Source organism: Leucoraja erinacea, chromosome 27 (assembly GCF_028641065.1).
Source record: "Leucoraja erinacea ecotype New England chromosome 27, Leri_hhj_1, whole genome shotgun sequence".
Taxonomy (NCBI): Eukaryota; Metazoa; Chordata; class Chondrichthyes; order Rajiformes; family Rajidae; genus Leucoraja; species Leucoraja erinaceus.
Window position 1 is genome coordinate 1,081 of NC_073403.1, and position 60,948 is coordinate 62,028.

Sequence of the window (60,948 nt, forward strand, 5' to 3'; positions counted from 1 at the left end):
GAAAGAGGTGGGAGCAGGACAAAGCCTGTTATGTGATTCGTGGATACAGGGGAGAGGGGGTGATGGGTTGTGACATTGGCTAGAGGTGACAAGGAGACAAAAGGTGCAACATAGATGGCTAGTGCATGTGCCTTTAACATAGTGACCTTACCACCCTTAACCACTCCCCTTATCAGGGGTATAACTGCATGCTCCCTCCCTGGTGTCTCTCTCTCTAGCTCCGGTGACAGACCACGTACAGCTAGTATAGCACTTATGTGAACAGTCAATAAAAGCTACAGTTAAGACAATGTGTTGTTGAGACTTCTTTACATGGTGTCTCAGCTGTGAGACCCTGCGCCTCCTGTTTGCCGGTTTTCTTTTATTTTATACCCCAGTACCCTTATCCTGTTTCCTTCCCTCGTGCCATGGCCAACTCGTGCCGCAAGCCCGACCCGCTTGTATTTGATGGGGACATTGCCCATCGATGGGATGTCTTCCGACGTGATTTTCAGCATTATGTGACCATCGCCCACCCTGCTGCCACTGCTGAGACGCGTGCATCTCTGCTCCTCAACTTGGCCGGTCCCGACGCCCTGGAACGGTCCGAGTCGTTTGTGTATGCTGCTGGTGAGAGTGCCCTCGACCCGGTATGTCTCATTGCTAAGTTCACTGCCCTGTGTGATGTTCCCACCAACTCTATTTTGGAGCGTTTCAAAATGTTTGGCCGTCGGCAGAGCGCTGACGAGTCCGTCACTAACTACATCGCCGCGTTGAGGCACCTGGCTCGGCGCTGCCGCCTTGATGCCCTGACCCCCGAACAGGTGACTCGTGATATCCTTGTATACGGCCTCCGCGATGCTAAACTGAGAGCAGAACTTCTCAGAAAGCCCGAACTTTCTCTGGATGAGGCTCTACACGCCGCACTCATGGCTGAGGCTGTCGCCTCTACCCTGCCACCCGAGGACACTCATGTCGACTTAGCCTCTGCCACCGGCCGGCCAAGAAACGTTGCCCCGCGGCGGCAACAGGGTCCACCCCCACCCAAGTCCGGCGTCGCCCGCCGCTGCCCCAACTGCAACTTTGCTACCCATCAATTCAACGTGTGCCCTGCCCTGGGGAAGACCTGCAATTTCTGCAGAAAGCTAAATCATTTTTCTGCAGCCTGCCGAGCCCGCGGGAATCAAGCCCCCCCTTTTCGGAGAGTGCCGGTCAACCTTGCTCAAGCTGATAGTGTGCCTGGCTCAGAGCACCTGCCTGATGATCTCACCCTTTCTGATATCAGTTCCTCCGAAGGGGAGGCCAGCGTGTTTTCGCTTCTAGACTCTCATGCTTTGGTTGCTAACCCTTCTGTCCGTGTGACCGTCAATGGTACGACCTTCTCAGCTAAGTTAGACACAGGCGCTTTTACGAATGTTATGTCAACAAGCCTGTTTCGTAAGATAAGGTCTGGTGAGAAAGTGTCTGCTGCTCACTCCCGCCTGCATGCATATGGGGGAGCCGTACTCGTTCCTGTGGGAAAGACAACTCTGCACTGCAAGGTCCTGGAGGCCTCTCGGCCCCTCACTTTCTACCTGCTAGATTCCGACAACGTGACCCTGCTAGGCGCCCGAGCGTGCCAGGACCTCGGTTTGGTCTCCTTTCATCGCGACATCCATCAGGTGCAGACCCTCATGGACCCCCTACGTGAGTACCCCGACCGCTTCGATGACAGGCTGGGCAAGCTGCCCAGCTGCTACAAGATTGCTGTCGACTCCAGCATTGAGCCTGTGGTCCGCCCGCCACACCGCGTCTCCTTCGCCATGAAGGACAAGGTGAAGTCTGCGTTACTGAACATGGTCTCCAAGGGCATCCTGAAAGAGGTGAGCGAGCCCACCCGGTGGGTCTCCACCATGGTGGTGGCGGCGAAGAAGGACAAATCTGAGATTCGCATTTGCATCAACCCCAAGGACCTGAACCTGGCCATCAAACGCCCGCACTACCCGATGCGCACAGTAGAGGACGTCGCCGCACAGGTTGGCCCGGCCACTGTCTTTTCGGTCCTCGATGCCAAAAGCTCTTTCTGGCAGATACCGTTAGATGAACGTTCTTCCTACCTGACGACTTTCAGCACGCCTTTCGGAAGGTTTCGATTTCTGCGCATGCCATTCGGCATCAACTCTGCCAGTGAGGTGTTCCAGCGGACCATGGAGCAGCTGTTCGCCGGTCTGCCGTGTGCCATCATAGTTGACGACATCCTGGTCTATGGCAAGGACGTGGCTGAACACGACCTGAACCTCCGTAAAGTCCTAGATCGGGCCCGGGACATTAATCTGAAACTTAACCCAAAGAAATGTCGATTCCGCGTTAAAGAAGTCACTTACGTGGGCCACGTCTTTACCGCCTCGGGGCTGAAGCCCGACCCGGAGAAAACTGCTGCCGTCTCTGGAATGTCCCCTCCTACCGATGTGCCCGCTTTGCAGCGCTTCCTGGGCATGGTGAACTACCTGGGGAAGTTTATCCCTGACCTCAGCGAACTGAGTGCGCCCCTGAGGGAGCTCATCAAAAAAGACACTGCCTGGGCCTGGTTCCCGCAACACCAACGCGCCTTTGACGTCCTGAAGTCCCGACTGGTCAGTACCCCCACACTCAAGTTTTTTTACCTACAGCACCCCATTGTTCTCACCTGTGACGCTTCCAAGTTTGGCCTCGGCGCCGCTTGCATGCAGCTCCACGACGGTCAGCAGCTGCCCGTGTCCTATGCGTCCCGCACCATGACCCCTGCCGAGCAGCGCTACGCTCAAATTGAAAAGGAACTCCTTGCTGTGGTATTTGCTTGCTCGAGGTTCAAGGACTACATTCTGGGCAACACCTTCACGATTGAGACCGATCACCAGCCGCTAGTAACCATTCTTAACAAGCCGATCCACGCTGCTTCCTCCAGGCTGCAGCGTATGATGTTGCAGCTGCAACGGTTTACTTTTACCATCGTTTACCGCAAAGGCAAAGACATGTTCGTTGCCGACACACTGTCCCGCGCCCCTCTGCCTTCCTCTGCCCGCCACCCCTACGAGTCGTCGGACCTAATGGTGCTTAATGTCAACTTTGTGCCTTCAAAGCAGATGCAGTCCCTCATTTCCCACACTGCCAAGGATCCTGCCCTGCAGCTACTGTCCGACATCATCATCCAGGGTTGGCCTGAACGCCGCTCCTCCTTGCCGGCCAGTGTAGTCCCATACTTCCTGGTCCGCGATGAGCTCGTCCTGCACGACGGCGTGGTGGTTAAGGGGCACAAGGTCGTAGTGCCCGAATCACTGAGGGTTGCCTATTTTCAGTCTGCCCACAACGGTCATCCTGGGGCCGAGGCCACTCTGTCCAGCGCCCAGGGCCAGTTCTACTGGCCCAGCATGGCCAACGACATCCGGGAGTGGGTCTCTGCTTGCCCTTCTTGCAACAGCCTGGCTCCACATCAACAACGTCAGCCGCTGCTGCAACAACCTGCCCCTGATCTCCCCTGGACGGCGGTCGCTACTGACATTTTCGAGTGGCGTGGGAAGCACTTCCTGGTCCTCGTCGACTCCTATTCTAACTGGTTTGAGGTCGACCAACTCCACTCCCTCTCCTCCTCGGCTGTCATCGGGAGGCTGCGTCGCCACTTTGCCACTTTTGGCTCCCCTGCTCGCCTCCAATCTGACAACGGCAGCCAGTTCACCAGTGCCGAGTTCCAGCGTTTCGCTTCTCAGTGGAACTTTAAACATTTTACCAGCAGCCCTGAGTACCCGCAAAGCAACGGCCTGGCGGAGCGTGCAGTCCGCAGTGCTAAGGGTTTGCTGGAGCACTGTCGGCTGTCCAAGTCGGACTTCCACCTGGCCCTGCTTAATCTCCGCAACATCTCCCGCGACCCTGCCCTGGGTTCGCCGGCACAACGACTGCTGTCTCGCAGAACTCGCCCCCCCCCCCCTGTTGCCCAACAAGCCCTTGCTCCCTCTGTTCTCCCGCCCGCCATGGTCCAGGAGCGTATCACCGCCAAGCACGACTCGCAGAAGCGCTCCCACGACCAGTCCTGCCGCCCCCTGCCGCCTCTGTTTCCCGGCCAGATCGTCCGGATGCAGACTACCTCTGGCCACTACAAGCTAGCCACGGTGGTCGGCGATGCCGGCTCACCACGGTCTTACCTGGTTGACCACGACGGCGTCATTTACCGCCGTTCCCGCCAGCATCTGCTGCTCGTTAACGAGCCCCCACCTCCGCCTGCTGCTCCCTTCTCCCCTCCCTTGCCGGATTCCGCTCCTGCCGTCCCACGGATGCCCCGATCCCTCCCTTCACCGTTGATTACGCCACCGTCTCCGCCTCCCAGCCCTCGTTCCCCCTCTACCCCGCCGGCGGTTGGGTCTCCGCCCGCTCCTGTGTCTTCTCCTGCCGCATCTCCCCCTGTATCCCCGGTTCGCTCGCCTGCCCCGGCCCCGGCCGCTCTTGTTCCTGCAGGGGGAGGAGGTGGCGAGCATCGCACCCTGTCTGGCAGGCTGGTCAAGCCGCCGGTTCGATACGGGGATTTCGTTTAGCTCTGTAATCATTGTATGCCTGCTTGTAGCGCATGAGACGTGGTCGCCCTGTCACTGTTATATTGCTTTGTTCCAAGAGGAAGGATGTAGATGGCTAGTGCATGTGCCTTTAACATAGTGACCTTACCACCCTTAACCACTCCCCTTATCAGGGGTATAACTGCATGCTCCCTCCCTGGTGTCTCTCTCTCTAGCTCCGGTGACAGACCACGTACAGCTAGTATAGCACTTATGTGAACAGTTAATAAAAGCTACAGTTAAGACAATGTGTTGTTGAGACTTCTTTACAGTTCCCATCATCAGAGGCAGCATCTTTGTCACCACAAAGTGAATGGACAAGCATCATTTAGATCAGGACCCTTCAGATTGAAGATGCAGATGGGGAGAATACTGAAGAGATGAGGTGGGCCAAACCCTTGCAACTGGTAGATGGATATAGGAACCTTATCCATGTTCTCCATAGATGCTGCCTGACCCGCTGAGTTACTCCAGCACTCTGTGAAACATCACCTATCCATGTTCTCCACAGATGCTGCCTGACCCACTGAGTTACTCCAGCACTCTGTGAACCGTCACCTATCCATGTTCTCCACAGATGCTGCCTGACCCGCTGAGTTACTCCAGCACTCTGTGAAACGTCACCTATCCATGTTCTCCACAGATGCTGCCTGACCCGCTGAGTTACTCCAGCACTCTGTGAAACGTCACCTATCCATGTTCTCCACAGATGCTGCCTGACCCACTGAGTTACTCCAGCACTCTGAAACGTCACCTATCCGTGTTCTCCACAGATGCTGCCTGACCCACTGAGTTACTCCAGCACTCTGAAACGTCACCTATCCATGTTCTCCACAGATGCTGCCTGACCCACTGAGTTACTCCAACACTGTCTTTTGAGCAAGAGCATGCAAATATCTCTACAACAGTCTGTCCAGCCCAAAGCTCAACGAATGACCACTCCACACATCACAGATTCCTTTCACCTGAAAATCCTTCATAAGAATTCATGATAAACAAGCTGTGATTAAGGTAGTTAAGATTAACCATTTCACACAAGTGGTTAACAACTAGTTGAATGATTGGATTTGATTCAACTTTAGTGTCATTGGACAAATACGAGTACAGGTACAATGGAATGCAGTTTAGCATCTAATCAGAGTGCAAGGTAGTAAAAATACTGGTTAAAGCAATATGTGCAACATGGATGAATTAAACTAGTACATAGACAATGAATATATACAGATAAAAGAGTATAAAGATAGCTAGCGTTGGGACCGAGTTCAGCAGGGTAATGGTGTTTTGGAAAAAGCTGTTCCTCAGCCTGCTTATGCGAGACCCGGGGCTCCTGTACCGCCTCCCTGATGGGAGGAGGGCAAATAGTCCATGGTTAGGGTGAGAGGGGTCCTTAATGATTTTCCCAGCCCGTCTCAGACACCGTTTGCGGTGGAGGGCATCCATGGCAGGGAGCAGGGCACCGATGATGTGTTGAGCGGTTTTTATGATGGCATTGGAGCCATACATAGGGACGCAGTCATGGGTGAAGAGAGAATAGAGGAGAGGGCTGAGCACACAGCCCTGTGGCACATTAACTTTCCTCAACCAAGTACAATGTAGATCCACTTTAATTTCCTCGCTGTCTTCTTAATCATAACAATTAGTCATCAACTGAAAACCAGTCTTCATATAGTGAGTGCCCCAATTAAAACACAATTGGACAGCTATCCAGGAGACAAATTCATTCTTGCCACTGCCTTCATGAAGTAAACAGAACCACACCCAGAAATCAGTCTGAAGGCTCCCAACCCAAAATCTCACCTGTCCATGTTCTCCACAGATGCTGCCTGACCCGCCGAGTTACTCCAGCACTTTGTGTCTTGTTTTGTAAACCAGCACCTGCAGTTCCTTAATTTTCATCCCAAATCTTCCCTGGTTTCAGGTTTTTTTTTTACTAAGTTTGGCATCTGTACAATGGGTGCATTACCGGGAAAGGTAAAGGGTCACAGAGCAATAAAGAACCATTTTGCCATAAAGAGCACAATATCTAATTTGTAGACCGCGCTCCCAATGTGCAGTGAATGCACACAACAGGTCGTTCCAATTTGTGGTCAACACTCCCACCATGTGGTGATCCGCATCACTGCAGGCCCGTCCAATTTGCGGTCAACGCTCCCACCGTGTGGTTTAAGAAAGAACTGCAGATGCTGGAAAAATGGAAGGTAGACAAAAATGCTGGAGTAACTCAGCGGGTGAGGCAGCATCTATGGAGAGAAGGAATAGGCGATGTTTTAGGTAGAGATCCTTCTTCAGACTGAAATTGGGGTGGGGTCTGGATAAAGGAAGGAAAAGGCAGAGACAGAAGGCTGTGGGAGAGCTGGGAAGGGGATGGAGGGAGAAACCACTGAAATTGGAGTATGGGAAGATGTGGCCAATGATGGGATCCCATTAGAGGTGGCGAAAATGTTGAAGGATTATCTGTTGTATGTGACGGCTGGTAAAGTGGAAGGTGAGGACATGGGGGACTGTCCTTGTTACAAGTAGGGGATGGGGAGTAAGGGCAGAGCTGCAGGATATAGAGGATGATAAGAATGCTGGAGAAACTCAGCAGGTCAGGCACCATCTCCGGAGGAAAAGGATATGTGATATTTTGGGTAAGAACCTTTCTTCTATTCCATCCCAAAATCACTTGTTTCTCCAGAGATGCTGCCTGACCCACTGAGTTACTCCAGCAATGTCTTTATCTTTGGTATAAACCTGCATCTACAGGTCTTTGTTTTCACATTTACATCAGCCATTCATTGTGTTCATGGCTGATCGCCCCAATCAATAACCCGTGCCTTCCTTCTCCCCATATCCCTTGACTTCACTAGCCCCTAGAGCTCTATCTAACTCGCTCTTAAATCCATCCAGTGACTTGGCCTCCACTGCCATCTGTGGCAGGGAATTTTCACAAATAAGATTCCAAAGTTACATCCTTTTATTCTGACACTGTGCCCTCTAGTGCGAGACTCTCCCACTAGTGGAAACACCTTTTAGTTTTGAGAAACAGCACAATTCCAGTTGCACCAGAAAAAATCATTAAAAACCCTGGCCACTTCAAGTGACAACAATTGAAAGGAAAAGTCAGCAGAATTAATCAAAGAAGCAAACACAATTCAGTAGAAAGCTGTAGTGTTCTCACCTACCTCATGCCCTGGAGATGTAGATCCACATCAAACACAAGGGGAGATTCCCTGTCTCTACCCAGCATCACTGCTCCCGACAACAGCCCAGGACCACTGCTCCCATCCACAGCCCAGGACCACTGCTCCCATCCACAGCCCAGGACCACTGCTCCCATCCACAGCCTAGTACAACTGCACCCAGACACTCACACAACTCCGCCCTTTTATACACAGCAGCTGACAATTTTCTAATCAGCTTCAATCAAGCCAATGACCACATTAACCCTTCGCCCACCAGTGGCCAATCAATGTTTGTTGCACACATCATGACATCCACCTGGGGCAGTAGTTGTCTGTGGGACAATAATTGCCCTCCGACTTGTTGCTCTTTGCATAAAGTGGCTGCTTGCATTTCCTCAAGTCAGAGAAGACCATAACACACAGTCAGAATTAGACCATTCAGCCCATCGAATCTACTCCACCATTCAATCATGGCTGATCTATCTCTCCCTCCCAACCCCATTCTCCTGCCCATAACCCCTGACACCCGCACTAATCAAGAATATATCTACCTCTGCTTTAAATATATCCACTGACTAGGCCTCCACCGACGCCCGTGGCAATGAATCCCACAGATTCACCACCCTCTGGCAAAATAAATTCCTCCTCATCTCCTTTCTAAAGGAATTCTGAGGCTGTGCTCTCTGGTCCTAGATTCTCCCACTAGTGGAAACATCTTTTTAGTTTAGTTCAGAGATACAGCATGGAAACAGGCCCTTCAGCCCCCAGAGTCTGTACCGACCAGTGATCATCCTGTACACTCGCACTATCCCACACACTACAGTTTTACAATTACCGAATTACCAAAGGCAATTAACAGACAAACCCGCACGTCTTTGGAGTGTGGGATGAAACCGGAGCGCCCGGAGAAAACCCACGCAGGTCATGGAGAGAACGTGCAAACTCTGTACAGACAGCACCCGTAGTCAGGATGGAACCTGGGTCTCCGGCGCTGTGAGGCAGCAACTCTACCGTGCCAACCCATTCTTTGTTATTTTTCTATCCATGATTCCATTTTTTATTCAACATTCACTGGTTCACAAATTGTTCACATTGAGAATGTTGTGCTGCAGCAAGCAAGAATTTCATTGTCCCATCTGTGACACATGACAATAAACTCTCTTGACTTGATTCTCTCTGGCTACCCTTTATATAATCTCTTGAGATTGTCCTTTGTACATCTGCCAAAGCTATAGAGCAATATGCGATCTCCTTATTTCTTGTTTTAGCTAGCACCTTGGTTCCCAAAACTCCTCCAGGGATGCACCTGATCCCAGCTGTCCTAACTCTTACTCTTGGCCAAAGCCTCACTTTCCCTCATCAGCCCAGCTTGCTTTACCCCTCACTCTAACAAGGACATGCATGTCCTGAACTCTTGTCAGCACTTTTAAAAACATCCCACTTCCCTGACATTCCTTTTCCTTCCAACAACCTGCTCCGGTCAACGAGTGAGTTCCTGTCTCATCCCCTCAAAGTTGGCCTTGGGGATGGGAGGTTGCAACCTTCACGTGGTCCGCCCTGTTTCAACGAATGCAATCAACCTGGCGTGCACAATCGAATAGAACAAGTTGTCCTACAACTTTAGGCTGTGCACGACATACACAAGAAAGTTGGCCTTGTCCCAATTTAGAATTTGAACACATGGGCCTTGTCCAGAACTATCTTAAACCTAATCAAACAGTGGTTATTGCTCCATGAACACTTCATCCACTTGCCCTTCCCAATGTCCCTAGACAACATCAAGTTTTAGAGTTTTAGTTTAGAGATACAGTGGGGAAACAGGCCCTTTGGCCCATTGAGTCCGTGCCGACCAGCGATCCCCGTACATTAACGCTATCTCACACCCACTAGGGACAATTTTTACATTTACACCAAGCCAATTAACCTGTACATCTTTGGAGTGTGGGAGGAAACCGAAGATCTCACGCAGGTCACGGGAGAACATACAAACTCCACCGTACAGACAGCATGGTCCCGTAGTCAGGATCGAGGCAGCAACTCTACCGCTGTGCCACCGTGACCAGCCTCTCACATGTGAGGCTCTGACTGTTGGAGTAAACTCTCCTGAACACATTCGACAACTTTCTTTTTTTTTGTTTTGTTTATTTTATTAGAAGTTAATACAGTACAAAACAGTACAGTGGAACCTAATTTTAGGTGCCAACTATGTCATACCGTTACCCAATTCTATGTACAACCTCTAGTTTTATGTTATGAGAAGGAAGTAAGCAGGACAAGAAAAAGAAAACAATAGAAAGAGGAAAAAGTGGAAAAATAGATGGTAGAGAGTAGAAAAATGTGAAGTGTGTATATAAAAAATAAAAAAGGAAGAGAGAAAGTGGAAAGTAGAAATAGAAGAGAAGGCCCCTTAAAAGAGAATTTTTCAAATCTTTATTCGGAGATGTAGATCTATCCGCGTCATGAACTGAAATCAGCAATCTTTACGGTACCGCTGCATCACATGATTCCAAAAAGTCGATGAAAGGAGACCAACTCCTTAAGAATTGGTCATATTTATCTATTAGTCGGAGTCTCATTTCTTCAAGGCGTGCTATGTCCATCATATTCCTAATCCACATTTTAACAGTTGGTATGGTTGTATTTTTTCAAAATTTAAGTATCAATTTCTTTCCAATTATTAACCCATAATTTAAAAAATCATTTTGGTCTTTATTTAAATTGGTATCTTCTCCTATTATTCCAAATATAATCCTGGGTTCTATTCTTGACTTGAAAAGCTTTGTAAATATATCAAATATATCACTCCAAAATTTATTCAACTTTGTACATCCTACAAATGAATGTGTTATATTAGCGTTTTGAAACAAACATTTATTGCATCTGGGAGAGACGTTTGGATAAAATTTATTCAACCTCATTTTTGAATAATATAGTCTATGTAATAATTTGAATTGAATTAAATTATGTCTTGCATTAATAGAACAGTTATGTGTATTCATCAAATACTTTTCCCATCTATCCTTCGAGATCTTTATCATTAGCTCATGTTCCCAATCTTCCCTTAGTGCTTCTGCTCCTTTAAAACCGAGATGAGAAGAACTTTTTTCACACAGAGAGTGGTGAATTTCTGGAACTCTCTGCCACAGAGGGTAGTTGAGGCCAGTTCATTGGCTATATTTAAGAGGGAGTTAGATGTGGCCCTTGTGGCTAAGGGGATCAGGGGGTATGGAGAGAAGGCAGGTACGGGATACTGAGTTGGATGATCAGCCATGATCATATTGAATGGCGGTGCAGGCTCGAAGGGCCGAATGGCCTACTCCTGCACCTAATTTCTATGTTTCTATGTTTCTATGTTGAGGGTGATTCTCTATTTAATATATTATTATAAAAGTATGATATTAATTTTTGTGAATCAGCCTTAATATTCATTGCTTCTTCTAAAGGGTCTAAAAATATAGTTTGAAATCTATGTGTATATTTCTTCATAACATTCGACAATTTTCACCCCGTCTAAAACATTCACACGATGACATTCCCAGTCAATATTGGGAACGTCGACATCCCCATCTACAACAACCATTCACCTGCAATCTCCTGGCATATCTGCTCTAATTCCCGTTGACTATACGGGGGTCTGTAGTACACCCCCAACAAGGTGATCATCCCTTTCTTGTTCCTCAGCTCCACCCATATAGCCTCTCTAGACAAACCGTCTTTAATGTTACCTCTGAACACTGCCGTGACATCCCCCTTAACCAATAATGTAACCCCCACCTTTTCCCTCACCCCTGTCTTTCCTGAATCTCCTGTACCCCGGAACATTGAGCTGCCAGACCTGCACCTCCCTGAACCAGGTACAATGTACCTATCCATGCCCCAAGCTCATCTGCTTTACCCATCATTAAAGTACGTCCAAGTTAAAGCAACGTTCCTTCCTCAGAAGGGTCTCGGCCCAAAACATCACCTGGTTGTTTACTCCAGAAATGCTGCCTGATCCACTGAGTTACTCCAGCTTTTACTCCAGAAATGCTGCCCGACCCACTGAGTTACTCCAGAAATGCTGCCCGACCCACTGAGTTACTCCAGAAATGCTGCCTGACCCACTGAGTTACTCCAGCTTTTTGTGTCTGTCTCCGGTTTAAGCAGCACTTGCAGTTCTGCCTTCCTCGCTGCCTATTCTGTCCCCTATCCTTCCCCTCATCACCCTCCATTCCTGAGTCTCACAGCACCGTCTCATTCCCTACCTCGAGGGACCACCTTCTCTCTTGCTGGGCATCCACGTGACGACCTCTCTCTACGTCCTGTCCAAGAGGTTCTGTCTCCAGGATGGTCCTGAGGTCAACCAGCTGCACCTCGTTCCCTAACGTGAGCTTTAAGGACCTGCACCTGGACACACAGGCGTAGTGGTCATCAGGTACCTGCAGTCCCCCCCCCCCACCACACACAATTAGACAAAGTGCTGGGGAACTCAGACAGCATCTCTGCAGAACATGGACAGCCCTGGGTGAGAAGATTCTAATCCTCAAGGTAAAGACATGCTGTACTCTTCACATGGACTTTGAAACGTTATATATAATATATATTGAAACGTTATATATATATTCAGTAGTGTCCAGGTGGTTAAAAATACCTGAAAAAACCCAACTTCAGTCAAAAATCAACGAGGCAGGGTGGAAAGGCCAAGAGCAGAGCTAAGGAGTGGCAAGGACGAGAGTACCGAAGAAATGGATTGTAACAGTGTAGATGCAGCCACATGTATGATCAGACAACGAGCTGGAGTAACTCAGCGAGTCAGGCTGCATCTCTGATGAGAAGGTACAGGTGACGTTTTGGGTCGAAACAATCATTTTGACCCCGTAACCTTTGATGCCCTTGCTAATCTAGAATGTACTTCCATTTAAAAAATATCCATCGACAGCCTCCACATCCTTCCGTAGCAATGCATTCAACAGATTCTCTTCCTGATATTGTAGTGGCCAGAGGATCTGGGGTGACGGAGGAACTGAAGGAAATCCACATTAGGCAGGAAATGGTGTTGGGTAGACTGATGGGACTGAAGGTTGATAAATCCCCAGGGCCTGATGATCTGCATCCCAGGATACTTAAGGAAGTGGCTCTAGATATTGTGGATGCATTGGTGATAATTTTCCAATGTTCTATAGGCTCAGGATCAGTTCCTGTGGATTAAAGGATAGTTAATGTTATCTCAGGAACTGCAGATGGTGGTTTAAACCTAAGTACTCCCCACTCATCAGACGGGTTAAACCAACTGTAAGGACAGTTAAAGTCTGGTCAGAGGAAGCGGACTTCACACTTCAGCAGTGTTTTGGAAACACTGACTGGAAGGCGTTTGCAGCCCAGGCCACCCTTGACTCTCACACGGACATTGATTCCTATACATCCTCTGTTCTGGACTTTATAAACTCCACCATCAATAGTGTCACCTCCCTCAAACAGGTGACCATATACCCGAATCAGAAGCCATGGATGAACAGCGAGGTCAGGCTACTGCTGAAAGCACGGGACACCCTTTCAGGTCAGGCGATGCTCGAGCCTACAGTTCATCCAGGGCTAACCTGAAGAGGGGCATCAGGAAGGCCAAGCACTGCCATAAGCTCAGGATTGAGGAGCACTTCAACAACAACTCCGACCCCCGACGCATGTGGCAAGGCATCCAGGCCATCACGGACTACAGACCCTCCAACATCACCCCCACATCCAGCGACGCCTCCTTCCTTGAGGAGCTTAATCACTTCTATGGCCGCTTCGACAGGGACAATCTAGAGACAGCCATCAAGGCTGTGCTACCTGCCGATCACCAACCCCTCACACTCACCCCCTACGACGTGTACGTGGCACTGAGTAGGACTAATGCACGTAAGGCTGCTGGCCCTGACGGCATCCCCGGGCGCGTGCTCAGTGCCTGTGCTGCGCAGCTGACAGACGTCTGGACTGACATCTTCAACCTGTCACTTGCCCAAGCAGTTGTCCCCACTTGCCTTAAAGCCACCTCCATCGTGCCAGTGCCAAAACACTCCACTGCGGCAAGCCTCAACGACTTCCGCCCAGTTGCACTTACCCCCATCATCACCAAGTGCTTCGAGAGGCTGGTCCTGGCACACCTCAAAAGCTGCCTACCCCCCACACTGGATCCCTATCAGTTTGCCTACCGCAAGAACAGGAGTACGGAGGATGCCATCTCAACGGCACTTCACTCCGCCCTCTCCCACCTTGACAACAGAGACACTTATGTAAGAATGCTGTTCATCGATTACAGCTCAGCATTCAACACCATTATTCCATCAAAACTGATCACCAAACTCGGTAACCTGGGCATCGACCCCTCCCTCTGCAACTGGATACTGGACTTTCTAACCAACAGACCCCAGTCTGTGAGGTTAGACAAGCACACCTCTTCAACCCTCACCCTGAACACCGGCATTCCTCAGGGCTGTGTGCTGAGCCCCCTCCTCTACTCCCTCTTCACCTATGACTGCACACCTGTACATGGTACTAACACCATCATCAAGTATGCAGATGATACAACGGTGATTGGCCTCATCAGCAACAACGATGAGCTGGCCTACAGGGAGGAGGTCCAGCACTTAGCAGCATGGTGCGCTGACAACAACCTGGCCCTTAACTCCAAGAAGACCAAGGAGCTCATTGTAGACTTCAGGAAGTCCAGAGGCGGCACGCACACCCCCATCCACATTAACGGGACGGAGGTGGAACGTGTTTCTAGCTTCAGGTTCCTGGGTGTCAACATCTCCGATGACCTCTCTTGGACCCACAATACCTCTACTCTGATCAAGAAGGCTCATCAGCGTCTCTTCTTCCTGAGGAGACTGAAGAAGGTCCATCTGTCTCCTCAGATCCTGGTGAACTTCTACCACTGCACCATCGAGAGCATCCTTACCAACTGCATCACAGTATGGTATGGCAACTGCTCTGTCTCCGACCGGAAGGCATTGCAGAGAGTGGTGAAAATTGCCCAACGCATCACCGGTTCCACGCTCCCCTTCATTGAGTCTGTCCAAAGCAAGCGCTGTCTGCGGAGGGCGCTCAGCATCGCCAAGGACTGCTCTCACCCCAACCATGGACTGTTTACCCTCCTACCATCCGGGAGGCGCTACAGGTCTCTCCGTTGCCGAACCAGCAGGTCGAGGAACAGCTTCTTTCCGGCGGCTGTCACTCTACTAAACAACGTACCTCGGTGACTGCCAATCACCCCCCCCCCCCCCCCCGGACACTTATTATTTTTTTTATTCAAATCGTTTGCTATGTCGCTCTTCAAGGGAGATGCTAAATGCATTTCGTTGTCTCTGTACTGTACACTGACAATGACAATTAAAATTGAATCTGAATCTGAATCTGAAGATAGACACTAAATGCCGGAACAACTCAGCAGGCAGGCCGCATCTCTGGAGAGAAAGAATGGGGGATGTTTCAGGTTGAGACCTTCAGACTGAAGAGGTTGAAAACCAGCCATAAAACACAATAACTGGAGATGTGTGTTATCCAACTGAGGGCAGAAATCAGAATCATGTGTTCATCTTTATTGACATGACACAATAAATATATAACAGAAAAAATAATTTAATGGGTGGCACGGCGGTAGAGTTGCTGCCTTACAGCACCACAGACCCAGATTCGATCCTGACTACGGGTGCTGTCTGTACAGTATTTGTACATTCTCCTTACGACCACATGGTTTTCTCTGGATATTCCCGTTTCTCCCACATCCGAAAGAAGTGCAGGTTTGTAGGTTAATTGGCTTCTGTAAATTGTCCCTGGCGTATAGAATACAACTGGTGTATGTTAGATTGCTGGTCCGTGAGCTGACCCGCTGAGTTACTCCAGTCACGGAAACAGGCCCTTCATCCCAAAGATCCTATAGCAAGCAAGATAGATCACTGGACGAAAAAGACCGACGTAGTACAGTCATGGGCAGATTCGTGGGTAATTTTCTGCCCCATTTCCGTAACCGTCTTCCGTCTCTGCATCAAAGATCCCATAGGATGCTAGCGACGGAAGCCGGTTACGGAAACATCCTCATAAAAATACAAGTTATTTGGGAAAAATCTTCTCCTCATTTTCAGAATTATAATTTATTAATACAAACTGTTCCCCCGCAACGTTGATTATGCTGCGGGTCAGGTTACTGAAATGGTTCCACTCCGTTGCGTACTACACATCATCCCATTGCATTTAGAAGGAATGGTCTATCTTGCTCCGCTATAGGATCTTTGCTTCAGCCCAACTTGCCCACAGCAAGCAACATGCCCCATCTACACTAGTCTCAGATTCACGGAAACAGGCCCTTCAGCCCAACTTGCCCTCACTGGCCAACATGCCCCATTTACACTAGTCCCCACCTGCCCGCGTTTGGCCCATATCTCTCCAAACCTGTCCTATCCATGCACCTGGCCAAGTGTTGTGATAGTCCCAGCCTCAACTGCTTCCTCTGGCAGCTCGTTCGATACACCCACCACTCTCTGTGTGGAAAAGTTTCCCCTCAGGTTGACATTCTCAATGTGAACAATTTTTTGAACCAGCGAGTTGGTGTGGAATAAAAAATGGAAATGGATAGAAAAATAATGAAAAATGGGTTGGCATGGTGGTGCAGCGGTAGAGTTGCTGCTGCACAGCGCCAGAGACCCGGGTTCCATCCTGACTACGGCTGCTGTCTGTACAGAGTTTGCACGTTCTCCCCGTGAACTGCGGGGTTGTAGGTTAATTGGTAATTTGGTAATTGTAAAACTGTCCCTAGTGTGTGGGATGGTGTTAGTGTATGGGGTGATCATTGGTCGGTGCAGACTCGATGGGCCGAAGGGCCTGCCTCTGCGCTGTATCTCTAAACTAAACTAAAAGGATGTTTCCATTAGTGGGAGAGTCTAGGACAGAGGGCACAGCATCAGAATTAAAGAACGTTCTTTTAGGAAACATAGAAACAAAGAAAATAGGTGCAGGAGTAGGCCATTCGGCCCTTCGAGCCTGCACCGCCATTCAATATGATCATAGCTGATCATCCAACTCAGTATCCTGTACCTGCCTTCTTTCCATACCCCCTGATCCCTTTAGCCACAAGAGCCACATCTAACTCCCTCTTAAATATAGACAATGAACTGGCCTCAACTACCTTCTGTGGCAGAGAGTTCCAGAGATTCACCACTCTCTGTGTGAAAAATGTTTTTCTCATCTCGGTCCTAAAGGATTTCCCTTCTATTCTTAAGCTGTGATCCCTAGTTCTGGACTTCCCCAACATCGGGAACAATCTTCCTGCATCTAGCCTGTCCAACCCTTTAAGAATTTTGTACGTTTCTATAAGATCCCCCCTCAATCTCCTAAATTCTAGCGAGTATAAACCAAGTCTATCCAGTCTTTCTTTCATAAGACAGTCCTGACATCCCAGGAATCAGTCTGGTGAACCGTCTCTGCACTCCCTCTATGGCAATAATGTCCTTCCTCAGATTTGGAGACCAAAACTGTACGCAATACTCCAGGTGTGGTCTCACCAAGACCATGTACAACTGCAGTAGAACCTTCCTGCTCACATTGATGCAGTGATCCGGAGAGCAATGGTGTATTTACTCTTACAATGTCATAGAACACGGGAAAAGGCCCTTCGGCCCGTCTCGCCCATGACGACCAACATATCCCATCCACACTAGTCCCACCTAGCTGCGTTTGACTATTATCCCTCCAAACCTTTCCAACCCATGTATCTGACCAAATGTATTTTAAATGTTGTTATAGTACCTGCCTCAACTGCGTCTGCTGGCACCCACCACCCTATGTGTGAAAAGGTTGCCCCTCAGGTTCCTATTAAAACTTCCCCCTTCACTTTAAACCTATGTTCCCTGGTTCTTAATTCCTCTACCCTGGGGATAAAATGAAAGTTTTGGTGTTGTTTCCAAACTGCTAGTTGCTTTAGGTGCAGCTGGCGACAAAGGTCCATCGTCCTGGCAACATTGCAGGGTCGGCCTGGCCAAACATGGCCTCCACTACCGCTCCATGGCCCCATAGCGCTGCAGGTCGTGTCCAGTCTGCGCACTCAATCTTCTGGAGGGTGGCCTGACCACTCCTCCATTGAGGCACTGCACTGCCCCCTCCTGCACTCAAGAGTGGGGCCCAGTCAAGGCGTGCCCCAGGCAGCTGTTAGGCCTCCAGCAGCCCACTCGACTGTCGAGCCATTGCCTCTCTCCTGCTCACTAGACCCCAGAGTGGGGCCCGGTCCAGCCAAGCCCCAGGCTGTAGCCGGGCCTCCAATAGCCCACTCTACCATCGAGGCACTGCAGTTTCATCCCTGCATGAGGCCTCAAGAGTGGGCCCCGGTCCAGGCAAATTTGCCCTCTGTAAATTGTCCCTGGTGTATAGGGAGGGGATGAGAGATTGGGATAACATAGAATGAGTGTGAACAGGTGATTGATCGGTGAGGACTTGGTGGGCCAAGGGGCTTGTTTTCAGGTTCTATCTCTAACTAAATGTCTCTAAACTCTCCCAACCTTCATTGACTCCATCTGCACTTCACTGCCTCGGCCAGATGGCAGCAGAATCAAAGACCACTCACCCCGGACACTTCGTCTTCTGCCCTCTCCCATCAAGCAAGAGGAGCAAAAGTGTGAAAACGCACACCTACTATTAAGGGACAATTTCTTCCCGGCTGTTATCAGGCAACTGAACCATCCTATCACCCTTTTAGAGAGCGGTCCTGACCTCCCAGCTACCTCATTGGAGACACTTGAACTATGTTTAATCGGACTTCACTTGACTTTATTTTGCTGTAAACGTTATACCCTTAAACCTGTATCTGTCCACAGTGGATGGCTTGATTGTAATCATAGAGTTATACAGTGTGGAAACAGGCCCTTCGGACCAACTCGCCCACAATGGCTAACAATGTCCCAGCAACATTAGTCCCAATTGCCTGCGCTTGGTCCAGACCCCTCCAAACCTGTCCTATCCGTGCACCTGCCTGTTTCTTAAACGATGGGTTAGCCCCAGCCTCAACTACCTCCTCTGGCAGCTTGTTCCATTAGCTACCACCCTTTGTGTGAAAATGTTACCCCTTGGATTCCTATTAAATCTTTTCCCCTTCACCTTGAACCTATGTCCTCTGGTCCTCGATTCCCGACTCTGAACAAAAGACTCTGAGCATCTACCCGATCTATTCCTCCATATATACCTCTATAAGATCTCCCCTCATCCTCCTGTGCTCCATGGAATAGAGACCCAGCCTACTCAACCTCGCACCCTCTAGTCCTGGCAACATCCTTGTAAATCCTTTTTGAACCCTTTCAAGTTTGACAGTATCTTTCCTATAATGCTGCCCAGAACTGAACACAATATTCTAAATGCGGTCTCACCAACATCTTATACAACTGCAACATGAGCTCCCAACTTCTATACTCAATTGACTGATGAAGGCCAAAGTGCCAAATGCTTTTTTGACCACCTTATCTACCTGTAACTCGACCTTCAAGGAACCGTGTACTCCTAGATCCCTCTGCTCTACCCAGAGATCTATCATTTACTGTGTAGGTCCTGCCCTTGTTCGAGGTCCCAAAATGCAACATCTCACACTTTCCTGTATTAAATTCCATCAACCATTCCTCCGTCCACCTGGCCAATCGATCCAGATCCTGCTGCAATCTTTCACAACCATCTTCATAATCTGCAAAACCACCCACTTTTGTATCATCAGCAAACTTGCAAATCTTGCCCTGTATGTTTGCATCCGAATCATTGATGTGGATGACAGACAGTAACGGGCCCAACACCAAATCCTGAGGTACACCACTAGTCACAGGCCTCCAGTCCGAGAAGCAACCTTCCACCATCACCCTCTGCTTCCTTCCATGGAGCCAATTTGCTATCCATTCAACTATCTCTCCTTGGATCCCATGCGATCTAAACTTCCAGAGAAGCCTACCATGCAGAACCTTGTCAAACCCTTACACAACATCTACAGCTCTACCCTCAACAAACTTTGTGGTCACGTCTCCAAAAAAATCAGATTTTTAAGACACGACCTCCCACGTACAAAACCATGCTGACTATCCCTAATCAGCCCTTGCCCATCCAAATGCCTGTATAATCTATCCCTCGGAATATTCTCCAGTAATTTACCAATTACAAATGTTCTCACCGGCCTATGTATAATCATGTGCAGTCGGATGGTAGTTATTGCAATGGAGTGCCAGACAGGTGCTGCCTGTACAGAATTTGCTTGTGCTCGCTGTGACCGCATGGGTTTTCAACGGGTTCTCCGGTTTCCTCCCACACTCCAAAGCCGTATAGATATGGAGGTTAATTAACAGCTGTAAAATTGTAAATTGTCCCTAGCGTGTAGGGTAGAGTTCTGGTTGATCACTGGTTGAGGCGGAGTTGGTGTTGCTTCGGTAAAAAATAATAAATTGTCCCTAGTGCGTAGGAGTGGATAGCACGCACCAAAAAAACTCTTCACTTTTCACACGAGACAATAATAAACCAAAACAAATTATCACTTTATTCCATAGACTGTCATGAATCGCCTCCCTCCCTCCATTCCCCCCCCCCCCCCCCCCAACATGGCCCTCCCTCCCCAACCCTCCATAACATCCTAGTCGACACGAGGGAAGGGAGCGTTGACATAGAGTTTATCCTCCACCGAGGCCCAGTTCAAGTCAGCCAGAACGTCAACCAAAAGACAACCGTGCCGCACAGCCACACACGGACGGTGAGGTCGAGGAGCCGCAGACACGAGTATCCAGTCGCGGCGGACGCACCGGACGTCACACCCTCCGTCGGTACCACCATGTCGAATGAGGACATCCCGTTGCCCGTCGCTGAGGCAACAAACGTCTCCGACAGATCCTGCTCCTCTGCCAGGATGAGAACACACGTGGTTTGAGGCTTGGCGACGGGAACAAGGCCCGAAATAGGGAAACTAGGCCCAGAGTGGGGAAGCTAGGCCCGGAGTGGGGAAGCTAGGCCCGGAGTGGGGAAGCTAGGCCCGGAGTGGGGAAGCTAGGCCCGGAGTGGGGAAGCTAGGCCCGGAGTGGGGAAGCTAAGCCCGGAGTGGAGAAACTAGGCCCGGAGTGGAGAAGCTAGGCCCAGAGCGGGGAAGCTAGGCCCAGAGCGGGGAAGCTAGGCCCGGAGTGGAGAAGCTAGGCCCGGAGTGGGGAAGCTAGGCCCGGAGCTAGGCCCGGAGGGAAGCTAGGCCCGGAGCGGGGAAGCTAGGCCCAGAGCGGGAAGCTAGGCCCGGAGTGGGGAAGCTAGGCCCGGAGTGGAGAAACTAGGCCCGGACCGGGGAAGCTAGACCCAGAGCGTAGGTATGTTACAAAACCTACCTGAATCGTCGTTGAGAATCTGTCCCAGCCCCGTGTGCGCGATTTTGGCGCTGTTTAGAGGGGGTGGGTTTAAAACGCGATTTTTACTAGGCTGTTGCAATCGAAAATGTTCAGCCTAGTAAATCATTGACGGAAAATCGCTGAAAGACCCCGTCGCAAAAGGTATTATTAGTTTTTATGGCCTTGTATAATAGTTATAGTAGTTTAAAAATCACTCTCTAAACCCGCGACCTCTCGCAGCCCCAGGGTTTTATAAAGCAAACAATTAAAGGTATGTACCTTATTTTTACATTAAAAGGGGCTTCTTAAGAACCCTATATATAAAGTTTTCTATAGCGAGTAGCTCATTTTGGGCTCTTTATATCCCGCAGTATTTTTCTGGGCATTTGAGGGCACAAATCCAGCGCAATGTGAACGTTCTAAACCAGCGCGTTCACAGGATCGCACTAGAAACCCGATTTAAAATGGACTTTAATTTACAGCAATTGGACACTAAATTCCTTCCATTTGGCCTATAAATTGATGTAAATGAGATTTAAAAATCATGTTTTATTGTGAATTATTTGTGAATATTATTTGGACACTTAGACTATTTAAAAATGTTAATCATTTATTAAGAAATGGATAGATGTTTAGATCTAGTAATTGAAGTTTGAAATTAGCTACAATTGGGTAACTAACTAATTATATGCTTTAATTTCAGGTCATCCAAGTAAGATTATTTTATATTTGTTTCTGAATGGTTCAATCTATGATAACTGAAAATTTCATTCAGTTCTCTTAATTTTTAAGAAGGTTATGGGCTTTTGACTCTCCATGATCACAGCTTTTTTGTTATGTCCATAGAAAATCAATAGGGAACAAGATGCTAATTTCCGAGTATGAAAATGGCCATAACTATTTTATTACTTGAGATATGAAAGTGAATTAGGTGTCAAATTAAACTTTTTGTTATGCTTTATCTGATGGGATTTTTTAAATCTCAAAATTTTGTAACATTGCTACAGAGCGGGGAAGCTAGACCCGGAGCGGGGAAGCTAGGCCCGGACCGGGGAAGCTAGGGGAAGCTAGGCCCGGAGTGGGGAAGCTAGGCCCGGAGTGGGGAAGCTAGGCCCGGAGTGGGGAAGCTAGGCCCGGAGTGGGGAAGCTAGGCCCGGAGTGGGGAAGCTAGGCCCGGAGTGGGGAAGGGCCCGAAGAAACTAGGCCCGGACCGGGGAAGCTAGGCCCGGAGTGGAGAAACTAGGCCCGGAGCGGGGAAATCTCGGGTGGGAGCAGAGAAAACTAGGGTGGGAGCGGGGAAACTAGGCCCGTAGTAGGGAAACTAGGGTGGAAGCGGGGAAGTAGGAGCAAGGAACTGCTGATGCTGGTAACTCAGTGGGTCAGGCAGCATCTCTGGAGAACATGGAAAGGTAACGGTTTGGCTTGTCTTTCCATCCCTCCCCACCTCCCTCCCCACCTCCCTCCTCGCCCCTCCCACCTCCCCCATCCCTCCCCTACTCCCTCTCCCCATCCCCCTTCACCTGGGTGCTGCTTCTCGCGCTCTCCTCTCCCCGCCCAGGCCCCGAAGAGGGAGACAAGGACAAGGAGGACAATGGTCCTGAGGCACATTTGTGTGGGCTGCGGCTCGAATGGCCCGAGGCAACAACCCCTGACCCCAGCCCCATTGTTTCCCTCCTGTGAGGTCACACAGGCCGAGTAACCAATGAGAGATTCCTCTGGCCACCTGACCAGACCCCGACATCTGACCCCGGTGCTGCGACACCCGACCCCGAACTCGACCTCATTGGGAACTCAAGAGGCAATGTTTCCTTACGGAGGTTGGCGGGTGTATGGAACCAGCTGCCGGAGGAGTTAGTTGAGGCAGATACTATCACAACTCCTTGGACTTCCACCCATCGTTGGAAGAGATCAAAAGTAGCAATGTTACAAAACTTACCTTCAGCGGTGCTGCAGATTTACCTATCTGTTACGGACTTACAGCATATAATACAATAATATTCGGCGAGGAGGCTGAGGAGAGGAGGCTACGCAAAATGCTGGAGAGGGAGAGACGAAATAAGGAGATGTCAAGCAAGCTGATTCAGTGCGATGCTTGCAGTATGTGGGAGGTCAAGGACACCGCTGGTGCCTCTGGCTGCTACAAATGTGAGAAGTGCATCCAGGTAGAGCTCCTGAAGGACCGTGTTGGGGAACTGGAGAAGCAAGTGGATGACCTCCGGTTCATACGAAAAACTGAGTCGTTCCTCGACAAGTCCTACAGTAAGATTATTACACCAAGTAAAATGGATGAAAGGGAGCCAGTGGATGTAGTGTATCTGGACTTTCAGAAAGCCTTTGATAAGGTCCCGCACGGGAGACTGGTGATTAAAATTAGAGCACGTGGTATTGGGGGTAGGGTGTTGACATGGATCAAAAATTGGTTGACAGACTAGAAGCAAAGAGTAGGGGTGAACATTTAATAATGGCCAGCTGTTTTGGTAGCATCAATGCCTTAAGCAAATTACGCACAAAAAGGCATTCTCGTGCTCCCAATCCTGGGGAGCTTTGTACGGTCAGAACTTTGAGGTATAGGGATGTTACTGACGGAGCTGCCACAGGTAAGGATGCCATCACAACTGCTGGGCATAGGGAGGTGGACATCTCCCAAGATTATCTAACTCCTCATCTTCACTACCAAACAGGGTCTTCGTGCCAGACATGAAGTCTCCTCCAGAGGATTTACCAGTAACTGTACTGGGTTTATTTTTACTAACCATCACCTGTTTCTCACCTCCTGTCTGTCTTGTTCCTCTGCCCACTGGCATTCTAGTTATAATACTTCCCATCATTTCCTAGTCCTATCCTTGTTTCTTAACTCTCTCCCTTACTTATATGCAGTATCCATCCAACTTCAAACTCCACTCTCCCCATATAACCATATAACAATTACAGCATGGTAACAGGCCATCTCGGCCCTTCTAGTCCGTACCGAACACTTATTCTCCCCTAGTCCCATCTACCTGCGCTCAGACCATAGCCCTCCATTCCTTTCCCGTTCATATACCGATCCAATTTATTTTTAAATGATAAAATTGAACCTGCCTCCACCACTTCCACTGGAAGCTCATACCACACCGCTACCACTCTCTGAGTAAAGAAGTTCCCCCTCATGTTACCCCTAAACTTCTGTCCCTTAATCCTCAAATCATGTCCTCTTGTTTGAATTTTCCCTACTCTTAGTGGGAAAAGCTTATCCACGTCAACTCTGTCTATCCCTCTCATCATTTTAAAGACCTCTATCATCCCCCCTTAACCTTCTGCGCTCCAAAGAATAAAGACCTAACTTGTTCAACCTTTCTCTGTAACTTAGTTGCTGAAACCCAGGCAACATTCTAGTAATTCTCCTCTGTACTCACTCTATTTTGTTGACATCTTTCCTATAAAACCAAAATTGTACACCATACTCCAGAATTGGCCTCACCAATGCCTTGTACAATTTTAACATTACATCCCAACTTCTATACTCAATGGTACACAAAAATGCTGGAGGATTAGATAAACCCCATAAACTTTTGGCACGCCAACTGAAAAAACGGGAAAAAGATCATGCAATTTCAAAGATTAAATCAGATAGAGGGGAATTATTAACACTACCTAATGATATCAATAAAAGATTTGCTCAATTTTACAAGAATTTATACACATCGAAAACGCAAATAGACAATAATAAAGTTTCAGAATTTCTGGACAATTGTAACCTTCCAAAATTAGAACTGAAGGAACAAGAGGAACTGGGAGCACAAATTACATCTACGGAAATAGAAGACACAATAAATACACTTAAAAATGGAAAAACACCAGGACCAGGGATTCAGTAATGAATTTTATAAATGTTTTTACGACATAGTTACACCACGTCTACAGAAAATGTATACATTCGCTTTTAAAGAACAAATCTTACCTGAAACACTAGCAGAATCAACGATCACATTAATACTTAAAAAAGATAAAGATATAGAAGAACCAGGCTCATATAGAGCTATTGCTTTGTTAAATACGGATCAAAAAATATTAGCGAAAACATTAGCTAGAAGACTAAGTCAATATGTTAGTAAATAAATAAATGAGGATCAAACGGGATTTATACCTAAGAGACATTCATTTAATAACCTGAGATGTCTGCTTAACATAATGCACTCTCACAAACCTCAAGAACAAGAGTTATCTATCATTTCATTGGATGCAGAAAAAGCGTTTGATCAAGTAGAATGGGATTATATGATTAAAGTATTGCAAAAATTTCAAATGGGAGAGAACTTCATCACATGGATAAAATTATTATATAACAAACCCACGGCTAGAATATTAACTAATAATATACTATCTACGAAATTCCAATTAACAAGGGGCAATAGACAAGGGTGTTCATTATCACCGCTGTTATTTGCTCTGGTAATTGAACCTTTAGCTGAAAAAATCAGAACACACCCGGATATTCACGGTTATAATACAAAATATTCAAATTACATAATATCTTTATATGCAGACGATGTACTACTGTATATCACAAAACCCCAAATCAGTATACCAAACATATTAAATCTAATTGAGGACTTTGGATCTTTCTCAGGATACAGAATAAACTGGAACAAAAGTGAAATTATGTCGATAAAACCGAAAGACTCAACACGTCTCTTGAAATTCCCCTTTAAAATAGCCACAGAAAAATTTAAATATCTAGGAATTGAAATTACTAAAAACTATCACGCTATGTTTAATGCCAATTACAGCCCCTTACTTAAGAAACTAAATAATCTAATCAAATTCTGGAAAACGCTCCCGATGGCTTTAATACGTCGAATGAATGCTATAAAAATGATATTTTTACCACAAATCCTATATTTATTTCAATCAATTCCAATATATCTTCCAAAAAAGTTTTTCAAAAAACTCGACTCAGACATTACAGATTTTATATGGGATTATAAATCCCACAGAATACAAAGAGCACACCTTAGTAAATCAAAAGAGATGGGTGGTCTAGCACCCTAACTTTATGTACTATAATTGGGCAGTAAATATTAAAAATATGATTCACCTGCTGGACAACTCTGCCCAGCAGGTGGACTGGATTGTAATGGAGAGAGAGGACTGCTCTCCGTGTAATACAGGAGCGACTCTCCTCTCACCAATGAATATGAATAACAAAAATTATAATAAAAATCCAATGATACATAGCACAATTAGAACTTGGAAACAAATAGAATCTAAAATTAAGAAATCTATCTCTTTTAATGCCAATAGTCAATAACCCGTCGTTTAAACCCTCAATTATAGATAAATCATTTACACAATGGGAAAGAATGGGAATCAAAACGCTCGGAGACTTGTATGAATTAGGAAAATTAATATCATTTCAACAATTATAACTGAAATATAATTTGAAAAATAATCAATATTTTAAATATCTTCAAATCCGTGACTAAAAAATACACAAAAGGCTATCATAACATGCCCCCAGACTTATTGGATGAAGCCATGAAGACAAAGGCTGAATCAGCAAATCAAATATCATACTTATACAACATTGTTTAAAATATAGAAATACCTATAACCCCGGGCGTGTGCTCAGGGCCTGTGCTGCGCAGCTGACAGACGTCTGGACTGACATCTTCAACCTGTCACTTGCCCAAGCAGTTGTCCCTACTTGCCTTAAAGCCACCTCCATCGTGCCAGTGCCAAAACACTCCACTGCGGCAAGCCTCAACGACTTCCGCCCAGTTGCACTTACCCCCAACGGCACTTCACTCCGCCCTCTCCCACCTCGACAACAGAGACACTTACGTAAGAATGCTGTTCATCGATTACAGCTCAGCATTCAACACCATTATACCATCTAAACTGATCACCAAACTCGGTAACCTGGGCATCGATCCCTCCCTCTGCAACTGGATACTGGACTTTCTAACCAACAGACCCCAGTCTGTGAGGTTAGACAAGCACACCTCTTCAACCCTCACCCTGAACACCGGCGTTCCTCAGGGCTGTGTGCTGAGCCCCCTCCTCTACTCCCTCTTCACCTATGACTGCACACCTGTACATGGTACTAACACCATCATCAAGTATGCAGATGATACAATGGTGATTGGCCTCATCAGCAACAACGATGAGTTGGCCTATAGGGAGGAGGTCCAGCTCCTAGCAGCATGGTGCGCTGACAACAACCTGGACCTTAACTCCAAGAAGACCAAGGAGCTCATTGTAGACTTCAGGAAGTCCAGAGGCGGCACGCACACCCCCATCCACATTAACGGGACGGAGGTGGAACGTGTTTCTAGCTTCAGGTTCCTGGGTGTTAACATCTCCGATGACCTCTCTTGGATCCACAATACCTCTACTCTGATCAAGAAGGCTCATCAGCGTCTCTTCTTCCTGAGGAGACTGAAGAAGGTCCATCTGTCTCCTCAGATCCTGTTGAACTTCTACCGCTGCACCATCGAGAGCATCCTTACCAACTGCATCACAGTATGGTATGGCAACTGCTCTGTCTCCGACCGGAAGGCATTGCAGAGGGTGGTGAAAATTGCCCAACGCATCACCGGTTCCTCGCTCCCCTCCATTGAGTCTGTCCAAAGCAAGCGTTGTCTGCGGAGGGCGCTCAGCATCGCCAAGGACTGCTCTCACCCCAACCATGGACTGTTTACCCTCCTACCATCCGGGAGGCGCTACAGGTCTCTCCATTGCCGAACCAGCAGGTCCAGGAACAGCTTCTTCCCGGTGGCTGTCACTCTACTCAACAACGTACCTTGGTGACTGCCAATCACCTCCCCCCCCCCCCCCCCCCCCCCCCCCCCCCCCCCCCGGACACTCCTCCCACAGGAAAAACACTATGTCTGTATATATGCTAATGTAAATATTTATTCAAATCATATGCTATGTCGCTCTTCCAGGGAGATGTTAAATGCATTTCGTTGTCTATGTACTGTACACTGACAATGACAATTAAAGTTGAATCTGAATCTGAATCTATAAACGATGGTATTAGAAGAGACTGGGAACAAGAACTAGCTATAAATATTTCAAAAGATAGCTGGGATAAACACTTACTATATGTGCATAAATGCTCGATCAACGTACGACATACTTTAATTCAATTCAAAACATTACATAGACTATATTATTCAAAAACTAAAATAAATAAACTTTTCCCCAATGTCTCACCCATTTGTGATAAATGTCAGTCACAAGAAGCTACCATAGCGCACTTTTTAAAAAATATAAAAATCCAAAAATTCTGGAACAAAATTTGAAATCTTCACAAAATTAATTAAAATAAAACTTGTACCAAAAGCAGAATGGATCATTTTTGGAATATCGGAAGGTAACCCCGAATTAAACGTGTTTCAAAAGAACTTACTTAATTACGGGCTAATAATGGGAAAAAAGCTTATACTCAAATTTTGGAAAATGCTCCAATACCAACAATAAAAATGTGGATTTCAAACATGTTCGAAACACTACACTTGGAAAAGATGAGACTCCTCCTAGCAGGCAAAGCAGACCACTTCCAAAAGACGTGGTCTGCATTTATGGAACTATTACAAGTATAAGGTGCAATAATAAGTTAAAGTATAAATGGTACCAGGATCTGGTAACGGGGGGTATAAAATATATATTTTTTTAAATACGGTTGGTATATCCTTTTTTGCGGAGTTTTGTGTTCTAATAGAGTGATTGTTTTTCCTTTTTTTTCTTTTCTTTCTAGGGTCTTATTTCCTTCTTTACTTCCTTCTCTAACTTCTTCCCTAAGGGGCTTTCTTTTCCCAACACTTTCCTGCACCTTCACGACTCTTGCTCACTTTCCTTACTTCTTTTATTTCTACCTTTTTTAAAGCTCGAAAAACGAAGTGGTACAACAAATGTAATAAGATATATGTGATGTGTATTACTGTAATTTACTGTACTTCTGAAAAAAATAAAAATAAATAATAATAATAATAAATAAATAATAATAAAAATACAAAAAAAGACTGAAGAAGGGTTTTGGCCCGAAACATCACCTATTTCCTTCGCTCCATAGATGCTGCTGCACCCGCTGAGTTTCTCCAGCATTTTTGTGTACCTTCAATCTTCCAGCATCTGCAGTTCCTTCTTGAACACATTCTATACTCAATGCTCTGATTTATAAAGGCCAGCACACCAAAAGCTTTCTTTACCACCCTATCTACATGAGATTCCACCTTCAGGGAACTGTGCACAGTTATTCCCAGATCTCTCTGTTCAATTGCATTCCTCAACTCACTACCATTTACCATGTACGTCCTATTTTGATTTGTCCTGCCACGATGTAGCACCTCACACTTATCAGCATTAAACTCCATCTGCCATCTTTCAGCCCACTCTTCCAAATGGACTAAATCTCTCTGTAGACTTTGAAAATCTACTTCATTAACCACAACCCCACCTATCTTAGTATCATCTGCATACTTACTAATCCAATTTACCACATCATCATCCAAATCATTGATGTACATGACGAACAACAGTGGACCCAACACAGATCCCTAGGGGCACCCCACTAGTCACTGGCCTCCAACCTGACAAACAGCCATCCACCATTACTCTCTGGCATCTCCCATTCAGCCACTGTTGAATCCATCTTGCTACTCCACCATTAATACACAGCAATTGAACCTTCTTAACCAACCTTCCATGAGGAACCTTGTCAAAGGCCTTACTGAAATCCATATAGACAACATCCACCGATTTACCCTCATCAATTTCCCTAGTAACCTCTTCAAAAAATTCAAGAAGTTTAGTCAAACATGACCTTCCAGGCACAAATCCATGTTGACTGTTCCTAATCAGACCCTGTTTATCCAGATGTTTAAATATATTATCTCTAAGTATCCTTTCCATTAACTTGCCCACCACTGACGTCAAACTAACAGGTCTATAATTGCTAGGTTTACTCTTAGACCCCTTTTTAACAACAACATGCACAGTACGCCAATCCTCCGGCACCATTCCCGTTTCTAATGACATTTGAAATATTTCTGTCATAGTCCCTGCTATTTCTACACTAACTTCCCTCAATGTCCTAGGGAATATCCTGTCAGGACCTGGAGACTTATCCATATAACCATATAACCATATAACAATTACAGCACGGAAACAGGCCATCTCGGCCCTACAAGTCCATGCCGAACAAATTTTTTTCCCCCCTTAGTCCCACCTGCCTGCACTCGTACCATAACCCTCCATTCCCTTCTCATCCATATGCCTATCCAATTTATTTTTAAATGATACCAATGAACCTGCCTCCACCACTTCCACTGGGAGCTCATTCCACACCGCCACCACTCTCTGCGTAAAGAAGTTCCCCCTCATATTACCCCTAAACTTCTGTCCCTTAATTCTGAAGTCATGTCCTCTTGTTTGAATCTTCCCTATTCTCAAAGGGAAAAGCTTGTCCACATCAACTCTGTCTATCCCTCTCATCATTTTAAAGACCTCTATCAGGTCCCCCCTTAACCTTCTGCGCTCCAGAGAATAAAGACCTAACTTATTCAACCTATCCACTTTTATATTTTTCCAAAAGTGTCAGTACTTCATCTTCTTTGATCCTCATAGTTTCCATAGCTACTCTTGTTTCCCTTACCTCACATAATTCAATATCCTTCTCCTTGGTAAATACCGAAGAAAATAAATTGTTCAATATCTCCCCCATCTAGAACACACTGACTGCCAGAGGAGCTGGGGTCAGATACAATCACTCAAGGGGCATTTAGACAGGCAATCAAGTGCATAGATGGATGTGAAACTAATGCCACCAATTACCATTTATAGATTCATAGAAAATAAGTGCAGGAGTAGGCCATTCGGCCCTTTGAGCCAGCACCGCCATTCAATATGATCATGGCTGATCATCCAACTCAGTATCCTGTACCTGCCTTCTCTCCATACCCCCTGATCCCTTTAGCCACAAGGGTTACGCACATGGGTTAAAAAAGGCTGGCTTGGTGGGCTGAAGGCCTGTTTCTGTGTGATACAACTCTGAGACAAAGACTAGAGGGGTCCAAGGGGCCCTGCCATTCACTGTGAAGATCTTGCCTGATTTCAGCACCTCACACTTGTCTGCTTTGAACTCCATTCGCCATTCGTCTGCCCGCTTGCCCAGTGGTTAGAGTGTCATAGAGTTATACTGCGTGGAAACAGGCCCTTCAGCCCAACTCACACCGACCAACGTGCCCCATCTACACTAATCCTACCTGCCTGTGTTTGGCCCATATCTCTCCCAACCTGTCCTATCCATGTACCTGTCTAAATGTTTCTTAAACATTGCTACAGAGTGTGCCTCAACTACCTCCTCCGGCAACTTGTTTCTTACACCCACCACCCTTTGTTTGAAAAAAGTTAGCCCTCAGATTCCTGTTTACCCTTCCCCCCCCCCCCCACACACACCTTAAACCTGTCCTCTGGCTCTCCATTTCCCTACGCTGGGAAAGAGACTGTACCCAAACTTGTCCTCTCATGATTGTGTGTACACCTCTCCCTATTGCTCAGGCCCTCGAGTCCTTGCAACATCCTCGTATATCTTCTCTGCAACCTTTCCAGCTTGACAACTTATTTCATATAACATGGTGCCAAGAACTGAACACAATACTCTAAATGCGGTCTCACCAACATCTTAAATAACTGTAACATGATCTCCAAACCTCTATGCTCAATACTTTGACTGATGATGGCCAATGTGTGACCACCCTATCTACCTGTGGTGTTATTTTCAATGCACTACTAGAACCCTCTGCTCTTGAACACTCCCCAGAGCCAGACCTCTCTCCCTGTGTAGGTCACCCAGGTTAATCTTCCCAAAATGCAACACATCACATTTCTCTGTATTAAATTCAATTAACCATTCCTCAGCCAACCTTCTAAACTGATCAAGGTCATGCTGCAATATTTGACCCCTCAGCACAGAACCCCGAAACACACCACTCATCACAGGCCTCCAGTCTGAAAAGCAACCTTCCATCATCCATGGTTGGAGTATGGAATGTACAAGGCTGGGAGAGTGTTAATGGCAGAGACTGTTGCAACAATAGAAAATAGGTGCAGGAGTAGGCCATTCGGCCCTTCGAGCCAGCACCGCCATTCACTGGGATCATGGCTGATCATCCACATTCAGTACCCCGTTCCTGCCTTCTCCCCATATCCCTTGACTCTGCTATCTTTAAGAGCTCTATCTAACTCTCTCTTGAAAGCATCCAGAGAATTGTCCTCCACTGCCTTCTGAGGCAAAGAATTCCACAGATTCACAACTCTCTGGGTAAAAAGGTTTTTTCCTCATCACAGCCCTAAATGGCCGGCCCTTTATTCTTAAACTGTGACCCCTGGTTCTGGACTCCCCCAACATTGGGAACATTTTTCCTGCATCTACCCTGTCCAATCCTCTAAGAATGGTATATGTTTCTATAAGAGCACCTCTCATCCTTCTAAATCCCAGCAAATACAAGCTCAGTCAACCCATTGTTTCATCATCTGTCTCCCACCATCCTGGGAATTAACCTGATGAACCTACGCTGCACTCCCTCAATAGCAATAATTTTCTCCTCAAATTAGAAGACCAAAATTGCACACAATACTCCAGGTGTGGTCCCACCAGGGCCCTGTACAACTGTAGCAGGACCTACTTTCTCCTAAACTCAAATCCTATCGCAATGAAAACTTTCTTCACTGTCTGCTGTACCTGCATGCTTACTTTCAGTGACTGATTTCATCCTAATGCAGAATTCCACCTCCCCTTCTCCTAATCCGACACCTTTCAGATAATGTTTAAGAAAGAACTGCAGATGCTGGAAAAATCAAAGGTAGACAAAAATGCTGGAGAAATTCAGCAGGCGAGGCAGCATCCATGGAGCGAAGGAATAGGTGACATTTTGGGTTAAGACCATTCAGATAATAATCTGCCTTCCTGTTCTTGCCACCAAAGTGGATAACCTCACATTTATCCACATTATACTGTATCTGCCATATTTCTGCCCACTCACCCAACCTACCCAAGTCGCCTTGCAGCATCATAGCATCCTCCTAGCAGCACACACTGCCACCCAGCTTTGTGTTATTCGCAAACTTAGAGATGTTACATTTAATTCCCTCATCTAAATCGTTAATATATATTGTAAACAACTGGGGTCTGAGCTTTGCAGCACCCCATTAGTCATTGCCTGCCATTCTGAAAAGGACCCGTTAATTCCTATTGTTTGCTTCCTGTCTGCCAACAAGTTCTCTATCCATGTCAATTCCATGTACTCTAAGTTTGCACACTAATCTCTTGTGTGGGACCTTGTCAAAGACGTTTGGAAAGTCCAGACACAGCACATCCACTGGCTCTCCCTTATCCATTCTACTTGTTACATCCTCAAAAAATTCCAAAAGATTAGTCAAGCATGATTTTCCCCTTCATAAATCCATGCTGACTTTGACCGATCCCATCACTGCTTTCCAAATGTGCTGCTATAACACCTTTAATGCTCGACACAAGCATCTTCCCCACTACCGATGTGAGGCTAACCAGTTCAGTTCAATTTTTATTTGTCATATGTAGGTTAACACAGGGTCAACGGTACAATGAAATGTGTTTGACAACACAAAAGGTCATCTCAGCAATGATATTACAAGGATAAAAATAAGATAATATTAGATTTAAGTAACATTTGTAGGTAAAAGACAATAATAAATAAAATAATCAACATATATGATCTGTTTATGAGATGATGTGTTTATGGTCTATAATTCCCCATTTTCTCTCTCCCTCTTTTCTTAAAAAGTGGAGTTGTATTGGCAACCCTCCAGACCACAGGAACTGATCCAGAGTCGCGAGAAAATTGGAAAATGATTACCAATGCATCCCCGATTTCTCAGGCCACCTCCTTGAGTACTCTGGCATGCAGACCATCAGGCCCTGGGGATTTATCTGCCTTCAGTCCCAACAGTTTACCCAACACCATTTTCTGACTAATGTGGATTCCCTTCAGTTCCTCCCTCCCACTAGATCCTTGATCCCCTAGTATTTCCTGGAGATTATTTGTGTCTTCCTATGTGAAGACAGAACCAAACTACTTGTTTAACTCGTTCTGCCATTTCCTTGTTTCCCATTATAAATTCACCTGTCTCTGACTGTAAAGGACCTATATTTGTCTTCACTAATCTTTTCCTTTTTACATACCTAAATAAAAATTTACAGTCAGTTTTTATATTCCCCGCAAACTTTCTTTCATGCTCTTTCTTCCCCCTTAATTAACACTTTTGTCCTCCTCTGTTGAGTTCAAAATTTCTCCCAGTCCTCGAGTTCTACTTGTTACATCCACTTCTTCTGGATATTATATGTCTCTTCCTTGGATTTGTGACTTCCCTTGTCAGCCACGGTTGAGGCGCCTTCCCAGTTTTATCCATGCGGTCTTTAAATCTTTGCCATTGTATGTCCACCGTCAACCCTTTAAGTATAATTTGCCGGACTATCCTAGCCAATTCCCGTCTCATACCATCAAAGTCTCCTTTCTTTAAGTTTAGGAAACTTGTCTGAATTAACCGTCACTCTCCATCCTAATGCAGAATTCCACCATATTATGGTCACTGTTGCCCAAGGGGCTTTGCACAACAAGATCACTAACTAATTCTTCCTCATTACACAATAGCCAGTCTAGGATAACATGCACTCTAGTCGGTTCTTCTACATATTGGTTTAAAAACCCATCCCGTATACATTCCAGGAAATCCTCCTCCTTCTGTCTGTCCTTCCTGAATATTCAAGTTCAAGTTCAAGTGAGTTTATTGTCATGTGTCCCTGTATAGGACAATGAAATTCTTGCTTAGCTTCAGCACACAGAACATAGTAGGCATTTACTACAAAACAGATAAGTGTGTCCATATACCATAATATAAATATATACACACACAAATAAATATTGAATACCCCTGCATATTTAGCTCCCAGCCTTGGTCATCTTGGAATCATGACTCCGTAATTCCAACTATATCATAACCCTTAGCTACTAACTGTGCATTCAAATTCATCCACCTTATTTTGAATGCTCCTCGCATTAAGGCACAAAGCTTTCAGGTTAGTGTTCCTTATCTACCTTCTACATCTGTCTCCTTGCATTGGTTCCCATTCCCCTGCCCTGTTAGTTTAACGTGACCTTTCCTGCACCCTTTCCCATTAGCTGCATGGATAGGCGTAGCACTAGCAAACCTGCCTGCCAGAATGTCAGTCCCCTTCCAATTAAGGTGTAACCCGTCCCTTTTGTACATGTCACCCGTCCCAGAAGAGATTCCAGTGATCTAGAAATCTAAATCCCTACCCCCTCTGCCAACGCCTCAGCCACACATTCAGATCCCCTATCTCCCTGTTGCTACCCTCACTAGCGCGAGGTACTGGAAGCAACCCAGAGATAACCACCCTTGAAGTCCTGCTTTTCAACCTCCTACCTAACTCTGTATCATGTTGCAGAACCTCCTCCCTCTTCTTACCCACGTCATTTGTGCCTACATGCTCCCCTTCCCTCTCGAGGATGTTCTGAAGTTGGTCTGAGTGAAGTGTGGAGTGGTGGAATGATGTTCAGAGGTAAATCTAGAACACAAGGCAAGGCAGCTATGCTGGGAGATTCAAATTCATGAGGATAAAGGATGCAGCACCACATTCTCTCACCTCACCTGTTGCTCAATATCCCCTTGATGGCTTTTCACCAGATGTTGTCTCCTCCTGAAAGAGACACAACATAGTAGAATAGAATGAATGCAATTTATTGTCATTCAAACCTAGGTTTGAATGAAATATCATTTCTACAGTTTTTTACATTACAAAACAATCCAAGACCCACACTTAACACAGTTTTACATAAACATCCATCACAGTGAGTCTCCAACATCTCCTCACTGTGATGGAAGGCAAAGTCTTTATCTCTTCCCTTTGTTCCTTCTCCCGTGGTCCAGCAGTCCAACTGCAGTGTCGAGGCGAACTGGGGCTCCGATGTTAAAGCCCCCGGCGGGCGATGGTAAGGCCTGAGGCTGTTTAAGCCACGCCGGGCGATGTTAGGCCCCGGCTCCATGTCCTTAAACCCGCGATTCCAGCGGGAGAAGTCGCCGTTGCGGAGCTCGGAAAAACGGTCTCCCACCAGGGACCTGCGAGCTCCCGATGTTCCCGTCCACCGGGTCTGTGGCCGGTGCCTCCGAACTACAAAGTCGGGTCGCAGCCGCGCGCCACCACAGCTCTTCCCGCTCCGAAGTTGGCCAGCTCCGCGATGTCAGTTCCGCAGGCTCTGCAACTGGAGCCCTCGGGTTAGTCCCGGCCGGAGGTCGCCGCCGGCTCCACGATGTTAGGCCCAACGACATCCGAGACCCGACAGGGAATAGTCGGGTCCCTGCACAGGGAAGAGATTTAAAACGGTTTCCCCCACAGCCCCCCCACCACCCCCCACATATACACAGCTAAAAAAAAATAAATAAAAACTAACTCAAGACATACATTTAACAAGACAAAAATAAAAAAAGACAGACGACTGTAGTCGAGCCACTGTCGTTAGGTGCCGCCACTGTACACTGTACATCAGTGGTTCCCCACCTTATTTTGGCCATGCACCACCTAATCACCTCTAAAATCCTGATGCACCCCCCCCCCCCCCCCCCCATGTGGTGACATATAATTCTTATCATTTAAAAAGTGAACTCCGTTTCAGCTGAAGAAGCTTAAAACGCCAATACCTTGGTTTAAACAAGCTTCAAAAGAACAAAAATAAAAATCGAAAATTTGGACCCAGCTCAATTGCCCCCCTTAAAAATCAAATTGCCCCCGTGGGGCGTACACCCCACGTTGGGAACCACTGCTGTACATAGTCCATTGCATAGGTATGTTACAACACTTACCTTCAGCAGCGCTGCAATTCTGCCACTGGTCGTGTGCGCGATTTTGGCGCCTTTGAGGGGGAGGGGGGCGGGGTTAAAACGCGTTTTTTTCTTACCTTGTCCTGGATTATATTTGGTTGGAGTGCAAGCTTTTGCTGAAGAATCGTTCCGACGGGCGTTCTGTGTACTCTTTTTTTAATCGCCCGACTAGTTCAACGCTGGAGTCATTTAAAAATCAGCTTCTAAAGCCGTCAACGCCGACAACGGGGACGGGTGTCAGGTAGTGGACAGGTAAGCGAAAGCTGTTTATTTTATGTATAAAAGTGGTCCTTAAGATGCCTTTAGTTCACATTTTAAGTTGCGAAATGGTGACTTAGACCCCATATGAACCGGCAATGTTTTTCATGCCGAAATGGGGACTAAATCACCGCAAACAGCAACGTTCCAAATGATCACATTCCAGAAAAACCCACTCGCAAGTTGATTTAAAAGGCCATTAATTTACAGGTATTAAACATTAAATTCCTTCCATTTGGCCTATAAATCTGTGACAATGAGATTTAAACATTATGTTATATTGTGAGTTCTTGTGTGAATGTTATTTGGACACTTAGGCTAGTTAAAAATGTTAATCTATTCTTAAGAAATTGATAGATGTTTAGATCTAGTAATTGAATTTTGTAATTAGTTACAATTAGGTAACTAACTAATTATATGCTTTAATTTCAAGTCATCTAAGTAAGATTGTTTCATATTTGTTTCAGAATGCTTCAATCTATAATAACTGAAAAATTCTTTCAGTTCTCTTAATGTTTAAGAAAGTTATGCTCATTTGACTGTCCTCGATCACAGCTTTTGTGTTAAGTCAATGGAAAATCAATAGGGAACAAGATGCTAATTTCCGAGTATGAAAATGGCCATAACCTTTTTAATACTGAAGATATGAAAGTGAATTAGGTGTCAAATTAAACTTCATTTATGCTTTATCTGATGGGATAAATTAGACTTGATTTTTAAAATCTCAAAATTTTGAAACATTGCTACATTGCTCTGACAGCTTCCTGTAACAAACACAAATAAATAAGGGCCATAGTTGAGCTTATTGGATCCCCACAGTTGGGCATCAGGTGTTGAAGAACATCCACCAGTCATTCCCCACAAACGAAAAGCTTGACTATGGGTTCTTCTTCTTCTTCTTCTTCTTTGGAGTTTTACGGCAGCCGGCATCCACAATGTTGCATTGCTGCCACCTTCTGGCTTCACTCCGCAGTCCTCATGTCTTTACTTTATATCCTTTTTATAAGGCCAGAGGCCCTCAAGAAATCAAACAACACATTTACTCCTTTTCCTTCCCCTCCATACTCTAGAATGTTCTTTTCTGATATATCTGTCATTCCAATTTTCTTCATTTCTCTTCAAAATTCTGATCAAAACTCTTCTTTCTGTTGCACATCTTCTACATGCAACTAGAGCATGCTGAACTGTTTCCGGCTGATGGCATTCCTCACACATCCCAGTGTTTTCCCAACATTGACTATGGGTTGCATCTACTTTCGCTTTATGAAGGAATCAATTCCTCTAATTACAGGCAATTCCAATTTCTGTCCGACACTCCCACCTAATGGCCTACTGCTGTAATTACAGGTAATTGCAATGTGTGGCCAACACTTCCACCCAGTGGCGTGCACCCTAAATGACAAGCGGAGCCAATATCTGACAGGGGTCGGCGTATTTTTTTTCAATTCGTTTTCGCGACCTGGGCACTGCAGCCAGTCCTGGTGCACGCTGGCGACCTGGTCGCAAGGCTATAGACAATAGGTGCAGGAGTAGACCATTCGGCCCTTCGAGCCAGCACCGCTATTCTACCCACAAGGTAGACATGGCGGGAAATAACAGGAAGTGGACAGCGTATAACAGGGCTGTGATTGGCTGATCCACCTGGCGCGGTGATTGGTTGATCTACCTAGCGCTGTGATTGGTCAATCTACTTAGAGCTGTGATTGGTCGATCTACCTAGCGCTGTGATTGGCCGATTTACCTTGTGCTGTCATTGGCCGAACTGCCTCGAGCGGTGATTGGCCGAACTACCTGGAGCGGTGATTGGCCGAACTACCTGGAGCGGTGATTGGCCGAACTACCTGGAGCGGTGATTGGCCGAACTACCTGGAGCGGTGATTGGCCGGACCACCGGGCGCTGTGATTGGTTAAAAGGTCAGCTGTCATGGCGCCTTGCGGCCTACAGCTTTTGCTCCTCATCGTCACCGCGGCCTCGGCTGAGATTCGCTTCCCGACTCTGGCGCACCTGCGGCCGGCCGCGAGCGACGAGGAGCAGACGGAGGCGGTGCAGGAGCTGTGCCGTCGGCTGCTTGGATCCCGAGCCGGTGATTTCGTGCTGACGGTAAAGAAGCCGCGGGCCGAGGCCGAGACGTTCGAGTTGCGTTCGCTGCCCGACGGGCGGGTGTCGGTGCTGGGCAGCAGCGGTGTGGCGGCGGCCAGCGGCCTCTATTCGTACCTGCGCGACTTCTGCGGCTGCCATGTGTCGTGGTCCGGGCGGCAGCTCGACCTCCCGACGCCGCTGCCTCGTCTGCCCGGGCCCCTGTGGGTCACGGCGCCCAACAGGTAACGCCACCTCCAGGCCCGGGGCGCGGCCGCTTGTCTTCCACCCCGCACATGCCACGACCTGCAGGCGCTGTCATCTACAGTGAAACGTAGCAATGTTACAATATTTTGAGATTAAAAAAATCAAGTCTGCAATTTATCCCATCAGATAAAGGACAAAAATTAAGCTTAATTAGACACCTAATTCACGTTCATATCTTCAGTATTAAAAAAGTTATGGTCATTTTCATGCTTAAATTAGCATCTTGTTCCCTATTGCTTTTACATTGACTTAACTCAAAAGCTGTGATCGAGGACAGTCAAAAGCCCATAACTTTCATAAAAATTTATGAAATTTTCAGTTATTATCGATTGAAGCATTCTGAAACAAATATGAATCAATCTTGTTCCCAGATGTTGGAAAATCGAAGGTACACAAAAATGCTGGAGAAACTTAGCGGGTGCAGCAGCATCTATGGAGCGAAGGAAATAGGTAACGTTACCCATTTCCTTCGCTCCATAGATGCTGCTGCACCCGCTGAGTTTCGCCAGCATTTTTGTGAAACAATCTTACTTGGATGACCTGAAATTAAAGCATATAATTAGTTAGTTACCTAATTGTAGCTAATTACAAAATTCAATTACTAGATCTAAACACCTATCCATTTCTTAAGAAAAGGTTAACATTTTTAAATAGCCTAAGTGTCCAAATAACATTCACACGAGAATTCACAATAAACCTCATTGTCATAAATTTATAGGCAAAATGGAAGAAATTTAATGTTTAATTCCCGTAAATTAATGGGCATTTTAATCATCTTGCGAGTGGGTTTTTGTGGAACGCGATCGATTGGAACATTGCGGTTGCAGTGAATTTGAACCCCATATCGGCAAGAAAAACACTGCCGGTTCGTATGGGGCCAAAATCACATTTTCGCCAATGAAATTTGGATTAAAGTCATCCTAAGAAGCAAGTCGGAACGATTTTTCTGCAGCAGCTAAACAGCCTGAGAAAGTTCAACTCCGACAGGCTGGAGAAAACGGCATTTTATAGGCGCCAAAGTCGCACACACGGCCAGTGGCAGAACTGCAGTGCCGCAGAAGGTGAGTATTGTAACATCGCTAAAACATGAGGTGCTGCACTCACCCAGCATCTCCCGACCCGAAACATTGCCTGTCTATTCCCTCCACAGATGCTGCCGAACCCCCTGACTCCTCCATCACGTTGTGTCTTTGCTTTTGAAAACCGGCATCTATGGTTCCTTGATTATCAGCCATAGAAACATAGAAAATAGGTGCAGGAGTAGGCCATTCGGCCCTTTGAGCCTGCACTGCCATTCAATATGATCATGGCTGATAATCCAACTCAGTATCCCGTACCTGCCTTCTCTCCATACCCCCTGATCCGTCTAGCCACAAGGGCCACATCTAACTCCCTCTTAAATATAGCCAATGAACTGGCCTCAACTACCCTCTGTGGCAGAGAGTTCCAGAGATTCACCACTCCATGATCCATGATCACATTGAATGGCGGTGCTGGCTCGAAGGGCCGAATGGCCTACTCCACCTATTGTCTGTTGTTCCTTGTGTCCAGCTTAACGGTACTGCGAAGGTTAGTAAAACTTAGATTTAGATTAGATTAGATCCTGGTGCAGAGTTAGTACTTGTGCCTTTGGGATGTAGTACAAGTACAAGCATAATAGGGAGGTTGCACGGCAGTACCTGTACTGTTGCCATGCAACGCCAACTGGAGTACACGTAGTGAACTGCAGTTAAGTACTTACCATGGATTCTAGTGTAGCGGGCCCGTCTTCTGTCCCCGCATCTGGACTCCACAGTGACTAATTCCACACTCGCAGACCCCGGGCTGTCTATCCCTGCGGCCGGAGGGGGAGGGGGGGGGGGGGGGGGGGGGGATCAGTGACTCTGGCTGGGCGGAGGGACCAAACTGTCCCCAACTCTGCTGCAGATGACGGGAACCTTTCTAGGAGCCGTGGCCCCGTTCAACCCGGTCCCATGTGTGGGCGCTGCCGACCCACAGCTCGTGACAGTGCAGCCGCACAGGGGGAGAGTGGGCGGAGGGTGGCCATGGGGGGAGAGTGGGGGCTGGCCAGAGGGATGCGCTACTGCGGCCGTTTACATCTTGGTGCTCGGGTTCAGAGCAAAGATACTAGAGCATTTAATTCAGAGGGCTCAGTCGCTCTCCACAATTATTTACAGCGCAAACATTTACCATTTTCTGCGGTTTCTAACAGGTAAGAAAGTACATGTTTCGTGTGTTAACAGTTTATGCCGGAAGCTGCCATGTCCTCCAGATGGATTGAGCTGCTCCGTGCATCACATAGAAACACATCGAGCCAGCACCGCCATTCATTGTGATCATGGCTGATCGTCCCCTATTAATAACCCGTGCCTGCCTTCTCCCCATATCCCTTGACTCCACTAGCCCCTAGAAATCTATCTAACTCTCTCAAATCCATCCAGTGATTTGGCCTCCACTGCCCTCTGTGGCAGGGAATTCCATAAATTCACAACTCTCTGGGTGAAAACATTTTTTCTCACCTCAGTCTTAAATGACCTCCCCTTTATTCTAAGACTTTATTCTTATTCAAAGATTCACGGGGAGAGCCGGGCGGCAGCAGCCGTTATGGTCATGCGGGACACAAGAAGGTGGCCAACGGGAGGCAAAAAAATGACTGGGGTGGGGGGGGGGGAAGAAAGATTTTATTAAAAATGTGTACAGAAAAATGACTACATTTAATGAGGAGTGGATTTGTGAATGTAAAAGTAAAATCGCTAGTGAAATGGTAAAAATATCGGCGTTTTTGCATCTGGTTTTTGCGGAGCAACGAATCAAAGGCAAAATCAAAATGACATACACCTACACCCACACACACACACAGTTTTAAAAGTATTTAGATAGATTTCTAGTTGTAAACTAATTTAGAAATTCGGATTACTGTTGAAATTTGTGTAACTAAATTATTTTCTCCAAAGTGCATTCATCCAATCAGATTTTTCGCCAAGTGCATGTCTTTTTAAATCTCTGACTATGAACACCACTGGGAGAGGGAAAAAAATATTCAAATTCCATTCACAGTTTCTATCTCACTTTAAATGTATGCCTTTGACTGGACTAGTCCAGGAGCACAGCATGTAGAGCAGCAGTCTTAGTTCCAAAGTCAGATTTAATTGTAATCTCTGCTGTTTGTATGCAGTATGCATGCTTCATAGTGCAAGCTTCATAGTCTACTATCTACCTCATTGGAGACCCTCAGACTATTTTTGATCGGACATTACTGAACTTATCTTGCACTAAATATTATTCCCGTATTGTATTTTAACTGAATTTTGACTATTGTATTTACACTGAATGGCTTGATTGCAATCATGTACTGTCTTTCCACTGTACCTCGATACATGTGACTAAACTTCATAATGCAAGTATATTCTGGTGCTAAGGTAGAATTATACAGAATGATTCAAGAGACCGATAGTTGATACTGGAGTTCATCCTCGGGCTCCTGTACCACCTTCCTGTTGGCAGCAGCAAGATGATCATATTGCCATGATCACATTGAATGGCGGTGCAGGCTCGAAGGGCCGAATGGCCTACTCCTGCACCTAATTTCTATGAGAGAGAGGCCAGGGTGGTGAGGGTCTTTGATAGTCGTTACCTTCTTGAGGCAGCTCTTCCTGTAGATCCCTTTGGTTGGGAGCTTAATATCTTTAATGGACTGCGCAGTGTGCACCACTTTGTGTGGACTCCGTTCTTGAGCATTTGAATATCCGGTCTCTACACTTTCCACTGTACACTTATAGAAATTTGATAAGAGTATTCGGTGACATGCTGAATCTTCCCAAACCTCAGCTGTATAACTATGAATCTTTATGAACTTGAGTGGTAGAGTGACATTGTGGACTTACTGACATGTATGAGTTGTGAATTATTAAATTTAGAATGTGCATCGCTTACATTGTGTTTGACCACATGATTTACCCCAAAATAATACATTAAATGTATAATTAGAAGGGGTCATTATTAAATGTAATGATTGTCTCTGATTCCACCGCCACCTAAACCAGTGCTTTCCAGTTATCAACCACTGTTTTAAATAAACAATGCAGGAGAGAGAACACGGTATCTATGTGTATTTCAGTTACTTTAATAAATATCCTACAAATATTTAAGTCTGAATATTTGAAAATTAATCCATTGTCTGGAATTTTTTTTATGATTATGTTTTAGGTTCCGTTATTATCAGAATGTTTGTGTATACAGCTATTCATTTGTTTGGTGGAATTGGGAGCGATGGGAGAAAGAGATTGACTGGATGGCATTAAGTGGCATTAATCTAGCCTTGGCATTTACTGGTCAAGAAGCCATATGGCAACGGGTAAGGCATTTCTGCAGTTTTAAGTGTGTAATTTCTAGTTTTAAATTAATTTAGAAATTCAGATTACTGTTGAAATCAGTGTAACGATAAATTCTTTTCTCCAAAGTGCATTCATCCTATCAGATTTTTTGCTAAATGCATGTCTTTTGAAATCTCTGACTATGAACCTCATTCTTGGAAGCAATGAGCTCTTGATTGTAAAGAGCAGTTTTCTTGTGCATACCCCCTCCATGGAATGTAATTCACTCATTTATATTCCTTAGTGTTGAACCATCTGCTAATGTATACATTTTACATATCTAATCCCATTGTGATATTGTAATTATAAAATCTGCAAGAGTACACTGTAAATCTGAAAGGGGATCAACCCCGGCTGCTCCATTGTGGCCTTGTGCCTGAAAAGCCTCAATCCTGGAACAGTACAATAAATCTTGTACACGGTACTCTAGTTCTGCTGCAACTAACATTTAATGAGGGTTCAACATAACACCTCTGCTCTTTGCTTATCTTGGATATGTAACCAACCACTCTCAATATGTGCTGTCATTTAAAATGATTTATGTACACAGATTTCCTGGCACAAGGATTACATCTGTATCATTAGGCGTGTATTGTCTCTGCTTGCCTTTTCTCGTTTCTGGCCACAAAAGATCTGTCTCTAGCATCTATTCGCTCCATTCTCGGCAGAATGTCAAGTTGGCCCAGAGGGCTTGTTTCCGTGCTATATGACTTAATATCCGTTCTAAGTGTGGTGACCACAGTGCTGCAGATATATCGCCTAACCAATGTTTATCAAGTTGTACCATTCTCCCTACTGTCATGACTTATAATAACGTATCTCTTATGGGCCAGAGATGTAATGCTGAGGCTCTATAAGGTACTGGTCAGGCCGCATTTCGAGTACTGTGAGCAAATTTGAGCCCCATATCTGAGGAAGGATGTGCTGGCTCTGGAGAGGGTCCAGAGGAGGTTTGCAATAATGATTCCAGGAATGAGTGGGTTAGCATATGATGAGCGTTTGACAGCACTGGGCCTCTACTCACTGGAGTTTAGAAGATTGAGGGGATATCCTCATTGAAACTTACAGAATAATGAAAGGCACAGATAGTGGATGTGAAAAGAATGTTTCCGCTGCTGAGAGTCTAAGACCAGTCATAGCCTCAGTATTAAAGGCCGCTCTTTTAGAAAGGAGGTGAGGAGGAACTTCTTTAGTCGGAGGGTAGTTAATCTGTGGAACTCATTGCCACAGAGTGCCGTGGAGATCAAGTCAGTGGATATTTTTATGGCAGAGACAGACAAATTCTTGATTAGAATTGAGGACAAGGCAGGAAAATGGGATTCGATCAGCCATGGTAGACAAAATTGCTGGAGAAACTGAGCGGGTGCGACAGCATCTGTAGAGCGAAGGAAATAGGCAATGTTTCGGGCCGAAACCCTTCTTCAGAAGGATCTGAATTAATCAAGGATCTCTGTAATTTGCTCCATTCAACTTTCCCACGATCCTGACTAGTCTCCCAGTTCTTTCTGCTGAAAAACCTCCCCATAGCATGATGCTACCACCACCATGCTTCACCGTAGGTATGGTATTGGCCAGGTGATGAGCGGTGCTTGGTTTTCTCCAGACATGACGCTTGGCATTCAGGCCAAAGAGTTAAATCTTGGTATCTTCAGACCAGAGAATTTTTTTTCTCATGCCTTTTAGCAAACTCCAAGTGGGCTGTCATGTGGCTTTTACTGAGGAGTGATTCCATCTGGCCACTCTACCATAAAGGCCTGATTGGTGAAGTGCTGCAGATATAGTTGTCTTTCTGGAAGGTTCTCCCATCTCCACAGAGGAACTCTGGAGCTCTGTCAGAGTGACCATCGGGTTCTTGGTCACCTCCCCGACCAAGGTCCTTCTCCCCGATTGCCCAGTTTGGCCGGGCGGCCAGCTCTATGAAGAGTCTTGGTGGTTCCAAATTTAAGAATGACGGAGGCCACTGTGCTCTTCGGGAATTGCAATGCTGCAGAAATAGTTTTATACCCTTCCCCAGATCTATGTCTCAACACAATCCTGTCTCAGAGGTCTACGGACAATTCCTTCGTCTTCATGGCTTGGTTTTTGCTCTGACATGCACTGTCAACTGTGGGACCTTATATAGACTGGTGTGTGCCTTTCCAAATCATGTCCAATCAATTTAATTAATCACTGGTGGACTCCAAATCCAACATCTCAAAGATAATCAATGGAAACGGGATGAACCCAAGCTCAATTTTGAGTGGCATAGCAAAGAGCTGAATACTTATGTAAATGTGATAATTCAGTTATTTCTTAATTATTTTGCAAACATTTCTAAACACCTGTTTTCTTCATTCTGGGGTATTGTGTGCAGATTGATGATTAAAAAAAAAAGGAATTTAATCCATTTTAAAATAAGGCTGTAATGTTACAAAATGTGAAGGGGTCTGAATACTTTCTAAATACACTGTATATATATGATGTCTACAGCTCTACCCTCTTCATCCTTTTTGTTCACATCTTCAAAAAAACTCAATTGGATTTGTGAGATATGACTTCCCATGTACAAAACCATGCTGACTATCCCTATTTGGCTCATGCTCATCTAAATACATGTATCTTATCTCAGAATACTCTAATAACTGTTCAACCACATATGTGAGGCTCACTGGCCTGTAGTTCACATGCTTTTTCCTACAGCCTTAGTGAACAGAGGCACATTTACTTCCCCCAGTCTTCCTGCACCTCACCTGTTTTTAATGATCTTGTAAATCTCAGCCAGATATCCTCAACAGGTATGCAACTCTGGATACCATTTGGTGGGTGGGGGGGAGAGTAGAGTCAGGGGAGAGCAGCAGCAGTCGTGGCCAGGCCAAGCTCTGAGGCACGGTGAGTTAGGATAAAATTAGAAATGAGCAATAATGGGAGACTTGTTTATTAGGGGGACAGCCTATCCCAACGTTTAAGATAGTTAGACAGGTACATGGATAGGACAGCTTTGGAGGGATATGGATCAAGCGCAGGCAAGTGGAACTAGTGTAGCTGAGACATTGTTGACCAGTGTGGCGAGTTGGGCCAAAGGGCCTGTTTCCACACTGTATTACTCTTGAGATTCTGCAACAGATTGGACTCGTATCACTATGGTATTCTTGTGCCAAGGTCATCCTGGTGCCAAGGCCCTCACCCAGAGAGTTGTGAGTCTGTGGAATTCTCTGCCACAGGCAGTAGAGGCCAATTCATTGGATGGTTTCAAGAGTTAGCTCTTGGGGCTAACGGAATCAAGGGATATGGGAAGGAAGCAGGAACGGGGTACTGATTTTGGATGATCAGCCATGATCATATCGAATGGCAGTGCTGATTTCTGGGCGGCTGTATAACATACTTTAGGGAGAGGGCGAACAGTCGGAAGTCATGTACATTGGTGCAAATGACATGGGTAGAAAAGGTGATGATGTCCTGTGAATTGAATATAGGTAGATAAGCAGCAGATTAAAAAGCAGAACCCTAAGGACAGTAATCTTTGGATTACTCCCAATGCCACATGCTAGTGAGGGTACGAATGGGAAGATAGGACAGGTGAATGAATGGCTCTGGCATTGGTGCAGGGACCAGGCAGGGTTTAAGATTTTTAGACTATTAGAGTAGAGATGATTTGTACTGGAATGAGCTACCAGAGGAAGTAGAGGAGGCAGGTACTAAAATAGCATTTAAAAGATACTTTGATGGGTACATAGAAAGGAAAGATGTATGGGGACATCCATTTTTAAAACATCTACTATTTCCTCTTTTTCTCTCAATTTCACTGTCTCCCTCCGAGTTTTCCAACTATAATGTTTTTTTGGAAGAACACAGAAGTATTCATTAAGACGCCGTCTACTTCCTCTGGCTCCATACAAATTGTTTGTTTGCTCCCTTACAGTTATCTCTTTTTATATATACATAAAATGCTTTACTTAATCTTGCTCCGTTTAGTAAAGTCAAAATTTAGATTATGTGCACCAAAGGTATACATGGTCATTTGAAACTTTTTTAGTGGGATGTGCCAAGTGGATGAAACATTTCACCATCTACCCTCCCCCTACCTCCCCCCACCATTCTTCAGCTAATTTTATTTACAACTTGGTTCAATCCATTGAATGTAGTAAACTCTATGGTACCAGGCAACATCCATGCTGTGTGCTAAATACATTTGTAGAACTGCACACACCAACACATAAGCTGTTCATGTGATTCCTGACCTTTATGGAGCATTTGCTTCTTTGATATTGAAGCAGGCAGTTCCCACAGTATTAAGACTTAAAAATGTCCAGGGATTGTAATATACATCAAATAATGCATCAAATAAAGTTAGTACAATTCTGGAGGCAGACAGTGACTGTCTCCACCAAGAGAATCATCCTGATACAGGGTTTTGACCCAAAATTTTGGCTTTTCCTCCCCCCCCCTCCCCCCCCCCCCCCCCCCCCCCCCCCATAGATGCTGTTTAACCTGCTGAGTTCCTCCACCATTTTGTCTGTTGCTCCAGATTCTACCAGTCTCTGCACTCTCTTGTATCTCCACCAAGAACATGATCTTTGCACTAACATTCAATAGCATTGCTATTTTCTAAACCAGCTGCTGTCTTGAGGAGAAGATGTGGGTCACCTTGGACCAGGCAATTTACTCAATCAACCACATGAATACTAAAGCTATAAAAGCAGGTAATGCACTGAATGACTCCCAAAAGCCATTCTACCATCCACACATCAGAAGCATGATGGACCACCAGTATACTAGTTGGTTCCAACGTTAAAAAGAACTTGACTCCATCCAGGACAAAGCATCTGATAATGGACATCAAATCCTCTGCCTTTTTATCAGTACCTAGCCAATTGCCGAGTAACTGCAGAGTTGGTTTATATTCAGAACAGGCACTAATATGTTTTCCATTTTATTTTAGGTATACCTTTCACTTGGACTCACTCAGGCAGAAATTGACAGCTTTTTTGTTGGGCCGGCATATCTTGCGTGGGAGCGTATGGGCAATATGCACAGCTGGGCAGGGCCATTGTCATATTCCTGGAATACAAATCAGTTGAATCTTCAGGTAATAATCAGCATTTAAACATGTGTTTTTGATTTATTTTACCTCTAGGGTACCAACTGTTTCCATGCAACACACACTAATGTATCTATCAATAGTAGTTTCATATGAAAGCACTCAATAGTTAAACACGTTGTTTTCTCTATGTAAGGTATGGCGAACACTATGAAGTGCAAGGTGTAGGAAGGAACTGCAGATACTGGTTTAAACCAAAGATAGACGCACAATGCTGGAGTGGAGAAGGGTCTTAACCCAAAACGTCACCAGAGTTTCTGCCTGTTCAGCTGAGTTACTCCAGCATTTTGTGTCTATCTTCGCTATAAATTGTAATCCTGCTTGAATAATCAGTGTGGAACAAGTGAAAGTGCGAAGAATAATAGCTTATTTTAAGGCAAAACAGATTAAATTATTGTTTCCCCTGGCTCCCCTGAAGAAGAGACAACCAGGGGCGCCAGGGAGATGGCAGCCCTGCCGGCAGTCTGTTCGTTTTTTCATCTTTTGTTATTTTTAGTGTTTGTTAAAATTTTGTTTTAATGTACTTCGGTTTGTTTTATGTGGGGGGAGGGGCCAGACGCTGCCGGCCATGGGAGACAAGACCGTCCCGTCAACAGAGGGCTCGAGGCCCCCGACCGAGGAAGGACAAAAGGAAGGACGAACTTTAGTTCGCCTTCCTTCACAGTGAGGAGTGTGTAGGAGTCACTGTGGTGGATGTTCATGTTAAAATGTGTTTTCAAATCTGTTGCTTTTAATTGTATGACTGACGTGGCCAGTGAAATTCCTCGTATGTTGCAAAACATTCTTGGCGAATAAAAATCTGATTCTGATTCTGAAGAAGGGTCTCGACCCAAAACATAACCTATTCCTTTTCTTTGGAGATGCTGTCTGACCCACTGAGTTATTCCAGCTTTTTGTGTCTACACAATAAATACAATGATGGGGGCAGACAAGTAGATTGGTGTAAAGATTGTCATGCAATCTGAAGTAGTGCATAAATATATATAAGAATAACAACATCATTACTGAATGACGTAAGAATATGTGGCATCACCTACGGAAAGATAGGTATTGATTGGTTAAGGAGCAGTGGGAAAGAAGTTGTTCTTAAGTGGATATCTGGACTTTCAAGCTCCTGGTTCTTCTGGAAGGTAGACAAGAGAAAAGTAAATGGCCAAGGTTGCACTTGGCATTATTGATGATACATTCAGCTTACCTAATGCAATGCTCTATGAAGATGGACTGGATGGAAGGAAGTGATGAGCCTGTGATGGACTGAGGTGTGGTCACCACTCTGCAGGTTTAGGCAGTCACTTCAGGTACCTAAGAAACTAAATGCATTGATGTTTTCTTGATCACTGCAAGAAAAGAGACCGGGCTGATGTTATGTATGTTGGGAACGAAGCTGAAGAGCACCTCTTCCTTAGTTCCCAATGATTCAACTCTTTTATCTTACTGATGTTGAGGTCTAGGTTGTTGTTCTGACCCCATGGTGCAACGTTGATCTCTTTCCTGCACTGTCTTTTTAAATTGTTGATACCGCCAACAACAGTGGTAATGTTGCAAAACTTTTACTTGTTGCACTTAGCCACATGATCATAGGTGTACAGGTAGTAGAACAAGGGACTGAGCACATGTTGTGAGACTACCTGCAACTTCAAGTAAAAATAACTTATTTCCCAGATCCCCATAACTCTCATTACATGCTTAAATATATCCCTGTTGCTCTGTGACACTGTAGCCACGTGGAAAGGTTTCTTACTACCAACCCCATCTATACACTTCTATACACCTGTATTGGGTCCATCAGCCTTCTCTGTTCCCAGGAAAATAAATCTGGCATATCCCGTTTTTCCTCATAAAAGAAATATTTCACCCCAGCCAATATCCTGGTGAATCTCCTCTACAACCTCTTAATAGCAATCATGTATTTCCTACAGTGTGGGACCAGAGCGGCGCACTATATTCCAACTGTGGCCTCAGTGTTTTATAAAGCTATATCAACACCTTCCTGCTCTTGTACTTGGTGCCCTAGTGAAATCAGGTAGCACCTTCACTGCCTTGTCTACCTGTGGGTATCCTACCTTTAATAGACACCCCTCTCTCTCCCCGCCACAAACTGCATCATATAATACTTATTGGAAATAAGTTCCATCTGCCTTTGCCCTGCCTAATTTTCCAGCTGATCAATTATAATACAATTTCAACAACAAATCATGGCAGCTACAGGTATATTGGTTCCAAGCACCATTGATTTATGTTGCATCCAAGACGGGGGCAGTTCATGAACTCGATAGTTGCAGTTTGTTTCATGGCGGCTTCTATTATTTCGCTGGAGGTTCCCTTCCTTCTGATTGCACTCTGCCTGATCCTGTACTTTAACATGCCTTTTCTCTTTGATCTTAAATGCCAACCAAGTCAAGTCAAGTCAAGTTTATTTGTCACATACACATGCGAGATGTGCAGTGAAATGAAAGTGGCAATGCTCGCGGACTTTTGTGCAAAAGACAAACAACAAAACAACCAAACAAATTATAAACACAATCATAACACACATATTCTTTTACATAATAAATAATAGAAGGAAAAACGTTCTGTAGAGTTAGTCCCTGGTGAGAAAGGCGTTTACAGTCCGAATTGCCTCTGGGAAGAAACTCCTTCTCAACCTCTCCGTTCTCACTGCATGGCAACGGAGGCGTTTGCCTGACCGTAGCGGCTGGAACAGTCCGTTGCAGGGGTGGAAGAGGTCTCTCATGATTTTGTTTGCTCTGGAGTTGCACCTCCTGTTGTATAGTTCCTGCAGGGGGGTGAGTGAAGTTCCCATAGTGCGTTCGGCCGAACGCACTACTCTCTGCATAGCCTTCTTGTCCTTGGCAGAGCAATTCCCGAACCAGATGGTAATGTTCCCGGACAAGATGCTTTCCACCGCCGCTGCGTAGAAGCACTGTAGGATCCTCGGAGACACTCTGAATTTCCTCAATTGCCTGAGGTGGTAAAGACGCTGCCTTGCCTTACTCACCAGTGCTGAGGCGTGTGATGACCATGTCATATCCTCAGAGATGTGGACTCCCAGATATTTAAAACAGTTCACCCTATCCACAGGATCCCCATTTATACTCAATGGAGTGTAGGTCCTCGGATGATGTGCCCTCCTAAAGTCCATGATCAGCTCCTTCGTTTTTTTGATGTTCAAGAGGAGGCTGTTCTCCTGGCACCAGAGTGCTAGATCAGCCACCTCCTCCCGGTAGGCCTTCTCATCATTGTCTGAGATCAGGCCCACCACCACAGTGTCATCAGCAAACTTAATTATTGAATTGGAGCTGAACCTAGCCACATTCTCCTTGGTTATCATACTCCTAGTTATTTACAAAAGACATAGTTTTATTCATTAAACAGTTTATTTTCCAGATTTGAGCTATTCCACATCATTCATGTTACTCTTGCCTGATACTGAATCACTCTTGGATCCCCATACAAGAATCTTCATACTGATGATCTTGTATTCCAATACAGATGTCCATTGTTTTCAAACGTTGCAGTCTCTCATGTTTTCTCTTTGTCTTGAAGAGTATTTTGCCCCTCATATATTTTTGTTTGAAGATTGATATTTTGTTGGCATGTTCCTATTTGTATTGTCCTGGCTGTCTGTTGGCTTTTAGCATAACACCACAATCAAACAGCCTGCATTTTAAACATGATCCTGTTAGGGCACCATCCTTACTGTAAGCATTGTTTAAACTTAACTAATCCTGATGGGTTGTTTCTCAACTTGTGCAATGCTGAAGCATGTTATATTTGTATTAACAATCTTCACAACAGCGCCTTCACGATGATATGAAAAAGAAGATCAGAAATATTTTACAATAGGCTTATAAATTTAATAGATTTCTCAATTTATTTAGCTCCTTCTTACAATCTGTTTTGTTGATGCCCTAAACCAAAAATAAATGAAGTATATTGTAAATTACAATGGGAATGGATAAATCTTCAAACTGAACTGAGGTAGACAAACATGCTGGAGACAAACATGCTGGAGCAACTCAGCGGGTGAGGCAGCATCTATGGAGCGAAGGAATAGGTGACATTTGGGGTTGAGACCCTTCTTCAGACTGATGTGGGGGGGGGCGGGAAGAAGAAAGGAAGAGGCAGAGACAGTAGGCTGTGGGAGAGCTGGGAAGGGCAGGGGAAGGAGGGAGAAAGCAGGGACTACCTGAAATTGGAGGTCAATGTTCATACCCAAGCGAAATATGAGGTGCTGCTCCTCCAATTTGCAGTGGGACTCAATCTGACCATGGAGGAGGCCCAGTACAGAAAGGTCGGATTCAGAATGGGAGGGGGAGTTGAAGTGCTGAGCCACCGGGAGATCAGGTTGGTTAATGCGAACTGAGCGGAGGTGTTGGGCGAAGCGATCGCCAAGCCTGCGCTTGGTCTCACCGATGTAGAGCAGCTGACACCTAGAACAGTGGATGCAATAGATGAGGTTGGAGGAGGTGCAGGTGAACCTCTGCCTCACCTGGAAAGACTGCTTGGGTCCTTGGATGGAGTCGAGAGGGGAGGTAAAGCAACAAGTGTAGCATTTCCTGCGGGTGCAAGGGAAAGTACCAGGGGAGGTGGGGTGGCTTGGGTGGGAAGGGATGAATTGACCAGGGAGTTACGGAGGGAACAATTTCTGTGGAAAGGGGAGGAGATGGGAAGATGTGGACAGTGGTGGGATCCCGTTGGGGGTGGCGAAAATGTCAGAGGATTATCTGTTGTATGCGACGGTTGGATAGGGTGGAGGTGAGGACAAGGGGAACTCTGTCCGTGTTACAAGTGGGGGAATGGGGAGTGAGAGCGAAGCTACGAGATGTAGAGGAGACCCTGGTGAGAGCCTCATCTATAGTCAAAGAGGGGAAACCCCCGTTCCCTAAAGAATGAACTGAACTGAGGACGTTTTTTACCTACAGTGTGGAAAATGAAACTCACCAACTCCATGCCAACCTTCGATCATCCATTCTATTAGTTCCCTGCTATTCCACTTTCTCATCCACCCTACGCACCAGGAGTAATTTTGGAGGCCAATTAACATACAAACTCGCACGTCTTTGGAATGTAGAAGGAAACCGGAGCACTGGGAGGAAACCCACAAGGTCATAGGGAGAGCATGCAAACTCCACACTTGCAGCACCCGAGGTCATGATCAAACCCGGGTCTTTGGCGATGTGAGGCAGCAGCTCTACCAGCTGCACTACGGGTGTTGCTTCATATATTCTGAGCCATCCTGTTGTTTTAGGGTAACTTGTATTGGTTAAAAATTGATTGTTTATTGTCCTGCAAAATGTAAAAAAAAAACATTTTACAGGGAGTTTCTAACTAGCAGAATTCTGCCCTCTGATTTTATTTACTTATTCCCAAACTCAGCACCAGATTCTTCAACGGATGAGATCTTTGGGCATGTTGCCAGTCCTCCCTGCCTTTGCTGGATTTGTACCTGCTGCCTTCAATAGGTACACTGTATTCTCTGCTTTTGGAAAATGATGCTCACTAAATTAAAATAGTTTCTTCTGATTTTTGGAAACCCTACATTACAATGTTTCAATAGAAAGGATACACATATCCAACAGCCATGGGGTTCATTTAACCTGATTGCCAGATTTAACCTGGCATTTTAAATATTTGTGGCTAGTTTGTGAGATCTGTAGTTAATACAGAGAAGGATGAGGAGAGATAGCGAAAAATGTTTTCAAAATATGAAAACGGTCTTACGATTGGCAAATGAACTACAAAGAGATTGGGTAGGAAGAATATAGAAAAAAATGTTTTAAATTTAATATGTTGTCTTTTCTTTCATTTGACATTTTCTGTGCATTATATTACTCTATTAAAACTTTTTCACATTTTTGAAAACTTCAGATCACTTCTGATGCCTTTGCTTGAGGGAGGGAGAGTGAGAGAGAACACATTCACCAAACAACAAACAATCTGCTGGAGGAACTCAGTGGGTCGGTGCTGAGTCCTCAGGCAGACTGTTTGTTGCTCTAGATTCTGGAATCTGCAGTCTCTTTCATTAATATTCATCAATCTTGACAAGTAAACAATGACATTTCTGATATTACCTTTAGAAATATTTTTTCCATCCTCTCCAGTGCCTCTTGATCATCTGATAATCTTGTCTGGCTTTAGCCAGAGGGCCTGCACCTAATTTTTCATCTTTCGACAAAGCTTTGGAATAAAAACACTGGGTCAAAGGTCCTCGACTAGCTGAAACCTGTCCTTTCTCATATGTATATTCTTAATTTAAGATTAATTTCCAGTTTTTCAGTGGTAATGCAGTGAAATGGTAGTGGGAGAAATATAATTCAAGATGATTAGTTCTTCCAAATACTAGCTAGGTGATGAGAGATGAAATTACACCAGAGTCTCCTTGTAATAAAAAGCAATTTTAAACCATTGTTTTTCAGATTGTTTCCTAAAGAAAACGTCACGAGGCTCAGCAGCTGGGGGCACTTGAACTGTTCTTATTCTTGCTCGTATTTGCTGGACTCTGAGTCGCCCTTCTTTCAACAAATAGGCAAGATGTTTCAGTTGGAGCTAATTCAGGAGTTTGGCACTGACCATGTTTACAGTGCAGATACATTCAATGAAATGACGCCAAGGTCATCAGATCCTAAATATTTATCTTCAATCAGCAATGCAGTCTTCAAGTCAATGACACAAGGTAACATCTACTCTTAAATTCTTCAGTTAACAATATTATATGCAACCTTGACAGTGGTTCCATCAACAAATGAAATTTCTTATTTATATAACAATAACCATTTAGTTAAGGAATTAAAACTTTAAATTATGAATTTAAAACGGCGTAACTATTTCACATACATCTATGCAAGGGCAGACTCTCACAACCGTTACTGTCGCTGAGCAGAATTTTAAATCTCTACTATTTTAATGTATTTATTTATTTTACCGCAGTGGACCGTTCGGCAATTTGGCTGATGCAAGGATGGCTTTTTCAGTCTTCATTTTGGCGGCCAGCCCAGGTGAAGGCCTTGTTGCATGGAGTACCTTTGGGGAGAATGATTATTCTGGATTTATTTGCTGACAGTAGACCAGCATATTTATTCACAGAATCCTTCTATGGACAACCTTTCATATGGTGCATGTTGCATAATTTTGGTGGCAACACTGGAATGTATGGAACGGTGGAAACTATCAACAGAGGTCCTTTTGAAGCAAGGGCTTTTCCGAATTCCACCATGGTGGGTACTGGAATAACACCAGAAGGAATTGAACAAAATGATGTTGTATATGAGCTAATGAATGAGATTGGCTGGTGCAAAGAGCCCTTAAACCTCTCAAAGTGGGTTACGTCATATGCACAAAGACGGTATGGAAAGAAAAATGATGGTGCAGTAACAGCCTGGTTGCTGTTGTTTCAAAGTGTCTACAACAATACTTTCTATCGGCAGGACCACAACAAAAGTCCATTAGTTCACAGGCCCTCTTTAAAATTGGACACTTCTTTATGGTACAACAAGAGTCATCTTTATGAAGCATGGAAGCATATGCAAATGGCTGCTTCTGAGCTATACTCCAGTGAAACCTTCAGATATGACCTTGTTGACGTGACAAGACAGTCAGTTCAACTTCTAACATCAGAATTTTATGAAGACCTTAAGCTTGCATTTTTTAAACATTCCCTTGTGGGGTTGCAGACTTTGGGAAATGCCTTAATTCATAACCTACTACCTGATCTTGATGACCTCTTGTCCAGTGACAAGCACTTTCTATTGGGCCATTGGTTAGAAACAGCTAGATCCTTAGCAGCAACTGAAAAAGATGCAAACCTGTATGAATTTAATGCTCGTAATCAAATTACTCTTTGGGGACCAAATGGAAATCTTTTGGATTATGCCAACAAGCAGTGGGGTGGTTTGATTAATGATTATTATGCCCCACGGTGGGAACTCTTTGTGTCAACACTGGTCATCTGTCTTGAAATGAGAGTTCCATTCAATCAAGCCCATTTCAACCAAATTTCCTATAAAGTAGAGCAAAACTTTACCATAAACAAAGTGAAGTATCCAGATAAACCATTGGGAAATACCATTGAGATAGCAAAAAAAATGTTCTTGAAATATTATCCCCAAGCAATGAAAATAATTAATTAATCACAAACCCAATTGTGAGCATAAATGTTTAGTATGGGTGAACTTAAATGGAATTATATTTTTTGCTTAGCTGCAATGTGCCTTCATCATATACTGGTTATTCCTATAACTACAGGATGTGCAGTGTAACCTCCATATACTGTTAGATGTCAGCAGTCAAATTTAACAGCCATGGTGTACACAATATGCATTATAAGTGAAATTAACACAACAATTTTGGAATCAGCACCCCAGTTCATTTCCATAACATGGCTCTAGATATCAACATGTGCACGCGGTCTGTTTCTTTTTCTTTCTCTCTCACCCCACTCCTTGTCCCGCACTTTCCCTCTCTCCCCCTCCTGCGTGCACTCTCCCAATCACCACATTTCCGGGCCTTTTCCAGAATCAATTGGTCCCTCCAGAATGCTGCTATTGTCGGAATAATTTTCTCGTAAACACCAATTCATTCCACATGGCTGGATTGTTGCTGCCTACCTGTAACCTTGGAATAAATGAGGCACAGTTTAGCACAAGGGACATGATGAGAATATTGGAACCATAAAATCTCATGTAACTATACAGAACATAGGGCAGATACAAACACCTACTCTCACTGGAGGATAGGTCCCTTGCAGATCGATTGGGTACATTTTCTCTCACTGGCACTCACTAGGTGATGGTTATGCACGCATAGATGCACTGGGATAGGGATCCTAAATGTTTACCTGTTTGTATAATCTATTTGCCTTAATCTGCTCAACTAATCCATTAATTTGTCTTTGTAAATCTAAAACAGTGTAAAGATTTGAGAACATTTAGGATACAGTTGTTGCCTTCTAAATTGTAGGTTTAATAAGTTAGGTCTTTATTCTCTGGAGCGCAGAAGGTTAAGGGGGGACCTGATAGAGGTCTTTAAAATGATGAGAGGGATAGACAGAGTTGATGTGGACAAGCTTTTCCCTTTGAGAATAGGGAAGATTCAAACAAGAGGACATGACTTCAGAATTAAGGGACAGAAGTTTAGGGGTAATATGAGGGGGAACTTCTTTACGCAGAGAGTGGTGGCGGTGTGGAATGAGCTCCCAGTGGAAGTGGTGGAGGCAGGTTCATTGGTATAATTTAAAAATAAATTGGATAGGCATATGGATGAGAAGGGAATGGAGGGTTATGGTACGAGTGCAGGCAGGTGGGACTAAGGGGAAAAAAAAAATTGTTCGGCATGGACTTGTAGGGCCGAGATGGCCTGTTTCCGTGCTGTAATTGTTATATGGTTATATATGTTATATGGTTAAATTTACAATTAAATAAAACATCAATCTTGGGAGACAAGATCATACCCGCTTCCAATCTTTGGATTTGTTGTTACGCTTGCACTTTCTTTATCAGCACTTTCTTTGTGGCTGTAAGACTATATTCAGTATTTTATTTCCTATGTCTTTTTGCACTAGCTGTGACACACTGGAGTGGCATACCAGGCACTCATGTCTTGTATGATCTGTCTGGATAGTACGTAAAACAACGTTTTTCACTCTCTCAATACGTGACAATAACAGATCAATGCTAACATTAATTTTGCAATACATCTGTAAACACCATAGATGGAGATTGCACTGTACTTAAAATTAAAAATATATTGATCAGCTGATGTCACAACCATCAACTAAAACATAAGAATTAAACTTTTCTGTTTTTGATGAACTTGTGTCAACCATTTAGGAAAACTTGCGATATTTTGTGGTTTTGATAAGACATACTGCATGATTGAAAATCTCTAATAGGTGTCTGGTATATGGAGTCTATAATTCATTAACAAAGAAGGGAAGAGATTGAACTTTTTTCACCTTCCATCATAGTGATGAATGTGGAGGAGTCACTGTGGTGTTTTGGTGCTTTTTATTGGTGTGACTGTATGGCAAATTAAATTCCTCGTATGTTGCAAAACATACTTGGCTAATAAAGTATGATTATGATGATGATTACGATTAATATTTGATAATAGCATTGCATCCCAATTAACCTGTTATCTAATTATCGAACAAAAGATGAGGGAAAAGCACAGGGTTTTCTTTATCTGAAGCTGCCTATGATCTTTCTCTAGACTATATCAATGCTGTTAAGGGGTCTTGTCATTAATTTCCCCCTGACATATAACAGCAATTAAAAGACATTTGGACAGTACATGGATAGTAAAGGTTTAGACGGAAGACACAAAATGCCAGACCAGCGAGTGGCCTACTCGTGCACCTATTTTCTACGTTTCTATGAGTAACTCTGCATCAGGCAACATTCCTGGAGAACATAGACAATAGGTGCAGAAGTAGGCCATTCGGCTCTTCAAGCCAGCACCGCCATTCAATGTGATCATGGCTGATCATCCCCAATCAGTACCCCATTCCTGCCTTCTCCCCATATCCCCTAACTCCGCTATCTTTAAGAGCCCTATCTAGCTCTCTCTTGAAAGTATCCAGAGAACCGGCCTCCACTGCTCTCTGAGGCAGAGAATTCCACAGACTCACAACTCTGTGAGAAAAAGTGTTTCCTCGTGGGAATTAACCTTGTAAACCTGCGCTGCACTCCCTCAATAGCAAGAATGTCCTTCCTCAAATTAGGGGACCAAAACTGCACACAATACTCCAGGTGTGGTCTCACTAGGGCCCTGTACAACGCAGATGAGTGACATTTTGGGTTCTCAATGCCAGACTAGTCAGGCTCAACTGGGTTGTCTTTCCCTGCTGATTCTGCCAAGCCCGTTCCTTGGCTGTGGTTTCGTTAGATGGTAAAGTTGATGGGAATCTCACACATCCATTCATGTGCATCAATAATTAGATGACGAGGCTATTGAAAACACTCATGGTTGAGTACACATTCTGAGGTTTTACGTGCCTCGTACATGTTTTTGTCTCTCCAGCTACGTCACATTGCTATATAAAGAAACTGCTTCAATGTCGCTCAAGTTGTAGTGATTGTTTGTGTTGCCATATGGCCAATCTAGTAGGCAGGTTATAACCATATAACCATATAACAATTACAGCACGGAAACAGGCCATCTCGACCCTTCTAGTCCGTGCCGAACACATATTCTACCCTAGTCCCATATACCTGCGCTCTGGTTATGATCTTGTTATCGTCAGCAATCTACATCCTCTATTCATCCATGATTAGCAAACCCAGCCAGGGTTTCCATATTTCCATCTTATTTGTGAATACAGTTGGTTATCATTTAACCGTCATCTTTATGATGCCATTCTTCATTTGTTGTGGGTTTATTGGTTTGCCGGGCCTGAACCATCCGGGCCCACTGTGTCTGTACAGATTGCTGATGTTGGCACATCTGTGGGGATATTGGTTATCCTGCATGCCCTGCTGGGTTTGCAGTGGCTGCTGCAAGCGTGTCTGAGAAGTCATTGGTTCATTCATTTCATATGAAGAAAGACTGGATAGACTCGGCTTGTACTCGCTAGAATTTAGAAGATTGAGGGGGGATCTTATAGAAACTTACAAAATTCTTAAGGGGTTGGACAGGCTAGATGCAGGAAGATTGTTCCCGATGTTGGGGAAGTCCAGGAACAAGGGGTCACAGTTTAAGGATAAGGGGGAAATATTTTAGGACTGAGATGAGAAAATCATTTTTCACACAGAGAGTGGTGAATCTCTAGAATTCTCTGCCACAGAATGTAGTTGAGGCCAGTTCATTGGCTAAATTTAAGAGGGAGTTAGATGTGGCCCTTGTGGCTAAACGGATCAGGGGGTATGGAGAGAAGACAGGTACAGGATACGGAGTTGGATGATCAGCCATGATCATATTGAATGGCGGTGCAGGCTCGAAGG

At 45.2% G+C, this 60,948-nt stretch overlaps 1 protein-coding gene across 1 annotated transcript; it reads left to right on the forward strand.

Annotated features, from left to right (window-relative positions):
• The first annotated feature begins 39,057 nt into the window (after positions 1-39,057).
• On the forward strand, positions 39,058-59,096 carry naglu (N-acetylglucosaminidase, alpha). Its single transcript, XM_055656733.1, has 6 exons — positions 39,058-39,537; positions 43,766-43,913; positions 48,851-48,997; positions 54,389-54,474; positions 55,429-55,685; positions 55,940-59,096. Exons 1-6 carry the CDS (start codon positions 39,140-39,142, stop codon positions 57,136-57,138), a joined length of 2,235 nt encoding a protein of 744 aa, XP_055512708.1. The 5' UTR covers positions 39,058-39,139; the 3' UTR covers positions 57,139-59,096.
• Positions 59,097-60,948: the final 1,852 nt, after the last annotated feature.

What these genes read in the sequence shown, in the direction of transcription:
- naglu (XM_055656733.1), top strand. Translation starts at nt 39,140, where the DNA reads ATGGCGCCTTGCGGCCTACAGCTTTTGCTCCTCATCGTCACCGCGGCC. An exon ending in AAGAAGCCATATGGCAACGG is followed by an intron (nt 43,914 to 48,850) that starts GTAAGGCATTTC and finishes ATTTTATTTTAG; the next exon opens with GTATACCTTTCACTTGGACT. An exon ending in CAAATCAGTTGAATCTTCAG is followed by an intron (nt 48,998 to 54,388) that starts GTAATAATCAGC and finishes TCCCAAACTCAG; the next exon opens with CACCAGATTCTTCAACGGAT.